Source organism: Hyaena hyaena, unplaced genomic scaffold (assembly GCF_003009895.1).
Source record: "Hyaena hyaena isolate Hyena2069 unplaced genomic scaffold, ASM300989v1 scaffold_1189, whole genome shotgun sequence".
Taxonomy (NCBI): domain Eukaryota; kingdom Metazoa; phylum Chordata; class Mammalia; order Carnivora; family Hyaenidae; genus Hyaena; species Hyaena hyaena.
This window is the reverse complement of record NW_024081823.1, coordinates 256092-328180: the sequence shown is the minus strand read 5'-3', so window position 1 is coordinate 328180 and position 72089 is coordinate 256092.

Genomic DNA, 72089 nt, shown 5'->3' with positions numbered 1-72089 from the left:
GGAGATCCTGAAGACACCACAATCCCCAGGGTTTGTAGAAATTCATCTTGTGTGCTGAGTGGTTGATGTAATCATTGTTAATAATTTGTAAACACTATTATTTGTAGAGTTAAATTAATTTATTTTCAGACACCATCCTTTGTTTTTCTTGGAGGAATTCAGTGCACACCAAAAGTTATATTATACATTTTGTTGAAAGATTGTCATTTATAATCCACAGTTTATTGTTAAAGAAAGTGGGGGAATATATTTTTAAGGTGACTTGAATGTATAACTTAATGTGAAATCCAGGACTCTTCCCACATGTCTTTTTTCATTGTGTTGACAAAATTATATATATGTTATATATATATATATTATATTATATATATATTATATTACTAATACAGTGCATGGTGCCGTCACTTTGAAAACCTTTCAATGTTGTCTTCAGATTATTAGTGAATATGGAACATTCAGACCTTCCTTTATAAAGAAAGACCAAAAAACTTGAATATAAAATATAAAAATAAATAAAAGAGAAATTAAGACATTCCTTGGAAAACAAGAGAGTTCAATACTGCTATGCCACCCTCAAGAATGCTAAAGAAAGCACAGCTATATGTGCAATTAATCTTCAACTAACAGGAAATAATATCCAATGGAAAAAAGACAGTCTCTTCAAAAATGGTGCTGGGAAAAATGGAGAGGGACATACAGAAGAATGAAACTGAACCACTTTTTTATACCATGTTGGGAGCCATTCTGAGCCCACTAGTTGAGAAAACTCCTGGTGAGGTTAAAGCAAGTTTGCACGGTCTCTTGCCAATCAGATGATGACCGATATCCACCCCCACTCAATTATTTCTGCTTGAGCACTGACCCCTAAGGTACCTTGATCAATATCAGGAGTGACTTGTCCCCTTATTCTGGCCCTGGTATGATGGCTGCACCTTGTGAAGGTGCTTATTGTGGGAACTTCTTCCTTTAATTATGGGAACAGACATCGTGTCTCCAAAAGGTTCTGTTTCCTTCCATACTTTCCCTTGAGCTATGACCCTTACTCATAAAAGATTGACCTCGACATGTACAATCCTGTTTCTACCATTGTGTTAGTCCAAGATGTTCATACAGCTCAACATGTAAATCAACTAACCAAAAATGTCTCTCATGCCCTAGCTACTCAAGAAATCATAAAACTAGACACAAAGGTAAATGCACTTGAAGAGGCTATTCTATGTATTGGAAATGAGCTAAACTCTTTAAAGGTATGGTTGGCTCTCCAGTGCCATAAAGAATATAACTGGACAATCACGTCTTGCCCAGAGACAAAGAGCCTAACTTAGAGAGAAGGAACAGATAATGTGTAGCAACTCTTCCCTAAGGCCTACATTCCACAAACACCTTCCCTTACCCTAGCATTTGTGATGAGGATAGATAAGAGTATCTACAAGCCTATGACTTAATCTTAGTGTTATTAAAATGTGAACACCCTGTTATTTTCTTAGTTACTCAACCTCACTATAATTGGGGCAGTTCTGCAAGAATACTTCTGTAAATCCTGTTTCTGTACATTTCCAAAAACATCTTATCACAAAGAACTATCCATTGTAAAAATTCCTTTTTCTGATGCCATGTTAACATCTGACCTATAAATAAAGACACCAAAACCGACAGGACAGAGATGCCTGCCTGGTGATCAGAAAGAATCTCGGGGCTCTCTCACTCTCTCTCGTGCTGACACCATCCATCCTTCAGGGACCCCTGGACCTGCTGGAGCCAGCCTCTGGCAATACCATATACTAAAATAAACTCAAAACGGATGACAGACCTAAATGTGAGACAAGAAATCATCAAAGTCCTAGAGGAGAGCACTAGCAGCAACTTTTTTGACCTTGGCCAGCAAATTCTTACTATACACATCTCCAGAGGCAAGGAAAACAAAAGCAAACATGAATTATTGGGATTCATCAAGATAAAATGCTTCTGCACAGCCAAGGAAACAATCCAGAAAGCTAAAAGGAAGCCTATGGAATGGGAGAAGATATTTACAAATGACATATCTGATAAAGGGTTAATGTCAAAAATCTGTAAAGAACTGATCAAACTCATTTGATCAACACCCCAAAACCAAATAATACAGTTAAAAGGAGAAGAAGACATGAATAGACATTTTCCCAAAAAGACATCCAGATAGCTAACAGACACTTAGAAAACATGCTAAACATTATTCATCACCAGGGAACTACAAGTCAAAACCATAATGAGATACCACCTTATACCTGTCAGAATGGCTAAAATTAACAGGAAACAACAGATGTTGGTGAGGATGTGGAGAAAGAGGAACCTTCTTACACTGTTGATAGGAATGCAAACTGGTGCAGCCACTCTGGAAAATAATATGGAGTTTCCTCAAAAAGTAAAACAGAACTACCCTATGACCAGTAGTTGCACTACTAGGATTTTACACAAAGGACACAAAAATACTGTATTAAAGGGGCACATGCACACTAATGTTTATAGCAGCATTATCAACAATAGTTGGTCTATGGAAAGAGCCCAAATGTCTATCAACCGATGAATGCATAAAGATGATGTGGTAAATAGGCAATGGAATACTACTGAGCCATCAAAAAAGAATGAAATCTTGCCATTTGCAATGTCATGGATGGAGCTAGAGTGTATTATGCTAAATGAAATAAGTCAAAGACAAATATCATATGATTTCACTCATATGTAGAACTTAAGGGGGAAAAAACAGAAGAACATACGGGGAAGTTAAAAAAGAGCGGAAAGCACACCCTAAGAGACTCTTTAACTATAAAGAACAAACTGAGGGGCGCCTGGGTGGCTTAGTCGGTTAAGCGTCCGACTTTTGCTTAGGTCATGATCTCGCGGTTCGTGGGTTCGAGCCCCGCGTTGGGCTCTGTGCTGACTGCCAGCCCAGTGCCTGGAGCCTGTTTCAGAGCCTGTGACTTCCTCTCTTTCTGACCCTCCACTGCTCACGCTGTCTCTCTCTCTCTCTCCTAGAAATAAAAAAAAAATTAAAAAAAAAAAAAAAAAAGAACAGAGTTGCTGGAAGGGGAGAAGGCCCTTGTTGGGATGGGCACTGGGTGTCATATGTAAGTGATGAATCACTAAATTCTACTCCTGAAACCTACATTACACTATTTGGTAACTAACTAGAATTTAAATAAAATTTGAATAAAAAAAAGAATGCCAATTGAAGTCCTTCAGATACAAATGAAAGGATACTGGACAGTAACTTATATCATATGATGATGATAAAAATCTCTAGTAAAGGTATATACCTGGGAAAATTATGAAGCCAGGATTATTATAATCTTGTTTTGTAACTCCATTTATTATTATTTACAGAATTATTAAATGCAATTTTTTTCAATTAAAATATGCCCTAATGCATGATTTCTAGACACTTAATAGCCTTTTTTTCTCAAATTATTCACCAAACTTTAGCTATTCCCAATAGTTATCAAAAGAATCATGTAGTGAGTGATTGCAGCCTCTATACTACCTGTATAGAATAGTATATCTATACTCTCTGTAAAGGAGAGCTGAACAAGCCAACAATGGTGTCAGATTACCACCACATCAACAACCCCTTAACTGAAGACAGTGCCTTGACCACTGAGTGAAAGCAAATGTCATTTACATCCCTTCGTGATCCTTCCCTACTCCCTTCCATCACATCTAATGACAACTGCATACATTACTATATATATTTTCAAATGTCACTGGGATTAATCATGATTTCCAGAAAATGCATGGTGAAAATTCCTAGTATCCTGCCCAAAGTCCGCTCTTCTATTTTTCCTCAGGAAAGAACTCTCATTTTATTCAGGTAACACTTTGAACAGTTTGAAAAGGCTTTTCCTAGTGTACATTACAGATTGACATGGCCATGTAAAAAGTTTGCTAATACGTTAAAAACAGGATGCATTGTGTGTGAATGTTGAATAAGATTCCTCTTTAGAAGGGTGGCAAAAGGGCATCTGTATATTTCTTTGTTTCCTGTGCTACTTGCTTTCCAACTTAGAATCTAGAAGAAGCATTAGGCAAAACTTAAAGTGGAAACCTGGACTACGGATGCCGGAGCAAGATTAGAATATGACGTGTGTTCCTGATAAACAAGGGGCTGTAATACTAGATCCAGCATGCCTATCTCTGGAATTCTTTTATCAAAGAGAGAAGTCTCTTAGTCTATGTTAAGGTCCTATTTTTTTTTTCTGATTTTTATTCATAGAAGGTAAGTGCAATTCCTATCAGGTATACACATTGATTTCTTATTAGACAATCTACTTTAATTTCAGAATATTAATTCTTTTGTTCCTATGTTAGAAACTACTTTCTCCCTCTCTAAAATGGCTTATGCTATTTTCTCCGCATCTAAAATGAATTTTCTCTTATTATTCACCTGGAAACATATTTTTGAAATCATGTTGAGCCTTTCTGGAATATTATATAAAATATAAAGCCTACCCAGATGTCTCTGATTCACTCAAAGCTATATTTACAATTACCTCCTCTGCTTTGCTTTCATCAATTTTACCACTTGTTGCTATAAACTGATTTGCTTTTTACATGTTAGAATTGTGTGAGGGTTTAGGATATGTGAATCATGTTATCTGTTTTGTACATCTAAACACATAGTACATATCAATTTATATCATCCACACACGCACAAGATATTCAGGCTCAATATTAAATTCTGATTATTTAATGTCAAAAGGTCATCTACAGAAATACTCTTAGAGTGTCACAGATGCTTTATATATATATATATATATATCATCATCACTACCCCTAAAAGAAACAAGATTTTGGTGAGAATCTTGAAATAATAATACCTAATCATAGCTTATTCACTTCCAATCATTCCTAAATTTGAACCAAACATATTTAAAGTGTTAATTAGCTACCTAGACAGTTCATCTGGTTAACCACCTCAATTTAAAAATGACATTTAATCAAGGGAAAATGTGAAAGAAAAAACAGCATTTAAGTATATTTTTCCAGTGTTTTTCTATCTTACATAATACAGTATTCAGGGAACTTCATACATGAATTAATTCACCCATAGTTTTCCAAGATCTACTTGATAAACACATCTACTGAAACTTATCCACTGATTTTACCAATCCAAACCAAAGCTAACATTGTACTCCTCTAAATTAACTCAGATCCTAATTTTTAAGTTTTTGTGTATTACTGTTTTCAAACTCCCACTCCATAACATGATGAAATATCCTTTCCTTTGTTACCTAGAGCAACTTTGTCCATCATGTGTCTCTAGCTAGCTTCCATACCTCTCCCTTAGTGTCAATTTCCACTCTTACCATGCTGGTGAATGGTCTTAATTACTGCACTATGAGAATTTCGTATTACTGGCTTTCTGCCATATTACCTGATCTAGAATTTACAATGTCTCTCTATTGCATAAAGATAAAAGTCCTCTGGATTAAAAGGTTTCCATAATTTCTTACATGCAATTTGTCGCCAGCTTCTAAGAAGCACCCTTTGATATAATTAGTAAAATCTTTGAAACTTGCATGTGACTATTTTATCCTAAAATATGTATGTTGCTGTATACTGTAACTTATTTCCTCATATATCATCTCTTGGGTCTGTTTGTCTCTCCAGGGATGATATCAGATCTTTGTGTTTTCTTGAGTTCTTTTATTCCTGAACCTTTTTTTTTCCTTTTAAATCTTACCAGTCATTTTTCATTATCAGCACTTCCTCCCTGCTTGTAATCAGTTACTTCATTGTGCACATAATGACATGTGAGTGGTTTTATGCCTCTTTAGTGGAATTTAATCTGTGTACTTTGTGGGTTTCTCATTTAGAGGCTTTGTCTCTCAATGCCTGTTTGGTTGTTGTGCTGTGCCATTTGAGTGCCTGTTAGATTTCTGAATACTTGTTTAGAAGAGAATGGTGGAGTAAATTCAAGATGAAAACTTATATTACTTAACAATAAGAATGACAACAATATTCAATTTATGGACATACATTTAGTGGTGGCCCTTAGTGTTATCTAATGAAACCTTCACAGTAATGTTTGAAAATAGGCATCATAATTCTATATTTACAAAAGAGGAAATTAAAATTGAGAGGTTATTGTTTGCCATAAGTCCCTTACTCTGCAAATGGCAGTGCAGAAATATATACTTAAATATATCTGACCTGAAAGCTTATTTTATTCCAACACAAAGCTTCAAGTTGTTATCAGCAGTGAGGAAAGGTTTGGGTTTGAAAATAAGAGGAATCATTTGAAAGTCATGTTGAAGAAATTGTTTTCTCGTATCACTATGGTAGCACAGTAACTTGAAATTCTAGAAAAGAGGAACATGAGATAGTCTATATTTAATATAACAAGTAGATCAAAAAGAAGTAGTAGTGTCCTTTGCATTGAAATTTTCAAGGGACTGAAGTGTTTTCAATGTCTCCCTCTCACTTTTGGAAGCAATAGCAGGATATAATAAGCAGTTGTGGGGACGTGGCAGAGTTTATTTGAAGAATAGAAACTTGTCATTTGCTTTAAAAGTAATAACCCCACAAAATCCTTTAATTCTTGATGGACTGTGTAGAAATATGATGAAAATAGGACCAGTGCATAATTAATTTGTCTTGTGGCTAATAAACACAGGTTGATTGCACTTACAAAGTCAATCACAAATTAACAAGATAACCCTTATGTAATTAACCCAGTACAAATACAGGGATTAATCAGTCCTTCTCATCACTGACAGCCTTGTTTGAAAAAAAGAATCCCTCATATGTAAAATCAAACAACAACAAAGGAGAACATGGAAAGAAAGGTATTAATTCTATTGGTCTTCTAAGTCATTTAAAAATGACACATATGAGATAGTGTGTGTTTTTTAAAATTTCTGTTATGTCTAGTATTTGTATTCTGCTGGGAAATTTGGATCCTTACCAAAATATTAATGGAATTTTATGTAATGAAATATGAGAAGATTAGTCATTGGCTTTGTAACATAAATCTCAATTATGCTTAAGGGCACTATGAGTCAATTATCTGTATGGCCAAAGTCAGAATTAGAGTTAGCAACTACAAGATATCTATATGTCAGGGTATGAGACCTGTAGCTGATTTGTGGAAACATCTGCTTATACACTTTTAAATTTGTTTCCTATTTTATGTGTTTATTTTACTTTATTTAAACAGAGTCAAAAAAGAAACTGTGAAGTGCTCTACTTAAATTACTCCTTTACAATCTCACTCTCCTCCCTAATTGCCAGCCTTTGGAGAAAAAACAAATTGTACCTAGATCACGAAAATCATCACTGACATTTTTAGGGCTTGAATTTAGAAGTTATATATGGCCAGTCATAAGTACTCAGCATCACTGATGATTCCCTCATGAAGAAAGACATTCTACATGTACAAAAATAGATGCCAATTCCCTTTGATGAGTTCAATATAATTCAAGTTTTAAAGGTAAATACAATGGAAAAGGACTAACAAACATGTAGAAATATGTTCAAATGCATGATGCTTACTACAATTAATTTAGTTTTTATATATTTATAAAACTATTAATGTTAGGAAAAAAACATTTATTTTCCATATTCTCCTTACAACTATTTAAACCTAAATGACTTATTTGGTGCTGCAACTAAATTAATTTTAACTTCCCACAGTCAAACCACATTCACTGTGGGATGCCCTGGCTACTGTAGAAAACAAGGGTATATAGTAAGTAACAACAAAAAGACCCTGAAAAAAGAATATAGTATCACCTTCCATTAAGATTAAGACAATTTCCTTAAAAAGTTAATCTGGCCAGTGTCATATATTTTATTTATTATCCTAAACAAGCACCTTCTAACTCTTTTACTTTTTCTCTCCGTGACATTGTGCTGCCTACCAAAGTTATTTGTTATTCTGCCATGATTGAGATTTCAATTTTTAGTCTCTAGTAACACTATAGTTAAGGAAGTATTTTAATTTGCAAAGTCTTAACTGGAAGCAATTATTTCATTTTCTGGCAGCATTATCTGCATATCTAAAGGCATAGTCAAGTCCTGAGGGTACTACCTCATTACAAAGTGTGCTAGCTAGAGTAAAAAATATTCAGAACAAGAGAGGAAGACAAAGCTGTAAAGTCCAAAATATTTTAAATTATGTGTTAGTTTTCTTAAGTGCATTTTTTGATCAACAGAGCATGTCCAATAATCTAATTTTTAGCTCACTCCATATATTTTAGAGTATACTAAATTAAGACATTGATATCCAATTGAAGACATTACAAATCACCATTATCATCACACCTTGTTCATGTCATTAACTTCATTATACTAAGCGATAAGAAATTTTGCTTTTTGTAACAACAGGCAGTTGAGCTACATTTATATGTTCAACTCAGCTGCTACCTATAGAAAAAAAACTATGTAGACTTTGAATCAATATGACAAGCAACTCTGTTTAGAAAAAACTCAGTAGTCATCTAATTAAAAACAAGCACTTATAGTCGATGGCTTCCTACTCAAATTAGAATACATTTTCTCCTCCCTAAATTACATGTTTTACCTGCAAAATATATGCACAGTCAGCTATTATAAAGCTGTCTAATTTATTTTAAATCTCCTTGTTAAATAGGAAGAATGACAAGCAGAAATAATCAGAGAACCTCATGTAGCATGAAAACTCTTACTTGTTCTGCATAGTCACTGCAGATGCAGAGGAATATGTCTCAAATAGACCTAATACAAAAATAAACACTTTATTTAAATCAAACAGGATTCATGAGTAGTATCACATTGCTCTAGTACCTCTAACAATCAAGGAGTATCCAAATAATTATATTAGCAAATATCTTTCAAATAAAATACGTATACGTATCAGCAAAGCATGTAACAAAATATTGTTTTTGAGCATTAGACCAGTGTGAAAAAGAGTAAACTAGCTTTGGAGTCATTGACCTAAATACTATGTTGACAGGAATGACTTAAATTTTTAGGATGATGATTAATATCATCATAAGAGGTTAAGAAATGCTATTTTTTTATATAATTAAAATTTTCCTTATTACTACTCTTACCACATTTTTGCATGCATACATTGTTTTGAAGTTGATCTAAAAGCTATACTTAGTCACATTGTCATTTCTCTGTAGCAAATATACAAATCTGAGTATTGTGTTAATCTTAAAATACACCAAAACATTATCATAACTATCAGGTGAAAGAGAAAGAACACATTTTGTAACATATACAGATAATAAGCCTGCCCTCTAATTTATAATATATTTAATGATATAATTCTTCAATATCTTAAATACTGTGGTTTCTGAGGTTTATTCTCCAGAACATTTAGAAGAATAACATTTATCTACAGTCCAAACTTATAAGAAAATAAAATAAATATTAGAAAAGTTAATCTTCAGAAGAATAATAATTTCTAATATACTTATTGAATTACATGTGATCAGAAAAAATTGGTTTGCCTTTAACTGAAAAATAACCATAACACCAAAATAGAGTTTTGCATTAAATTCATGGAAGTCCAAACTACGGTCTGGGGAGAAAGGTCTTACATAGAGTATTCCATGTGAAAGAAGAAACTACATTTTGATATCAAATCCTGATACATTTCCAAATTCTCCTATGTAATATCCTCCTTTATGTACATATATATGAAAAAATCAGCAACAATCTTCATTGAATTAAAATTTATCATACCTACAGAAAAGATTTAAGATCAGATGCCATGATTCTTTTTAAATTCTAGCAGATTTTGATTTCTTGGGATATATTTATATCATCCAAAAGCCATCAAAATTCTAGATACCTTCAAATAGAAATAATTTCAAGTTATAATTTTTTTGTGATTATTGTTGTTTTATTACTGTTTATTTAATAAGAAAATGTCTCAAAATTTATTAGTGAACATGTGAGATCCTAAGAAAATGAACTCAATGTACAAAATCAGGAAAATATAATTTATCAGTTTAGATTAATGCAGTAATTTCAGTACGACTAGGACATGCTATGGCTGCTTTTGAAGGTATGTATACTGTGCCAGAGCTGGGAATTTGAGGTAATAGACTTAGAGAGAGAGGTTAAGAAAGATTATGACAGATATTGCTATCCCAACGAATTTGGTCTTTGTTCCCAAAGCCTCAAGTGCTGGGAGCTGCACTGGCCTCGCTGGATGACAGTCACAGTGAGGAAATGGCAGCGTTTGCACAGCTCCTGCCATGAGAAACCAAAACTGGTATCTCCTTCAGCTACTACTGGCCCATGTTGGAAATAAGGCTGTGGGTTTTGACCAGGCTTCACAATATTCCAGATCAGACCCATATTCCTCACACAGATTGTTCATAAGGAAAAGCATATCCCTGCCTTTTGCAAAGAGATTTCAGAGGAAGACATTGTGGATGATTGTTAAAAGGCTCTTCCTAAGGGCCTTGCAGATCCAAGACTTACATAATAAAGGGGGTTTTAGTCTGGCCCTGAGACAAAGAGCCTAATTTAGAGTTAAGGGCAGATATCCACCCCCACCCAATTGTTTCTGCCTGGAGCACTAGCCGTCCCCCACCTCAAGGCATTTGTTATCAAGTATTTGGAGTTACTTATTCTGGCCTTGAATATGCTGATTGCTCCCTGTGACGAAACCTATTGAGGAACTTTTTCTTTTGTGATTATGGGAGCAGAGGTGTTTCCTGAAAGACCTTTTTGACCCCTGCTCACAGAGAAGTAACTGTACCCTTTAATGCTAAAAACATTGTCTGGTATGCTGAAGATGCCTTCCTTCCCCATAGGATAAGGCTAATACCTACCTCAATCACTACTGATAAAGGTTATGCATGAGTCTTCTACAAATCTATTTTCTGGGAAATTCTTACATATCAAAGAAGTTTGTTATCAGAAATCATTGTCTAAGGCAAACGCCACTTCTGTGCCTTTCCCCAAACACTTAAAAAATAAAGTTGAGCCTCAGTGAGGGCAGAGATGCCTGCATGGTGACCAGAAAGATTCCTGTGGCCTCTCTCATCCCTCCCTTGCCGACACTGTCCATCCTTCAGGGACCCCTGGACCCCGGCAGGAGCTGGTCTCTGACACTCAAGGAAATAGTGAATGGTTCTAAGCACCAAATCAATATATTAATATAACTGTCTTTTTCTATTTTGCAAAAAAAAAATACACTTAAAAATTTAAAAAAATATTCACTTTTAACACAACTTAAAGGCAAAACCAAAAGAATAAAGTCTACCTTGATTATTTACTGAGCTTGGTTTTGTTAGAAAAACAAATAAAATAGGGGTGCTGGGTGGCTCAGTTGGTTGAGCATTGGACTCTTGATTTCAGATTAGGTCATAATCCCAAGGTCATGAGTTGGAGCCGTAGTTAGGCTCTGCACTGGGTGTGGAGACTGTTTAAGATTCTCTCTTTCTCTCTCAGCCCCTCTCCCTGGTCTGTGTTTGCTCTCTCTCTTTCTAAAATAACTTTTAAAAATTTTTAAAGAAAAGGAAATAAATTAAAATGATGTAAATGAATCTTTTGATATATGCCTGAGAATAACATGTATTTGATATCAAAGGAGCTAAATGTTACTCAGATTCCAATTTATTTCATGCTACCCATTTACTTATAGTAGTTTACAGTTTCCTTCAAAATAGAAAAAAAATTTATTAAAGATTTCAATGATAATTGCATATTCTTAATAATTAAATTATAAAATTAATAATAATAACACTGTTTACTTTATTAAACTAAGCCAGACACAGTGCTATGATATCTTTCATGTCAATTTTCATCCATTTAGTTATTACAACTATCCTAAGAAGCGGCTCTCCAGGGACTAGTCTCCATATATACTACCTATTACACTGGCTGAAATGAAAATAGTTAACTTTTTCTCAAGATTAATACATTTGTGCACAATTGAACATTCTATAGAACATAACTGCTGCGTTTATGTATTAGTTGATCCTTTTTCACTACCAATCAGTTCCTGGTCCATTCTACTTTTATGGTGTATGTTGCTAGAAAATCCAGCAGTGTAAGGGAGTCTAAGGGAGAGCATTTATTTCACTGCTAGTTGGGTGAAAAAGAGAGCAGAAAGATAGGATAAATTCTCCCCTTTTCCAGGGACAATAAATCATGTATTCTGGCCCTCCTGGATCAAGATGTTGCTAGTGACTGGAGCTCTATGATGTCTTACTTTAATTCTCACTTAATTTAGAGTTTGTGGTGGTACAGTAATTTAATATTTAGTTATATTTTAAATTGTTATTAAATATCTTGTAATATAGTATAATCATTCACACCATATACTTTTCCATAGTGGCCATTTCTTTAAGTATGAATGCTGGGTGAATGGGGAGTAAGGGAATGCAATGCTCTATAGAAACTTTATCTTGGAACCCTGCATGTGCAAGCAGAAAACTGAATTTGACACTATTTCAACAGTTACATCTATGGTTACCAATGTCATCCATTTTCCTAACTTTAGCATCATTTTATGCTATCTTCATATGTGGTCTTATCTTTGTTGCTATTTTCTACTTAGCTGTAGCTCATGCTTCTCTCAATGCCAGACCTGACTATCCCAATACCTACATTTGAATCTCCTCTTAGGCACCTGAAACACCTTTTTTAGGGGGAAAATTAATTACCTACTCTTGATATTTTCTTATATATGCATAGAAATTCAGGAGTGGAAAATCTCCTGACTTTGTTCCACATTTTATTCCATAAAAAAGAAAGCAAAACAATTTATATGATTGGAAAACCAGGGAAGAATAAACTAGTGATGTATAAGCCAGATGCAGCTTTCTCGCTCTGGAAATAAAGAATCATTAGAGAGCTTGGCTTCCACCCTGCCCCATGCCTAGTCTTTCATTGTGCTTTTCTGCCTTTGCCACACACACAATGATATAGAGGGTAAAATTTAACTTCATATGTAGCAATAGAATATTTTTATTTTATTTTAATTTTTTTAATTTCTTTGAGATTCAAGTAACATTGAGAAGCAAAACACATCTTGTATAAAAAGAGTAAATGCATTTTTAATTCACAACCTTAATGATTGCAAACCTTAGCAATCAACATGATTTAACCGACATTACAAGATGACTCATTCGGCCTTCAAAAAGTTAATGCTTTAGGCTGTCATATAGACCTCAATTGATTAAATGAGGATAAACTAAGATAAATTAAAAGTTCACCCTTAGCCTTGATATTAAATCCTTCTCAATCTGACCGATCTATTCATCTCCCATTTTGCAAAATTCATTCTCAAAAGTAGAGAAGTATATATTCAAAGTTAGTTCTGACAATAAAGGGTCAGAGTTCTATTCTAAAGATTTTTAAAAAACAAGGATATAAAAGTATTTCAAGGGCATACCAGTCCCCACAGGAGATCTAATTAGTTGCTTGTGGTCATCCTGGGCATTCTACTGAATACATCTGTCCTCCTAGATGTCCAATATCCCTCCATCTGCTTTGTCAGCTATATTCTTAAGGGCACACCATGAAATACTGAAATCCACAAATTAATGTGGGTCTTAAATAGAACATTCAGAGAACAGAATGAAATGGGAAGTATTGATAACAAAGAGCTCTAATCAATGAGTATTAAAAGGAATACAAGTTGTCAAAAGCATGGAATTGTTTTCGTCTAGAAAATTACAAACAAACAAACCAAAAAAAAAAAATGTGTTCACGATGAAATTTCTAATAAAGCACCAGAGGGTGGGAAGAGTGGCTGGGTTGTAATGTTTTGTTCTTTAAAATCAACAAACTTATGTAATGGGATGGTTTATATGTCATTGGATTTGATGACTAGAGCTCTAGTCTTATTATTTTAATTCCACTAGGAGTCAAGCTCTGATCCAATGTTATATTCGGTTAGCAATACAAAAGAGAAAAATATTGTGCCAAATTCTGGTACAGTGTATGAATTCCTTTTCCTCATACAGTTCATCCTGCCAACAAAACACTCAGTCCAAATCAATAAGTAAATAACTCCAGGAAAATATAGTTGGGAATGAAATGAAACAGAGTTAAAGTGTAGAGGACAAAAATAAATCCTTTCAAAATGCTGAGAGCTTTCTGCCTTACTTCAATCATTGAATGCACCTGCATATAACTCACTTAAAATTGTGGCATTTGTGAATTACAGATCTTTCACACATGTGAAATACTGGTAAAAAATGCGCATACTTTATCTTATTTCATTCTCCTTTTACAAGTTCTTTAAAAAAATGAATTGGGAGTGTCTGGATTTTCTGTTCCTTTTTTTCTTTTTAATCAATCAGCAATCGACATTACACAATATCTATACTTTAAGAAATAAAGCTGAGAATGCATGATTTGCTAGGTGTTTTGTGGAACTTCTTGAAAGGATAATGAAACTTCTTGAAAGGATCATATGAAACTCACTTGCAAGTCTTATCTATCTTATAGCCAAGTAGAAAGTTGATGTATTCATCTGATTGATGAAGAGCCCACATATTTTAGGGAGAGCAGATTAGGGAGAGAAGAAATAATATATTAACAAATAAAGATATCAATTTTCCTTAATCAAAAACTGGCTTTAGTAGTAGATCTTATAAGGCAATTGAGAAAGGTTAGAATAAATGGTAGAAACCTACAAAGAAAATAAATGGATTGAAGTGTGTACTATAAAACTGTAAAGATATACTCTAGTACAGAATTAAGTTATTGGAAATTTTGAACTACATATCATATAAGTATGATGATAAAATTATATTCTAGTTCACTAGCCAGATTACCTAAATGAAGATGCCAAATTAGGCCAAATTGTAATAGATTGATGGAAGTTTTCATCCTAACATGTTTTTCATTAACACATGACTGCTTCCAATAAACTAAAACAAAATTGGTTAATAATTAACTATGGGAAAATAATTCTTAAAACAACTAAAAAATAAAACTACACAAAAAGTTTAGAGAATTCTGATACCATTTCATATTATAAATGTGCTATACTTTTATTATTACAAGCATCTAGAAAAGTCTTTAAAGTTTATTTATTTTGAGACAGAGAGAGCGAGAGAGAGAGAGAGAGGGAGAGAGAGAAAGCATGAGTGAAAGTTCAGTCAGTCAAGTGATCAATTCTTGGTTTTGGCTCGGATCAGGATCTCACAATTCAGGACTGGTGAGATCCAGTCCAGTCCCAAGTGGGGCTCTGTGTTGTCAGTGCTGAGCCTGGTTGGGATTCTGTCTCTCTGCTCCTCCCGTTCTCTATCTTTCATTCTCTCTCAAAATAAAAAAGTAAACATTAAAAAAATCACATATTCCAAAAAAAGAAATAGGTATTTAGTTAGAGTGATATTTGACCTACTAGTCATTTCTGATCAGTATCATTTGTTTCAGGTTTTATGCTGTGGAAATCACAGGGGGAAAAAAAGTTACAGGAGGAGAATGAGATAGCATTGTATAAGAGGGTTTTCTTTCTCAAAGGTTACTAGAATAAGGTGGGAATTGCTGTGATGAAGCCATGTAGAGAACTTGAACTCAGGGAGTAAAGAGACTCTAGAAATGATGAGAACAATATTCAGTTCTCCTAAATTAAAAAAAAAAAACAACCAACTCACAGCAACTTGGTTTTTATTATATCTGCTCAAGGGCCCTCTATGTGGAAAAATTCCTCCATTCATCATTTACCTCCAGTCTTATTCATATATCGCAAAAGACTGTACACCAATATGTTCCATACATAGTGATGTTGTGCAAAGTGCAAACTTGGCGAATAATCTGGTTTTATATTAGTACCAAAATGTATGACCTCCTACCTTTGAATTTCAAGTGTTCTTCAAAAATGAGGACGGGAATTACTAACATTCAATGCTAAAATTAATACAAATACAAAAGTTCCAAGATTTTTGTGTTAGGCGTTCAACAGAAAACAATCCAATGTTTTCATATAGATAGACTTCTTTGTGAAAATTAACAATTTGAATAAGCATTTAAAAATTGGAGCAGTCAATTCTAATACAATTGCTTTGAGTCTGTTATATTTTTAATACCAAGTTTAAGTTAATATTTTTCTAAGTGTCAAGTTTGGTTCAGTATGATGTTATTTCATGTATACCAGGTGCTGGAACTCTCAAGACATATTCAAACCTATAGTCAGATACCAAATTGAAAACACATTCTTTGTAATTTTTAAGTCCTATCTGTGTTAAATTTCTACCTTTGAATTTGTATCTTCAATCTTCCATTTCTATTTTGAAAAAAAATAATGAAAGAACACATAGCAACCACGAAATTTAATTTCTAACATTTGCCTGCATAATCACATCACATTATCAACTTGTATTTGTATGTTAATCCAATAAAACAATTCTGATGAATAATGCTTTTATCTAGTTTTTATCCACATTTTCAATGAACTGAAGCAAGCATTGAACACTCACTGATCAAGCTAAATATATACTTTGGAAAGGAGTACATTCACATGATATGTGTTACCATGTCCCAGGTGAAAAAATGTGTGTGTGCATGTGTGCCTTTAAAAATCTGCATTTAGGGGCACCTGGGTGGCTCAATCGGTTGAGCATCCGACTTCAGCTCAGGTCATGATCTCACAGTTCGTGGGTTCAAGCCCCGCGTCAGGCTCTGTGCTGACTGCCAGCTCAGAGCCTGGAGCCGGTTTCGGATTCTGTATCTCCCTCTCTCTCTGACCCTCCCTGCTCATGCTCTCTCTCTCTCAGAAATAAATAAAACATTAAAAAATTTTTAAAAAATCTGCATTTAACCATCTAAACATAAATTTGGAGGAATACCTTGTTATGCATGTTTTTAATAGACTAGTTGTTCAAGTTCTGAACTTTTACTTATTTTTCATCCAGTTCTTTCCATCCTATTTGAAGAGAATTTAAGATATCCATTTGTGTGTATATATGCATGTGAGTGTGTGTATGTATGAGTGTGTCCTGTGTGGGGGCCCAACAGTATAGTAACTAAACTTTAGAATTTGCTCCAGGGCATTAGTTTGAATAAATATTTATTAAGGGTAAACTACCCAACTGATACTTGCTTGCATAAGTTGTTCCTTAGGGGTTATGTGCTTAAAGTCTCCTTCAGGGATATTGCTTTGCATAAGCTGTTTGCATTTAGATTCCCTTTAGGAGATGTTAATTGCTTGAGCTGTCATTAAAATGTGGAGATTTAGATCCTGTTAAAGTAATACCCTGGAGTGTGACTGAGAGGAACTGATGAGATGAATTTGAATATGTTTGAATCCTGGAGGTTTGTTCCAGGATGGATGAACCAGGAAGGGAACTGTCTAACTTCATTACTGGAAGGTAAGCTCCATGCAAGCAGGCATTTTGTTTCATTATTGATTTATGTGTATTACCTAGGGTTATAGAAGGCACTTAATTATCTGCTAGATGATTGGATGAATAGATGGATTTTTGGTAAGAACTATATGTTCCTTGGAAGCTATCCATTTGTGAAGTAAAAGTTCTAAATAGCAGAGATTTTCTACTTTAAATATTTTGTATATCATGAAGGACATGTTGGATGTCCTTCTGGTGCCTCCATCATTCTGTGTTCTGATGAGCATATTCATCTTTTATTCCCCCTAGTATCCCTTACTGTGATGACTAATATTATGTATCAACATGGCTAGGTCATAATGTTAGACCACCTTTTGCAAAGAAGAATCACCGAGGACAAAGCCCACAAAATACAAAAGGAGTTGGTTGTTCAGGTTTATTTTAGTCCGGCCGGACGGCCCCTCCCGAACACCCAAAGAGTCCTTGGAAGAGCACGCCATCAAGTCATAGCTCAGGGTTTATATAGGGAGTGGGGCAAAGCTGGTGTACAGAAGTGGATAATTTTGCGGTTAGAGGTGGGGGGTTGCTTAACAGTCGCTTGAAGAACATGTTTGACCGTTCTAATCACAATGTTCACTAAAGATTTACATCTCAGGGGCTTGCTGCAGCCAGGAGGAGCTAGGTTGCTCAACCCCTGACCTTTTACCCGAATAGAGTTTGAGATCAAACAATGGTTGGTATGTCCTCATTTGCAAGCCCCTCACCTTTTGGCTCAAGGGAGTTTAACAATAGTACCCAGATTTTTATCAAACAGCAGTCTAGATCTTCTTCAGGAAACTTTATGATTATGCTGGATAATGTGAGTAGAACTCATCCAGTCAGGTCAACTCTCTAAGATAAAAGACTGGGGTCCAATAAAGTGGAAGAAATTCTATCTCCAGAATGCCTTTGGGCTCAACACTGCTGCATCAACTCTTGACAGCCTCCTCTGCTAATTTCAGACTTGGCTATCTTCATGACCATGTAAGCCAATTCTTTACCCCACCACCCAAACCACACTGGTTCTTTTTTTATTGGAGAACTCCGACTAATACAGTTACCTTAAGTGACTTATTGGCAATCAAATTCCACTACACAGGAAGGATGAACATATTGAAATATTTTGTCTTCATTTTTTAAAAATAATAATCTAATCTATGATGTAGACTAAATTTGACAACGCCTAGGGAGATATTAGGACAAATTTCTATTTTCCCATGACAGTCATGTCCAACCCTTCTGTCCTAAATTAGTGAGTTAGAGCATAATAACCATGATGAAATCTGGGACCAAGCCAATGCGAGGTGGTTTTATCTTTAGCATATACTTCAATAATATAGCCAGGTGTCTCCTTAAGAGTGTTAGTGTTAGTCACTCAGCAACTTAGCAGTACATTGAGACCAAAGTATATTAAACTTTTAAAATGTAAAAATTGAGAAATATTTTATATAACTGTGATAAATAATGTCCCCCCAATGATATCCACTTCTAATCCTAGCAACCTGTGAAGATGTTACCTTAAATGAAATTAGAATTAAATTTGCAGATGGATTAAGGTTGCTTATCTGATATGGCACAGATCTGTAAAAAAAAAAAAAAAGTGTTCTCCTGAATTATTCCTGTAAATTGACTGTACTCACAAGAGTCCTTAAAAGTTTACGAAGGAAGAAGAAGTAAAGGTAAAACTGGTAAGAGGAGAGAAGAACTCAAGCTGCCACCACAGGTTTGAAAATGAAGAGACCATAAGTCTAGGAATGAGACCAACAGAAACTGTGTTGTTTTGACTCGTTAAAATTGTGATAATTTGTTACAGAAGTAATTGAAAATGAAAACAATAACTATAGTTTAAAAAGTAATGATTTCAACAAAACAAATAGCTGCTATAATTTTTTTTAATGTTTTATTTTTTATTTATTTCTAGGAGAGAGAGAGAGACAGCGTGAGCAGGGGAGGGTCAGAGAGAGAGGGAGTCACAGACTGAAACAGGCTCCAGGCTCTGAGCTGGCAGTCAGCACAGAGCCCGACGCGGGGCTCGAACCCATGAACCGCGAGATCATGACCTAAGCGAAAGTCAGATGCTTAACCGACTAAGCCACCCAGGCGCCCCAAATAATTTTTGATTGTACATTATATGCAAAACAGATTTTAGTATTTTTTGAGGAAGACTTCTCTTTGCAGATCCACTTTTATTCCCATTCTACTCACTAAGCTTTATAATAAAGATAGCCCCTCACACCTTTCCTTTGGGGGACTAGATTAAGTAAATTGCTGTATGCCTATCAAGAGATAGGATCTATTTGTTAACTCCTTTTTAAACAATGTCCTTTTGGGGTGCCTGGGTGGTTCAGTCCGTTAGGCGTCCGACTTCAGCTAAGGTCATAATCTCGCGGTTCGTGGGTTCGAGCCCCGCATTGGGTTCTGTGCTGGCAGCTCAGAGCCTGGAGCCTGTTTCGGATTCTGTGTCTCCCTCTCTCTCTGTCCCTCCTCTGCTCATGTTCTGCCTCTCTGTCTCAAAAATAAATAAACTATAAAGAAAAAATTAAACAATGTCCCTTTGTTTGTAATAGTGTCTTACAAGTTACTAATACCTGAAATGTTACCATTCTGGATGGTCACCCAGAATGAGAACATTTCCCAATTTCCCTTGCATGCTACGTGGCCTTGTGATAAAACTTTTGCCAATGACATTTAAGTAAAATTACTGTATGCAATATCTAGAAAATGTTGTTAAAAAGAAAAGATTAAGCTTCTTCTCCAATTTCTTCTTCCTGCTTGCTCAAATGTGGTCAAGCTATCTGAAGCTTGAGCACCCACCTTGGACCACAAGGTCAATGTCATGTGTTAAGGAGGGCAAAACAAAGTGATGGAGAGAATTTTTTTCTCTGATGACCATAAGGGCATCCTGCCAGCTTTGCACTTGGTTTTTATGAAATTGGATTCAGATCACATATAAGTGGCATTTAATGGAGGCTCCTTAATCTTGCAGCCAAACAGGCCTTCTGTACTGGACACCTCTAAGGACACCATTAGAGAGATGGAAAGAATACACTGAGGCATGGAAACTTTGCCTGCAGTTTTACAGTGGAGAGTATCTATCTATATGGACTCCAGTGTGAAGCCATTCCCTGGAGTTGCACATTGCAGAGATCTTATTGCCAAATCAAATTTTAAAACAATTAAATTATTATAATCAGTTTTTACCTTGTTATAGGGTGACATATTGGACGTTAAACAAGATTTGTTAGACTCTAAGAACACATCAATCCTATAAAATTTTAGTGACTGAATTCCATGATAAAAATGACTTTGAAACTCTCTACATTATCCTCTGTATTTCCCTGTCATTACTGACCTGTAACTCTTATTAAGACACTATTTGCTTTTCTTCAGGTGCTCTGGGACCTACGATAGCCATTAGTGAATGCTTCAGCCTTGATATCCATTCCCAGTATTGATCTGCTGTTGGCAGCTGCACTCGAGTAACAGAACACAGCATCAGGCTTTTATGTTATATTCACCAGAAGGAAAAGCACCAACACTTTGCACACCTACTGCTTTGATTCTCTTCCAGTACATTGAATGGCATGAGTGTCAATGATATTTTGATGACTGTTCTATTCCAGTGGTATGATGGTTACTGAAGTAAAATAATTTCAAAAAGAAAGATAATCTAAATCTTCATCACACTCCTATGAATATACAACCATCCAAATGGTTCACAGAGAACATAGTGAGATTATTCACATGCACATTCATTTTCTCATCCCCAATTGTAATTTCTGCTCACTAGTGATTTTAATTCCATGCAATCACTGGTTATTGTGAAATGCTATTTCAGTAATGTGACCTTTGCTGTTTTCTTTTTATGCAAACACATTTTTAACAAAGATTAGATAGGAAAAAAATAATAATCAGAATTTATGAGAAAAAAAGCACTAATGTCTTTCTCCTTTAGAATATAAAATAGGTGTTTGGAACTTGGTAATTTGAAAATCTTTCCTCCCAAACATTCTTCATTTTTCAAATCAATAGTATCAGAAAAAATCCTGGCATCAATTCAGTTCACTTTCAGAAAGTTTTTTCTCATATTCTTTAGTATCTCTGCACTCTTGTGAATAACACATTATGGTCATTATCCCCTAAGAAAGCTAGAGAAGCTAAAACAATAGCTTATGTTAATAAAGTGCCTATTATTTCCCAAACTGTGAATTTAGCATTTTCCACTATTTATGTGAATTATCGCTCAAAAAATGTGGTACCTATTTTTATTGTCATCACTGGGCAGATGAAGACAATTACAGTTTAAAGTAAATCAATACAAGCCTGACATCATATTTCTGATAAAGTTATATTGCTGGGACTTGGAACCAGACTGTCCCTAGGTCCAGCTTATAAACCAATGCACCAAGAATCAGGAGTAGCCTGGAAACTCAGCAGAATGGTTAGTAGAAAAATTATCAGAATTTTTGTTTTTATCTAGTTAAATAGTTTAGTCATTTTGTTGACTATGCAAGTAATGTATATGTTTCATAAAACAGATTACCATAGAGAACTAATTAATATATACCAGTAGTTAGCAAAATATGGCCCCAGGGAAAAATTTGGCCTCTTGCCTGTTTTTATAAATAAAATTTTAGTGGAACACAGCCATATTCATTAATTTAAGTCTTGTCTATGGCCATGTTTGCATCACAGGGGCAGAATTTAGTAATTGTAACAGAGACCATATGGACCACAAAGTCTAAAATACTTACTATCTGTCCCTTTACATAAAATGTTTGCAAACATCTGATGTAGGTGATCATTTTTCATATCATGTAAGACTTTAAAGTTGTTTAGCTTCTATAATGAGTTGTAAAACTGAAGACACCTTTCTCAACTATCAATAACTTTTAAATGTTCAACAATAATATTAAAAGAGTGAATTATCTTTCTTATCTTCCTATAAAAATATTACAAAATATTTGTCATATAAAGATTCAAAAGAAGATGTAGTCAGTGTGTAAGAAATATACAGATATATCCACAAGTTTAATTAAAATTATTAAAATTAAAAATACTTACATCTATCACTTTTTTAGATAAATGCTTGTCATGTAATAGATGCTAATTAAAATTTGTATGCACAAATACATTTGTTTAATGGAATCATTTTCCCCTATATTCATATGTAGCATAAATAAAAAAAGAATTATCGAGAAAGGATCAGATACTACCAATATAATTACTTTGAAAATCTTAAGTTGGTAAAGAAATTAAGAAAAGTAATTTCTCACACTATATACATTTGAAGCTACATAAAGTTGTAAGAGGAAACAAAAAGGAATCTTGAAAAGAGGGCTTGTTTGCAGGAATAATTTAAATAAAGATAAATATAAGGCAATGCATAAAAGAAGAATGAAAGAATCAGATAAGAAAGCCATTGAAGGATAAGAAATTTCATTTGAAATCCAAGAACAAAGTCATAGCTCTATTTTCCATATAAAATGTACAGATTGAACAGTTGTCTAAGGAGTTCACAGAGTTATTTTAGATAATTATGCAGGATATCTTTGCAAAAACAAAAATAAATTGTTTTTCTCTAAGTCACAATAACCAGGGGCATAGTAAGGAATCCTCTACAATGTCATACCTTACAGAACAAACAAATTGTAAAAGTCCCCATCTGATAAAACTTAAATCAAGAATATACACATCTATATCCACACTTGCATTGAGTGGTAAATTAACTTACTAGGAAATTGTTTTACTAGGCCCTAGATTCAGATTAACAGTGTATGTAAACTTGATTTTAGAGAAAGATTAGAGAAATATGGCCAGATAATGACCTAAATTTTCCACTCTGAAGTATGAGAACATTTCTTAATGTTATGACTATTTTTAAGTCATTGCTTTAGACATGATTAGAAAAAAAGAAAAAAAAAAGAGTGCAGCTTCAGCTCTTACGTATGTGGCCACCCAACCTAAAACTTCACTAAAATGAGTTAAAACTTAACTAAAATGCTTATGAGATATAACAGATCCTAGCCAACTGTTAACAGATTAAATAACCTGAGGGGACATTTTAAAGGACATTTCTTAAAGGAAAGAGGAAAAGGAAGAAAGATAATTTTTTTTAAAGCACATATATTATGGCTTTGTTTTATTAATATATATATTTTTATTTTAGAGAGGGAGAGAGAGAGAGAGCATATGCGAGGGGATAGGGGCACAGGGAGAGAATCCCAAGGGCCTCATGCTCAGCATGGAGCCCTATATGCGACTCTACACAGGGCTCAATCCCCCAAACCTGAGATCATGACTTGAGCAGAAATCGAGAGTTGGATGTTCAACAGACCGAGCCATCCAGGCACCCCTATCACTTTGTTATAAACCCAGGTAACCAAAAGACAAACTTCTCCACTTGTTAAGCAATAATATCCTAAACTTCAAAGAAATTGCAATCATTTGTTTGAGGGGTCAGTAAAAATTGTAGCATAAATACACTTTGTTAAAATTTCTTCTCTGCATTTATTTGATACTGCATTTTCTGATACTGAAATATTTCCTACTGAACTTCTAAATCTCAGAGCATAAAGTATCATTCCGAACATTCAAAATCACATAGATCTTATTCTACAGGTAAAATTTTTCCAAGACTTATTTGAGAAAGATTTACATGTAAATACATGCAAAATAACTCAGGACATAAGAAAGTTTAAAGCATATATTTTATTAAAATATTCTGTGTATACAGCCTAGAATTTTATAATTTGAATTTTTATTTATTTTTAAATTTATTTTCCTAGAAACCAAACGAAGCCCCTCATCACAAAACAAAATAAAACAAAACAAACAAACAAAAAAGAACATAGATTGTTCATGAAAGTTATGAAGGAATTATTTGAAAGTATCAGACAAAATGAATGAATTTTCATTACATCTTAAAGATATGATAAACATTACTAAGTTCACTGATTTTGGATAAAGAAAATAGAGTATATTTGAATTTTTTATAATTATTTAGAATTTTGATTTATAGGATATCTTGATTCCTATTATAGTTTTTTATTTTTCGATTAAATCCTGACAACTATGGGAAAAATTAATAGAAAGACAAATCATCTATAATTTGCATTTATTTTAAGGCCATGCCATTCTGACTTAGACAAAGTTTACCCCATTTCTTAGCTCTCTTAAGTGACTTATCACATCAATCAGCATTAATATTTGAGTTTGGGAAGAGTTCATTTTATAATTTCTGATTTTATTTTCAACCTTAAGACAGGTTTACATGTGTTTCCATGAGTACCTTATGTTTAATTATTTTATTGTTTTGGCTTAAAATGTTTATTTGATCCTATAGATTCATATATTTATAAGGAAGGCTTTACTATATTTCCAATTATTACTATTAATAACTATTTAACACTTACCAAAAATACACAAAATGTGGACAGTATTCTAAGAGCTTTTTTCTCCTTAGAATCTGTCAACTATTAGGCTCTGGCCACATTACCAGGTATTGAAGTTATGCTGACTGTCTTACATAATGGAAAGAAGAAGATATTGTAGTTTCTGATGAGTCTGTACAGAAGTACCAGACCTTCCCACTTCATTAATGTCCCTAGGGACTTTGGAGACAGGTCTATGTGGTTAACAAGAAGCTGCTTGAGCCTGTTTTATAAGGAGGCTTCACAGAAGAGTGGATAAGTACATAGTCTGTCGGATTAGACTGATTAAAGTCAGATTGTAGATTATGCCAGTAATTAATTTGGGTGTACATACAGAACAATTTTAAATCTCACATTTCTCATTTATTAAATAATATTAGTGTATAGATGAAATAAAGTTTATAAAGCTCAACATATTCACGACACCATCAAGTAATTAAACCAAATGCTATGTATTTTTATTTAGGGCAGTTGGTCTGTTATCATGTTAACCCTCAGATCTAGGTAAGCCTAAATTTTATTTTTGAAAACATAAGTGTAAGCAATGTCTAATTAGTCTTTCCTTTTCTCTGTTGACTTAACTTCATGTAATTTGGGGTAGTGCCTTCAAATATTAACATTGTTTTAGATATAAGAGTTAATCACCAAATTCTACACCTGAAACTAGTATTACACTGTATATTAACTAACTGGAATTTAAATAAAAACTTGGGGAAAAAAGGTTAAAACAGTCACAAGGGGTATTCAGCACTGTGGGTTTTTTTGTTTGGCTTGTTGAGTGCAGGGATAGGAATTTATTCACCTCTAGATTTTTTTAAAATAATTGCACAGAGCTGGGCACATGTTGGATTCTCTATATGCATTTTAGTGCTGAACCAATAAGTGGAAAATTGTAAATAAATGATGCCTAGATTTCATTTTTACTGATACTAGAGACCAAAAAAAAAAACCAGTATATTTTCAAGCAGTGGCCCTAAAGTCAGACAGCCAGAGGTCAAATTTTTACTTACTAGTTCTGTAACTGGCTGAGTTGCTCACCGCTGTATTCATCAACGTTTTCTTCTGCAACAAATGACCCCCAAATCTCAGTGGCTCACAAACACAAATCTTGGTTTACGGGTTGGCTGCAGATATGGCCCTGCTCTGCTAGTCGGGTTCAACTGTGCTTGACTCCAGCTCCTATACTGTGTGCAGGTCCACTTAATACACATCTCTTTCTGGAACTCAGACTGAGTGTTGGAGCTCAAGAGGATCAAGAAAAAATACATAATGCTGCTTAAAACCTCTGTACAGAATTGGTACACTATCACTCCTTCCAATATACTGCTGGCTAAAAGAAATCATTTTTATCATTTAAAATAAATTTAAATTATGACAAATTATAAGACCTCAAAATCAGTGGGCATGGAAATACAATTCAAATCTCTATTTGGAAGCTCTGAAAAGTGCCAAGTCAAAGAGTTTGGATATATGTTCATATTATAAAGAAGAGGCAGAGTGGTCCAATCACTTGGTGTGTTTTTGCCTTCATTAAATTAATAAAGCTATCAAATTAATACGATTGTTTTGATAATTAAGTAAGATAATAGTCTTATGTATACAACACAGTGGCAAAATCAAATGCAGTATTTATAATTCTTATTAATCTCATCCCTTTTTATTCCCTGACCTGGACCATATGTTCTTTCTTATTTGGTTCACATAACTACTAAAAAGTTTCTAAATTTGGAGCATCTGGTACATAGTATCTAACATGGCCCCTATGATTCCTGCCTTCTGATAGCCCTTGTATAATATCCTCCTTTTATGGATGGATGTGTAGTACATATGTTAAGAGGAGATATGAAATCAAATATACTGACAACTCCTCACTGAGCAGAAAAAAGAAGGTGATATCTAATTTTCTAATAATGTAACAAAACAAAATATGTATTCACTTAATCTTTATTAACTCCATTTATAACACTTTTCCCACATAAATTCCATTACGAAGAAATAGCACTTAATATAATATGTTTCATAGCACTTAATAGGTTTCATAGCTATTTTGTTTTTTTGTTTATTTATTTAAAATGTTTACTTATTTATTTTTGAGAGGTGGGGAGGGAAAGAGAAAGGGAAAGAAGGAAAATCACAAGCAGGCGCCAAGCTGTCAGAGTAGAGCCCAAGGTGGGACTTGACACCATGAACCATGATATCATGACCTGACCCAAAAAGGAGTCAGATGCTTAACCAACTGAGCCACTCAGGCACCCCAGCGCATACTATTTCAAATAACACTTTATGTACAATATTCTATAGTCATATATTTTTTGCAAGTTTAGGAATGCCAAAAATTCTCACATTCATGAGGTTTTAACAGAAGAAAGACCAATAATAGTGAAATAAATACATGAACAAGTGTTTCTTTCTGTCCATACTGAGCAATTGCCCTTGCCCTTCATCCCATAATTATATTTTGTGTGCATCTTCTATGTTTTAAATCGTATTCAGTATTTATCAGGACCTTAAAATTAACCTCATCCTAACTCACAGATGGATGATGGTCTACCTTCTGCTTGAATACTGGAATATCCGGAGTTCTCATACTATCAGGAATGATAGGTTTCCATACTGGGCTAAGATTTAAGATTTCTCTAGGCTAAGTATCAGAGTACATTTACATATCAAAACTTTCCTGACAATTTTGTCCTCCACTGTAGGGGCATTTCTACGTTTGTCCTTCTCCCTCTGAAATGGATTCTTTCCCACAATAGCATATAATGATCCTGCTGTGTTCTGATGAGTTAAGTTTCTTTTGCATAATTCTTGGTTTTGATGTTTGAGGACATTTTGTTTTCACATTCTTCACCAAAGTTTTCAGAGAGCAAAAATAGCATCTTTTATAGTTTCACTTTCCCTAGAGAACTAGTTCCTTAAAACTCTTTTTCCCCCCACTTGTGATCTAATGGTTGCATTTGCTCCTATTAACAGAGAAATGACCATTCCTCCTTAGTGTCCTTCTGAAGAGGGAAAGGTGTAAAATTTCCCTTGGCTTCCCTTGACTTCCTCCATAAATTTCTGCATGTATATGGAAGAATGCACTCTGAGATGAAGAACAGCCTACATCCAGGATATTAGTTTCTTCTTTAAGTTTCTATATTTCAGGTTCAACTCACTCCTCCTGTGCTATATCACGTTACAGGAAGATTATTGCATGTCAGGAGTGTGGGAAAGCGTATGCACCTCTGTCCATACGTGCTAATGGGGTTCTATTTGTTGCTTTGCAGATGTTGCTTCTTCACTCATTCTAAAGCCATAGGTACCTTTGCTTGTGTTCCCATGTGTCTTGATTCATCACCTTGAATCTTTCTACTTTGTGAGGGGATGCAAGCAGTACAATGTCCTGGTCTGCTTGAAGAATTCCATTTACTTTAGTCTTTCATACAGAATATCCACTTCTCTCCTGGCACTTTTTCTTTCTTCCCCAACAAATATTCAGTCTTAGAACTTTAACTTTTATTAATGGAAATAAGGAAACCCCGAAGACTCCTTTACTTTCCACTCTGACACCTTTCCCCCAGCCAATTGATGCCAAATGCTTCCTTACTTAAGTTGTAGGAGTGAAAAGTAGTGGGTTAGGAAAAAATGGAAAGTTCAATACAAAAATTGACCTAAATGTATATTTTAAAAAGACACCCAGAACACTTGCTTTCAAAAGAATTTAATATTCTCTTTCTTTCAAGTCCTTCATTGAAACTTACTTTAAAACAGCTTTACTTCTGATGTACACTTTGACTTCAGAATCCTTCGAATGCCACTGCCTAAATATTTGACCTCAATAAGATATTTTATTCATTGGTCCTCTCTTGAACATAATATTTCAATTTTGCTTAGTGTGTATCTCAAGATTCATTTTTGTAGTCATTAATTTGAAAATAATCTCAGCACCTTTGATTCTTCTTCCATTGTATTCAACTGTCAATTCTAACCCTTATTGAATTGAGTCATCCTTTGGCAAACACTTAAAACCTTTTTATTAAATCATTGCCTCAAATGATTGTATTGCCTCATCTTTTCACTATCATATGATAAACTGGTATATTCTCACTAGTTTTTCCCATTGTTATTTGATAAAGAGGATCAGTGTTTTCTTCTTGTTAAAGGTCAGTTTGGCCATGAGTTTCTTTATATATCCTGTTGTTTCTCTGTGTATTTTCCTACATTGTCAACCTCTGCTAGAGCATACATCTCAGCATGCAAATATGGTATCCCAACTTATAAGTAAATAAATACATATAATGCATACATTATAGACCCTCCTTGACCCCACATTCCCTTCCACATAGAGTGTCATGCCATTTTCTATTCACAAGAGTTCCTGGAAGAATTTTCTACTCTTATATCTCCACTTTTTCTTCTTCCTATCAGTCTTCAATCTTTTGCAATGAGACTTTCATCATGAGTATTTCTCTCTACTCTACTTCAAGTTACAAATAGTTCTCACATTTCCAAATGTAAAGGTCAAAACTACCCAAATTTGGTAAACTCCTTCCAAGAATTCTTAACACCTCCCCTTTATTTTTCTTCTTAGAACTTAACACTATCTAATATGCCATAAGTTTTACATGTTTCATATTTTTTCTTGTTTGTTGTTCATCTTCCTTCTTCAGAATATAATCTCCATAATTTCAGAAATGTTTGCTCATTGTTACATTGTTATATATAGCCTACTGGTATCTCTCTGGTGCCTGAAGTATCCCTAGCATACAGTAGATTTTAAGTTCATTATACTCGGTGCAATGGTTGAATAAAGTACACTTTTCTACTCCTCTCTGTCTTCAAATAACAAGCTTCTTACATTTATTGATAATTAGTGAAATACTGTTCTCCCTTGAGGCTTCTAAAACAATACCTCATTCAATTTCCTAACTCACAGACTTTAACTTTTTAGTGTCCTTTGCTGAATTCTTGCCCTTCTATCCTTTTTAAAGGTTTAAGATTATATCCTGGACATCATATCTTTCTATATATTTTATGCCCTAGTAATTGTATATATGATTATAAAAATTAAGTACAGATGACTTTTTCCAATTTTTTTCAGCTTTATTAAGATATAATTGACAAATAACATTGTGAGATATTTAAAGGTTAATACTGATGATTTTAAATTAATATTAAATCCCAGGCCCTTCTTGGATTCTCCAAACTCACATATCTGTCTGCCTACTTGACAAGTTTTTGGATTCCATCTAGGTACCACAAATTTATCATGTCAATACTGCCAACTTTGATTTCCTGCTTTCCATTCTATTCTTTATCCAGCATTCCTCATCAGAGTAAATGTTATAACCAATCACCTAGTAGCAAAACCTAGGACTCTTGGAGTCATCTTGAGATTACTCATAAACTCTAATTTACCTGATCCATCATCTGAGGCAAAGAGTGTGATATGTCATAAGCTTAAATGTTAAATCCCCACTTCTTCTACACCAAAATTATTTCAAATGTATACATTCATCTCCATCTTAACTATCATTTCATTAACCCAAACTGCACTGATTTAATCCTGAGTCACTAATATCACTTTAGGACTGTTCCTTTTTCCTTTTCTTTCTTTTCACTCAGCAGCTGAGGGATATTAAAAAAAAAATGTGATCTTCACATTTAAGCACATTCTCACTGAACTTCAAAAAAACATCAAAATTATTTACAAAAGCTCGCAAGATCTTCCCTGATCTGGTCTGTGCACTCTTATTCAACTTCATCTTGTGCTCCCCTTACTATTCCTGATTCAGATGCACTGTTTTCCCAGCAGTTCCTAGAAAAGAAACTTTTTTGTGTGGGGGAGGCGGGATGGGGGAGGGCTTCAGTGAACTTGAACTTGTTTTTTCATATGTACATAACCTCCTGCCCTTCACTCTTTACCCAGGTGATTTTTCACTCTGAAAATCTCTGAATAATATATCCTCCCTGAGAATCTTTCTCTGACAAGCCTGTTCAAAAATAGGCTTTGCACTGTTCTTTCTAGGCAACGGCATATTTACTTCTTAGCACATCAAAAACTGTACATATTCAGTTGATTCCTTGTATTGTCTGCAGCTAAATATAATGCCTGCTCCAGTTTAGTCAGACGACGCCTTTCCCATAAAGAGTGGAACTCCAGCGCCTAACTTTATACCTGGCATAAGTCAGGGATCACTAATTAGTTGTTAAATGAAATAATGAAAATATTTCTTATAATAATTGCCGGCAGCCACACGGGCCTCGCTGGATGAAAGTCACAGCAAGGAAATAGCAGCATTTGCACAGCTCCTGTCATCAGAAACGAAAACTGATATTTGGTTTCTCATGAAACCAAATTTTGAATCTGCTACTACTGGCTCATGTTGAAAATGAGCCTGCGGGTATTGACCAGGCCTCACAATATTCCAGATCAGACTGATATTCCCCACACAGATTGCTCATAAGGAAAAGCATATTCCTGCCTTTTCCAAGGAGACTTCAGATGAAAGCATTGTAGATGATTGTCAAAAGGCTCTATGGGCCTTGCAGATCCAAGACTTACATAATAAAGAGGGCTAAGAACACAAGAGTTAGAATTGAGTCTGGCCCTGAGACAAAAAGCCTAATTTAGAGTTAAGGACAGATATCCACCCGCACCCAATCGTTTCTGCTTGGAGCACCAGCCCCCCAACACATTCGTGATTGACTTATTCTGGCCTTGAATATGCTGATTGCTCCCTGTGAAGAAACCTATTGAGGAACTTTTTCTTTTGTGATTATGGAAGCAGAGGTGTTTCCTGAAAGACCTGCTTTTCTTAATACTCCTTAAACAAGCTATTGACCCTTGCTCACAAAGAAGTAACTTAACCCTTTTTATGCTAAAAACATTGTCTTGTATGCTTTCCCATAGGAGAAGCATCTAAATCCCCTACCTCAATCACTATCGATAAAGGTTATGTAGGAGTCTTCTACAAATCTATGTTCTGGGAAATTCTTACATATCAAAGAAGTTTATCATCAGAAATCAGTGTCTAAGGCAAATGCCATTTCTGTGCCGTCTCCTAAACACTTAATTATAAAATAAAGTCGAGCCCCAGTCACAGCCGAGATGCCTGCCTGGTGACCAGAAAGAATTTCTCAGGCCTCTCTCACCCCTCCCTCGCCAACACAGTCTGTCCTACAGGGACCCCTGGACCCGGCTGGAGCCAGCCTCTGACAAATAATGTCTTACAATGATGATAATTTAAAAACCACTTAATAGTCTCTGCCCAGGTAATTTATATTCATGAAATATTTAATAATTCTAGGAGTAGACCTGTTTAGCCACATTTTTACAAATAGAACTAAGGCTCAGAGAGATTCAGTTAATGGCATTCAGTAAGAAAATGGTCCAGGCATGGTATGAATTCAAAGGCTTGTGGTATGGTATGTGATTACAAGCTTAACTTTCAAACCTCTACCTCTACAACAGTCAATAATATTGAAAGAACTTTTGCCCTTCATTCCACCTCACATCTTTATTCTTTCTTTTTCACAGTCACAGTTAGAACAAGCGCTTTTATGTCTTGATATTCATTGATATGTGAGAATTGTTATAAATATTTAAAAATGTTAAATTAGGACTTTGAAAAACATTCCATGGCAAAACCTTACATACTGCTTATATCAAAGTACTGCTATAACTTGATTATCTAGCATGTTGGATGATACTGAAATGGTAGTTAATCAAATGTTCTGGTTAAATTAAAGTTTATTCATGTTGCTTTAAATGGTTCTGTTGCCACTGTTCCAAAGGCTTTAGTATAAAAGAGTCTACTTGGAAAAATGCAAATCAATTTTTTGTACATTATTAAGGCTTTTGCAACATACATTTCTCCTACTTCTCAGCATATATGAATACACAACAAAAGGTCCTTAGAGGTTAGATATGCATAGCTCTCTCTAAAAATATGTTTTCTCTTTTCTGATAAGCTTCACAATCAGTGCCAGATTTTTTTAGTATAGATGTGTTTTATGGTACATTATAGAAAAGTTTCTATAAATTTAGAGACATCATGAAACGGAAGAATCTCAGGATTTTTGGTTCATCCCTATACCTAGCAAAGGTTCTACCTAGAAACAAACCTGACACATACTATTCAATTTCTACTAGAAAATCTTCAGTGCACAGATATTTTACAATTGAAATACTGCAAAATGGTAGCTTTTAGTCAGCACTGTTTTGCTAGATAGCATATCAGATATGTTACCATATATGTTGGATCAATAAATTTTCATAGCATTCCAATAAGATAAATATGGTTACTATATTTTACATGTTAGGAAGCTTATTTCCCATTATCTTCCCTTATGTTCTTAGCTATTCAAGAAATAGCAACAAGACTTTGAAAATATAAAAGAAGTCAAGGGAATGTTTGAAAGAGAAGTAAATTAAAATATCTCAACATGAGGAAATAATATAAAGAGGACAAGATATGGAGGAAAAATATAAACATAGAAGACAAATTCATACAGGGTAAGAAATTATAAGATAATTAACAAAATAAACCTAAAAGGATTCAACACCAGTTTAAAGGTTTCATTTATCATGTGCATTAGGGGGAAAAGTCCACATCACTATATCATTTTGAAATTAAAAGAAAGCAAGGATAAACAATGTTTCCCCAAATCCAGAAAGAATATATTATCACCTATATCATAATAAGAAAAACAATAATGATCTTCTGATTAAGGAATTAAACTCAGGCCAGTTGCATTTTTCTAATGAGCTTCGCTATTTGCTGGAGACCCTGACTGGAAGAATATTATTCTCAACAAGTTCCTTTGGATTTGTTCTCATAAAATAAGAAATAAACCTGAGAAAGGAAGGACAAAGGGACTAGAAAATGTCAATCAAAGAGAGTAAGAATCTGTTCACTAGTCTCAAGAATAATCAGTAAAGGATGGTAATAACAAGCATTGTCTGAATTAAAACTTTTATTTTTTTAATTAAAAAAAATCAATGTTTTTAATTTATCTCTGAGAGACAGAGAGAAACAGCATGAGCAGGGGAAGGTCAGAGAGAGAGGGAGACACAGAATCTAAAACAGTCTCCAGGCTCTGAGCCAACTGTCAGCACAGAGCCGGATGCAGGACTTAAACCCACCAACTGTAAGGTCTTGACCTGAGCTGAAGCCTAACGCTTAACTGACTGAGCCACCCAGGCTCACCAAAACTTTTAGAATACAAGAACAATTCTAGAGATCTGGTTAAGTCTTTGGGTAAAAGCTCGGATAATAAAAACAAAATGGAGTAAGAAAATGAATTAACTATAGTGCATTAATTGACTTTCAAGTGAAAATATGTACCTGATAGTAATAGTGAAGGAAACTAGAATATCTACCTCCAAATATGCCCCTTTGGCATAAAAAAAATATTTTTATCTAAAGGCAGTTAAAGAAACAGCAAGTACAAGAGGAATATTCTGACTCTCCCCTTTTTACCTTAAAGCCAAGATAAAATCTCCCTTTGGAAGATGTCCTTCTAGAAGAAAAGTAACATTCTTATCATCCAAGACCTGAAAGTTGAAACAGCCTTCCTTTAGTCTCTCACACAGTTAGTTACTTTTCCACAATTGTCTCATTGTTCAGTCTAGTATAAAACATTTAGTTTGTACTTCTTCAGGCTTTCATGTCCTTATGAGGGCTCTTATGATATGTAAAATTTGAATTAAATAAATTTGTATGCCTTTCTCTTGTTGATCTGCCTTATGTCAATTTAATTTTCAGGCTCAGCCAAACCTCTAAGAGGACAGAGGTGATATCTTGACTCCTTTGCAAAACTATGCAGCATCTTTTTTATTTTCAATCTTTGATATCACACAATATATCTGAGGCTATAAACTGATAAGTGGTCTGTTGAAATGTTACAGGAAATATGAATTTTACTCATTAGTGGCATTTAAAATTTTAATTATTAGAGCATTATATATGAAATATTATTTCCAAACTCTCTCAAAAAGCTCAGAAAGTATGAATTCATGTTTCTATATGTCAAAAATAGACTGCAGTAAAATAATTGCTGTTTTTATTTTTATTTTTTAATTATTATTATTATTATTATTGAGAGAGAGAGAAAGAGACAGAGAGAGACAGAGAGACAGAGAGACTCTTAAGCAGGCTCCACACTCAGTGCAATTTGATGTGGGTCTAAATTCCACGACTCTGGGATCATGACCTGAGCAGAATATAAGAGTAAGAAGCTTAACCAACTGAGCCATCCAGATGCCCCAAAACACTTGCTGTATTCAGATGAAATTTCCTTTCTTACTTTTCCATAAAAACCACACTATTTTCCCCCATAACAAAAAAATTGCAAAACTTTCATTAATATTAGGCTTGGTTTTCTATTTTCAATAAACCAGTTAAAAATTAATTCCACACACAAGTGAACTGAAATCATAGGGCTGCTGTATAAATTATGACAAAACTGGTGGCTTAAAACAACAGGAAATTTTTGCCTCACAGTTATGGAGGTCAGAAGTCTAAAATCAAGAAGTTGACAGGGCCAAGCTCACTCCAAAGTCTCAAGGGGAGACTCCTCTCTTACCATTTCCAACTTCTGGTGGCTCCAGGAGTTCCTTTTCTTAGGGCTACACCACCCCAGTCTCTGGCTTTGTCTTCACATGGCCTTCCTACCTATGTGTCTGAGTCCCAAATCTCACTACACCTTTCTAAGTACACCTGCCATTGGATTTAGGTTCCAGACTAAATCCAGGTTATCTACAGACCATTTTTCAAAACAAATCACATTCAGGAGTTCCAGGGTGAGATATACATGAGTATATCTTTTAGGAGCTACCAATGAACCCATGAAATATAAAAAACGACTAATGTTAGAGCAATATGTTTCAAGAATAATGGGAGAAATTACATTCTTGGTGGGAAAAAGAGAACTTTTACATGATTCACCCTAAGGTCAAGACCTTAGCAGAGATAAAGTCAGACACTGAATTGACTGAGCCAACCAGGTACCCCTACATGTCTTATTTTTAAAAGCATTTATGGGGCACCTGGGTGGCTCAGTCGGTTAAGCGTCCGACTTCGGCTCAGGTCATGATCTCACAGTTCGTGGGTTCGTGGCCTGCGTTGGGCTCTGTGCTGACTGCCAGCTCAGGGACTGGAGATTTGTTTTTGAATCTGTGTCTCCCTCTCTCTCTGACCCTCCCCTCTCATGCTGCCTCTCTCTCTCTCAGAAATAAACTAAAAAAATGTTTTTAATTAAAAAAAATGCATTTATGCACAGAGGGACTACAGCTTATGTCACTATGGGAAAAACTATAACTCATGTACAGAAATAGATACAAAGTACAAAACTGAATGCCCTGATAGGGCATGAAAATTACAATTATAAAAATAAGGTATGGGCTACTGTAAGACAATTCAATAGTATATTAAATGAAAACTTCTTAATAGATTGTGAGTATATAAAAGAATGTCTATTGAGAATAGCAAAAACTAGTAGTCCTAAATACAATCACAAATTTGTTAACATATATTCAACCACAAATTCTCTAACCTTTATCTTTGGAAAATATGGATTAAAAGTCCCTACTGAAATTCTGCGGAAAAGATAAAAATAAATTGAGACATTTCCTATTACAGCTGATGACTACACAGATGTAAAAAATACTAAAATAGTTATAACATTTACCTTATTAACAATTTTTATGATGGACATTATGTTCAAAATACTCAATATCCTTATATGACATATATACTTGGTAAAGTCCTTAAATCCATATGTAGATTGATCAAATAAATGTCAATATAAACCCAGAATAAGAAAAAAATAGCCCAGAGACCAAATCTAGCTAATCTGTTTTTGTAAATAAAGTTTTATTTCAACACAGTCACACTCTTTTATCAATTGTCTATGGTTATTTTCCCATTACAGTAGAATTCAGTAATTTTCTCAGAGAACATATAGCCCATAAAGCTTAAAACATTTAGTAACTGGCCCTTCACAAAAAATGTTTGCCATCTTCTGCTATGAATCAGCACTTTACAAACAACTTTCTGAGATAATGGAAATATTTTACATTTGTGCTCTCCTGTAGGGTTGCTACTAAGCACATGTGGCTATTGAACATTTTGAAATGTGACTAGTGTTGCCTAAGGAACTAAAATGTTCATTTAACTTACATTAATTTAAATTTAAATAGCTACTTGTGGTTTGTGGCTATGCTACCAGAGAGCGTAGCTCTGGATTTCCAGCTGTGGAATATAATATAATTTTAGTTACAAAATTTAAATATAGTGTGGCTGCATGTTTTCAAGAATTCAGGTTTAAATAGATTAATCACACCATGTACAAGTAGTTCTTTCATGCTAGAATGTTAAAGTTTGAATGAAGCCCTTGAATTTAATAAATAATTTAGTGTTAAAGAGCTTTAAAATGTTACAAAAATGTTAATGCTTTTGGAGGTATGTTATATGCACAACATATTTGATTCTTACAAAGAGGATAGTGATTTAAAATGATGTTGAAGATGTTTTTTGGACTACTGAAAGAAATAAAGTTGTCCTTGTCATCTAGTGAAAATGCATGTTTTGGTTTACAGAAAAGGTGGAGTCCAAAATTAGCTTTTGGTTTGTTTGTTTTTTGACAAAATCTATCTAAACAGTTTGAACATTTCCTGGTAATTACTTCCAAACATATATACAAAAGTATATAATTCAATTTGCTCCTTCATGGAAAATGGTTTCTTTGGGAATTTCATTTGGTAAGAAATAATCTGACCCAACTTCCTATGTAGATATAAATTTTCAGAAATGAAAGTATTACTCTGAACTACATTCTTATAAACTGTGGAATTAAAGATCAAATTTTAGAAAATGTTCTCTGATTTGCTACTTTATGAAAATGAACTATCATTGTTCAATTCACCTCTTTCAATGAATATTGATAGTGTGAATGAAGAGCTTCAAGTGGAAGTTATTGAGCTACAATAAAACATGATACTGAAAATTAAATATGATAATGCTGGTATATTAGACACTACAAATACCTAGGGAAATGTTACCATAAATATAAAAAACATTGTGAGAAGATTATATCCATCTTTGGAAGCACTTACAATGGTGAACAGCTGTATTCTACTAAAACTGAATATAATTAAATATTTTTCCATGTTAAATGTTTCAAAGCTAACTTCTCGTTGCATAATACAACCCGAAGCATAACAATTACATTGATATTTCTTAGTATAGAAAAAAAGGATGCCATGTAGCCAGAACCAAATAAGAAGAGTAGTAGATTTGAAAAATAGTATAAACTATCTTTAATTTTCAATGTGTCTACTTTTAATATGAAATGTAAAATGTAACACTCAATATCACATTTACTATAGTTTTTTATTTTGTATTATATAAGCAAAATAATGTATCTTTTATATAATAGTATATATCAATAATAACCTAATAATAAAAATTAAAAAGCTGAGTTTTATTTCTCATAATATTTTCTTATTTCTATCCTGGTTCAGTTATTTATATTTACTACATTGCCTTTATAGGCATTTGAGTTTCTAACTCTCACAATAGATAAAACAAAGGGATTTCCTACATTAACAAAAAGAAAGTGAATTATTAAACATGAATATAAAAAGTAAAAATAATAGTAGTAGGAGATTACAGGATATAGAGCTATGCTGAGAAGTTCAGGCATGCAAATACAGCTGACCCTTGAACAACAGTGGCATTGAACCACATGGGTCCACTTACATGTGGAATTTTTTACAGTACATTACTATAAACATATTTTCTGTTCCTTATTATTTTCTTATTATTATTTTCTCTAGCTCATTTTATTGTAAGAATACAATATATGATACATACAATATCCAAACATGTGTTAATTGACTGTTTATGTTGTCAGTAAGACCTCTGGCAACAGTACGCTACTGGTAAAGTTTTGATGAGGTTATAAGTTATACAAGGACTTTCAAATGTGAGGGGGATTAATACCCCAGCTCTCAGGTCGTTCAAGGGGAGACTATAATTTCATCTTACAATTACAATGGGCAGGAGGTAATGTCTTGGATTGTTAGAATAATAAATACAAGTGCAGTAGTATTATTTACATTTTAACAGTAATAAATGGAGGAACCAAAAATAGTATCAAAACTTAAGGAGTGAGTTTAACTGGAACATTAAGCATGACAAATTCTTATAATCAAAGTAGGAAATTAATTGAGAGATCAAGGAAAAGAAGAATGAATATATTATTTTAAATATGAAGAAAAACTAACACAGAAACTTTATAACAAAAGTGAAATCATTTTATGGGAAGTTGGCTTGGGCTTATGAGGAACAGGTCATGAATTACTGCTGTTCATTCAGCAGAATATAATTGCTTCATATAGCACAGCCTTGCTTTGATAAAAACTATTTAGAAGGTACTTAAAATTTTGAAAAACTGGGGCATCTGGGTGGTTCAGTTGGTAAAGTGTCCACCTTTGGCTCAGATCATGATCTCACAGTTGGTGGGTTTGAGCCCCCAATCAGGCTCTGTGCTGACAGCTCAGAGCCTGGAGCTTGGTTTGGAATCTGTGTCTGCCACTCTCTCTGCCCTTCCCCTTCTCTCTCTCTCTCTACCTCTCAAAAATAAACATTTAAAAATACATACATACATACATACATACATACATTTTTGAAAAATTAACCATGTCAAAAAACAAAACACATATTTTGTAATCTTGTAGATTTGATAATGCTTACTCTTCCTGAGAAGATTAAAAAAATGGGGAACAAGAAGTGAATGTAGACTTCTTCACCCCTATACTAGCCTCTTGCTTTTATTTTTAGTGATTATACATATATTTTGAAATACACACAATAAATTTTGAAAAACATTCACTGAAATATCGTCTCAATCATTCAATACTCTGACCCCATGAAACTAACATTTTAGTTAGGGACACAATTGAAAAGTAAATATTTTAAAATTTCATAAGCATGTTAAGCAAATACAAAATAGTGTAGATTTACCTAGCACTGTGTCTCATCTGGCCAGTGCCAGATCAGGGGAAATTTACTAGGGAAAGCCATATTTGACAATAAATGAATTGCTGATTGATGTGCCATACGTGTATGACAGAGCACTATATCCAAAAGGTATCATGTAATTCTAGAAATATGAAACTACCAGTAACCCTCTTGACAGTAACTTCAATAGAATTTATCTGTTTGTCAATGGCTTTTAAATGTTACTCTTCATATATGTGTAGGATCATGGTAAGTAAAAGCTTCCACTACGGTAATTTCTAGAAAGTAAACATAAAATTCACATTACTTGCAAATCTATCCTTTTAAAACAAAATTACAGAGAAGTCAAGAAAAGCATAAATAATTTTTTTATTTTTGAACTGACAGTAAGTTGTAAACCTGATACTACATGAATCCCTGCTGTTAGTATATTTTTACTACAAACAAGAATATTTTTCAATACAACCCACATGTCAGCGAATTAGCATTGATACATTACTACCATGTAATCCTCAGGCTACATTAAAGTTTTGCTAAGTGGTATACTAATATTTTTTAGAGGAAAATAACCTAGTTCAGAAATGTACATAATAAATAATTCCCCTGTCTCTATAATCTCCCTCAAGCTGGAGCAGTCTTCAGTCTTTCTTCGTCTTAATAAATTTGAAAGTTATGAAGATTAGAGGCCAGTTATTTTATAGCTTGTCCTTCAATCTGGGATTATCAATGTTTCCTTGTGATTTGATTCAGGCCTTCCATCTTTGATAAGATGATCACAGGAGTAACACTGTGTTCTTTTTATTGCACCTGATCCAGTGTCAGATGATTTTAATTTGTCCAGTTAATGATGGTGTTCAACTTTTTTTTTTTTAACATTTATTTTTGAGAGAAGGAGACAGCACAAGTGGAGGAAGGGCAGAGAGACAGGAAAACAGAAGATCCGAAGGGGTTCTGTGTTGACAGTTGCAAGCCCAATATGGGGCTTGAACTCATGAACTATGAAATCATGACCTGAGCTGAAGTCAGACACTCAACTGGATGAGCCATGGGTGCCCTCTGATGGTGTTCATCTTAATCACTTGATTATGCTGGTATTTGTCTGACCTCTCTATCATGTGGTTGATATTTTCTCCTTTTAAATTAATATGTATTCAGGGAGAAGTTAGTCATATCTTACACATTTTCCATTCCTAGCCATACTTTCAACTTATTCATTAATCTATTAATATCTGTATAGAACTCATGGTTTTCTATTTTATTCAATGTACTGAATCTTTTATTATCATTATTTATTTTGATGTTAAAATCATTCCTGGTTTGGCCAGTGGGAGAAGGTCTTGCAAGTTGCCTCCTATGTTCTATTGACATTTCCTGATAGTTCTTTGGCCACTTTATTTTCATGGACAGTAAGATGTTCTAGATTCATTTTTTACTTTTTGTGAGCCAAAATTAGAACTAGACCTTTCCACAAGAAGGCTTGATTTCTTTCAGAGGTAAATAATAGGGGCATATCTTAGATTATATTGCAGGTTTGGCTCAAAACCACCACAATAAATTAAGTCAAGTGAATTTTTTGGTTTCCCAATTTTTGCACATAAAAGATATGTTTACACTATACTGATATTATAGTCTAGTAAGTGTGCAATAGCATTATGTCTTAAAAATAATACACATAACTTAATTAAAAATATTGCTAACAAATTCTATCATTTGAGCTTTCAGTGAGTCATAATATTTTTGCTGGAGGTCCTGCTTCCGTACTGATGACTGCTGAGAGACCAGGCTGGTGGTTGCTGAAGATTGGGGTGGCTGTGGCACTTTTTTAAGATAAAACAAAAGTGAAACTTGCAGCACTGATTAATTCTTCCTTTCATAAGTGATTTCTCTATTGCGTGTGATACTGTTTGATAGTACTTTACCCTGAGTAGAACTTTTTTCAAAATTAGAGTCAATCTAGGGCACCTGGGTAGCTCAGTCATTTAAGCACCTGCTCTTGGTTCCGGCGCAGGTCCTGATCTCACAGTTTGTGAGTTCGAGCCCTGAATCAGGGTCTGCACTGAATCCCAAGCAGGCTCTATGCTGTCATGTATGGAGCCTGCTTGAAATGATCTCTTCCTCTCTCTATGGCTGTCTCTCTCTCTCTCTCTCTCAAAATAAATAAATAAACTTAAAAAAAAATTGGAGTTAATCCTCTCAAATTTTGCCCCTGCTTTATCAACTAAGTTAATGGACTGTTCTAAATTCTTTGTTATCATTTCAACAATTTTCATAGCATCTTCACGAAGAATAGATTCCATCTCAAGAAACCCCTTATTTTGATCATCCATAAGAAGCAACTCCTCATTTGTTAAAGTTTTATTATGACATTCCTGCAATTCAAATATAATAATAATGAAATATTGTGAGAGTTATCAAAATGTGACACAGAGACACAAAGTGAGAACTTGCTATTGGAAAAATGGCACCCACAGACTTGCTCAATGTGACATTGCCACAAAATGTCAATTTGTAAAAAATCCAGTATCTGTGAAGTACAATAAAAAAAAAAAAGTGTAGTGGGGCACCTGGTGGCTCAGTCAGCTCAGGTCATGATCTCATGGTTTGTGAGTTCAAGCTGGCAGCTTAGAGCCTGGAGCCTACTTCACATTCTGTGTCTCCCTCACTATACCTCTCCCCCATTTATGGTCTGTCTCTATTTCTCAAAAATGAATGAATGTTAAAAATTTTTTTTAAAAAGTGTAGCAAGATGAGGTATGCCTATTTTGAGAAGTCAAGAACTGTGTTCTAGTTATGTTCATGGGAAATGAGACGTCAATGATAACAGGCTTTCTCAGCGAATAGATCTAAGGAATATGCATTGGAATATACATATAGTCATATACACACAAAATTAAGTCTCATCTATTTATCTGTCTATTGGGGTTCAATCTAATCTAATCTGTTCAACTATGCATTAGAAATCATGTCTTCACTTTGATGTATCCAACTTAACATCATGGGATTCATTCTAATTTTCCCACTTTTTTGTGTTTTTTAAATTTTCTCCACTTTTAAGAAAACCTTTTTCATTATTGTTAATGTATTTATTTGTTTACTTCTTTATTTTTTAAAAAAATTATTTTTGAGTAATCTGTATACTCAACGTGGGGCTCCAACTTAAAACCCCATGATCGAGAATTGCATATTCTTCTGAGTGAGCCAGCGAGGAATCAATGTATTTATTTGATTAATTGCCTGTATCTAACCAATCTTCCATCTCTACTCTCAAACTCCCCCTGCACGAATCACCTCTATTCTCTATTTGAATCCTGACTTCAATTCTGGAAAGCACCTTCAACCTTCCTTACCATATTTGATAATTTGATTTTAGGGTATTAAATCTCATCTTTGTGCATTTCTAATTTTCACACAGACTTAAATTTTTTTCAGAGCTGTTGGAATTTATATTTCAGTTACCACTAACATGCATAAAGATATTTTGTTGAATGTATACCGTGCATGATATGTACATTATAGACATCATTGTCCATTTGTCACACTATAGTGACACTATTTCAGGATTATATCCCATACAGTAGGAATACTTTACAACATATTTTTCATGCCAAGATAGCCTTTTCAGATTGAAGACAATACTGAGATACTGTGTTGTAATATCCAAAAGATACTTACATTTGTATATGCATTTTTAAAATACCATGAGATTTTGTGTTTAATCAGGACACACACATTACTTAAATGTTATGAATATTATGAATAGTTTGAACTTAAAATAGAGCCTTAAATTGTCCTCGTGTATATGAACAACTACGTGATATTATTTTAGTCTGTGTGTGTGTATGTGTATGTGTGTGTGTACAATTAAAATTCGAGCATATAACAGAATTACTAAGATTGATTTTTTTTTAAGGACTAGGTTTTGTGAGACTGTAACTGCTTGTAGAAGTCCATTGAACAGAAAATGAGCATAACGTGTTGGGAAAGAGCATAGATTTTTTTTTTTATCAAGGCATCTAATTTAAATTTCTACTTCTCTTCCTGTTTATACATTGGGGTAAAAGTTACTTGACCAATTTGTTTCACTCCCCCTTGTCCAAAACGATGATTAGAATATCTACCTCACTGAGTTATGGTAAAGATTAAATGTGTTACTAGATGTAAAATAACCTAGCATATATTGTACACTGTGTTAGCTATTATTAATAAAATATTAAAATATTCTTTTCTCAAGATGATATTAATACCCTGTGTTCTCAGGGAATCTAAAGTATAAAGCTTTATTAAATTTCATCTTTCACTGTATGTCTGTTTATGTCTAAGAAAATTTGGAAACCAAACTGGTCAATCCCAACGAATTTACTTCTATGTGCTAGAACATGGGAATATTATCTAATTTGATTTCTCTGTTTTATGTTGCCTGACTCTTTTTAATGAATCTCCCTCTAGCCAAATTGAATAAGGAAATTATTAAGTGGCAAATACTTTAGTGAGTTTAGTAAAAGAAACACATAACTGTGGATATCTGGGGAGAACAGCTTGTATTTGCCAGCAAACTAGCCAGAAGGCACATTTAACAATGTTTTCAATCCTTTCACATTTGACAAGTAAAGAATACCCACTGTTTCATGTTTTTCCAAAAGAAGGGTTGTCCACTTTTATTCACTCTTTCCCATAGCTATCTAAACACCTGGGCAATAACTATTCTCTCATCTTCCTGCCCTGCTTGAGCTACTCATCAATATCTATTTTTTGTTCTCTCCTGTTTTGGAGGACAGATGTCCTCGATTTGAGTAGACTAGTGCTGATTCCTCGTATCAAAGGCTCTTTCACTATCTATGGTCTTCAAAGACAATTCAAAGTAACCTTTCATCCCTCTTCCTTGTGGACCATCATTAATGAAACTTGCATTTTTAATGTTACAGTCCTGCTGACCACCACATCTGAAACTGCAAGAATGACAGTGCATGCAAAACTCTATCCTACTGTGCTTTTGCTCACTGCCTTGTGAAACCGAGATCTAGTGCAAAAAGTCATGGAGTTTTGATGCTTCACTTTGAATGGAAGCTTTGTTGTTTTGGCACCAGCAATGAAAAACCTAGGGAGAATTGTTAGTTTGCAAAGTTGGATAATACCAAAATGTTAAAAAAAAAAAAAAAAAAAAAAAGAAAGTAAAAGTAAAGTGGAAAATATGTCATGAAATGCTGCGAACCAGGAAACATGGAGCTGCCCATTGCTGTGAATACATGATGGAAAGCTTTCAGGACTTCATTTGGTTAATCTCAGAAATTTAGGTGTATTGGGTTCAACTTACATTATTCAGGGTATTCTTTATAAGATCATTTTAATAATCAATTAGTTGCTTGCAATGCATTGGTAAACCTGCTGTACATGGGCTATCTAGAAGAAATCTTTGGAATTAGTTAGGTTTATGCCCTCATAAAGACCTTTCAAAAGCCGCCAACCAAAAAAATTATCTCATTTAGTTAAGTGCATGTTATCACTGGTTATATCAACCAGCAAATAGGAATTCATCTGTGAATTCATCTATGTTTTGAAGATTGAGAGAACTAATTTTGGAAATAAGATGACTTTTCTACATCAGGTATTTAGTAAATGTATACAATAGTATAGAAAGCCAGTTAAAAAGAAGTCATAATTGCTTTCTATAAAAGAGGATGACAGACAAAATCATTCAAAGGATGGATGAAAAGAGACATACAATTTTCTACATATGGGGAGATTTTCAGGCCAAACCAATCCCTGAAATATACTTCCTAATAAACATAAAGAAATCCATACTTGGGTTAAGGTGGTCTTTGATGGTAATGAGAAGCAGTATATCACAGAAGTTAAGAGCAAAATTAAAGTAAAACAAAACATCATTCAATAGAAACAATGTCATGTTTTGTGTTCATTCAATCAAAAAAATCTATTATGAATCTACCATGTCCAGACACTATGCTGGGCACTTGTGAGGCAGCAGTGGATTTAAAAAAAAAAAAGTCTGCACCTAAAGAATGTACATTCCAGTATGATACTGCGTAAATTACCTAAAGACTGAAAGTCATCTAGTATAGAAGATAGAAGTAATAAGAGTACCCCATCTGGTGGTTGAAAATAAAATAGATTATTCCCTTGTCCATAGTCAATGATCAATGTTATCTATCACCAATTGTTGTTGCTAAAATCATCATCATCACTGGAATTCTAGATAAATAAAATTATTATATTTGTCCTCTATTATCATAAACAGCACAAATCCTGATTATACTTGTACAAGATGATTGAAGGAATTTACATCTTTCACAGAATGGTTCTAAAGGGCATATCTTATTAACTTTTTCTATCATAGCACACATGGGACTATTTCTAAACATGATTTCTGGATGACCTGTATACATTTATTAATGTTCTTTTGGAGAAGACTATACTAATAAAATTAAGAAGATAAATAATTATGTAGATAAATATTTGCCATTGCAACTTTTTAAATTGGTATATAATTTGATGATGAAATTTGTTCCTTATTTTTCCTAAAGTTAGTGTGTTCTTTTAGAATGGAAATCCATCTGCCATTCTCCATCACCCCAATTGGGTAGTTAATTCTTTCAAGATATTTTAATTTTTATACATTCTGCACTATCTTAGTAGAAGAATGCCAGAGTCATTTAGGTATAGTTTTATCCTTGAAATAGAAATAGTACAGTTTGTGAATATATTTTATTGATTCAATCACATGACAGAATTATTAATTAAAAAGCGCATGTCATCCACTGTTAAGAGCCAGAACCAGATAAATCACCCAACACAGATTCCTGAATTTCAAGTCCAGGTGGTGTCTAGCTTGTTTTTCTATATCTGCTTAAAGTCCTCTTCCTCAATGGCTTGCTTTATGGCTAGTCTTATATGGCTTAATATCATAACTCCTTCTCTTTGTTAAGTGTGATTTATTGAATTATCTTAGATTCTAAGATGTGGGTCTGGTTTTGTACATTTTTACATAACTCTGTAAGAGACTGGCTTTTTACCATACACAAGCCTTGGATATTTGAGCATATGCAAGGAGGTGGAGAATAAACAACAAAATATAAAAGTCTAGGGAATTACAGGAGATAATTGATTCACATCTTGCATAAAAGTTAGGTTTTTGGTCAGCACCTGAAATGAGAGTTATATTTAAAATGAAGCCAAAGAGAGACAGGCTTTACATCACAATGAGTTAAATACAGCAGATGTTTCTTCCAGCACTGGAACATATGTAAGAGTAGATGAGTGAATTTTCTAGTTGTAATATTTATTGTGTTAAAAACTAACACCATCAGTATCTCTGTTCCACACATTTTTAAGCACATATTAATCCAGATAATTTCCCAGTAATCCTAAGAAATAGTTACTTCTCCAATTTTATAAATGAGGCAATTTAGGCATGAGTGGTTACATGGAAGAGCGATAGTATGCATACAGCACATTATCTATGTATATGGAGGCTTTAAATAAAAGCAAAGGAATTGCTGCTTATAAAATGTTATCATTCTCATCTAATCTCCAACAACTGGGAGAGAGTTAACTCTTGTAACTGTTAGTTAAGTTCAAGCTCTCTGGAATAAGCTTTCCTGGGTACTAATTTTTATTTCTCCACTTGCTCTGTTGGATCTTAAGGTATTTGACCTCTCAAATCTGTTTTTCTCATCTCAAAGTACTGTTTTGAGAAATCAATTCATATAAAGCAGTTAAAATTGTGCTTGGCAGTTAACAAGCATTCTTATTAAAATACCTGATAAGATATCATCTTAGTCGAATGATATCTGCTCTTGTTAATTTTTATTTTTATATATTATTAATTCTTCCCTTTCCTATCTTCAAATGGTATGCTAGTCTACTCTTTCTATATCTCAACTTAGAATATTTTCACTATTCCCTATTCAAAAGAACAAAGATTCATCTCAGTTATAGGCACATCTCTTGTCTTTCTGTCTTTCCAATTTACTAATTATTTAGATGCTATCAGTTACCTTACAGTTGAAAGTAAAAACCTCACTTGTGTCCATGGAACAGGCAACTAATTAGCCCTTTTGGCCCTTCTTTGAGCTCCTGTCCTCTCTCACACCTTTCAGCCCTGAACTTGAAGGTGTGTGGATTTATGCTTGTTGTCAAATTGTCTCTCATTTTTAATTGGACATTCTGGTATTTTCTCCCATAGAAACATCCATTAAACAGATGGCCACAGCCTTTGAACCTACTAGGAAATGGTTGAATTCTCCTATTTCCTTGCATTCCTAAGTTTGTATATTTGCTTATATACGAACTTAAAAGTTAAATTTTAATTTTATTTATTTATTTATTTATTTATTTATTTATTTATTTTAAAATTGTTTATTTTAGAGAGAAAGAGAGAGTGAGCAGGGGAGGGGCAGAGAGAGAGGGACACACAGGATCTGAAGCAGGCTAGAGGCTCTGAGCTGTCAGCACAAAGCCTGATGCAGGGCTCAAACTCATGAACCTTGAGATCATGACCTGAGCCAAAGTCGGACGCTTAATCAACTGAGCCACCCAGACTCCCCACAGTTATATTTTAATTTTAATTTTCAATTGTTTTGCTCTAATTTAAATTGGTTCTGAGGAGGATACAGAAAGATGTGTATCCTCACTTCTCATTCTTATAGTTCATCTTTGTCTTTCTACAATAGTTTGTGATACAATAAAGTTATCTATCAAGTAGGACAACATCAAAGAAGTTTTCAGAAGTAAATTATGGGCTTTAACTTTTTCAATTTAATTTATTGAAAGGTTTTAAAAAATGTTTTCTATTTTACATAAAAAATGTGAATGGGAAATTTATAGAATCCTATCTGAGGGAAGTCTTTTTGGTTGTCAGGAATATATAGAAATGTTTTAATGTAAGCAACGGATAATATTACCATAGAGGTGTACGTTAGGTTTTTTACTTCTTTAAAAAAGGCTTATACTCTCCTCTAAGTGTATGGATGTGTATTTATGAATATGTATGTTTACATATGACGCATATATGCATGTATATCTCTCAGTATATTTTATGATTCTACAATAGAAAGCAAATATTCTAACAGGAAAAAATATAGAATTTCTTATGTCAAATGTATGTCTTGTTCTGTATTTTGTAGAAAAAAATCTTTATCTCTAATGATTTGAACCACAAATGTCAGCTTATAATAAAGCAACTATAAACAACCAAAGAAATCTGTATCTGTTTGCACCCACATAAAGGTGATTTCGAACAGAGGATATATGCCACACAGGAGATGAAGCGGGAAATAAACCAGGTGGAAGAGAGGCAGATTACGTAAGTATGATCTAATTCTATAGATATTTTGCAATTAGAATTACTAATGATTTTTAACATTAAGATTATAAGCCTCATTTAAAATATAATAATTTTAATATAACATCCCCTTGAAAATACTATGCTTAAAGTTTATGCATGGAAAAATTAACAGGTAGGGCACCTTTGTGTGAAAAGTATGTTTTTCTTACTTCTATTGTATGAAATGGAAGAGAAGTGTTTCAATCAGCCGACCAACTGAAATGTGAGGCCGAGGTCATCAGTGGAAATAAAACAGCTTCTCTCCAAAATCGAAATACATCCCTTAATCAACTACTTCTCAAAATGAACATGGCTTATTTAGCACTAGAGAATAGAAGTATTAAACACAAATGCTCCCATCTGTGTATGTTTCTAAGTATATCACAAAATAGATGTTTTTTTTGTGTCTGTTCTTCAGTTTCCATTCTTTTGAGCAGTTTGCCTCATATCCTTAAGCAGTGCAAAGTTAGTTGTTAAATTCTATAGAGCAGGAGGTGTTTGAGAGATCTTCGAATTCTAAACTTCACTCTTAGTATAGCTGAAAACATTCTCTGCCTGATCTCTCTTCCTTGCATATCTCGTTATGTTCCCATGCTAATTTGCGATTGGATATAAACAAGTATAAAAGAGATAGATAGTTACTAAACCAATGGTTGTTTGCTGCAACACAGGCCACTTGCTTTTAGCCATCATCTCTCTTTTCCTATTCATACAACAGCATATTTCTGAACTTTAAAAATCAAATAGCTCTTATTTATCCTTGATAAACAGTAAACAGTTGAGTGCAGTCATCAGCCTCTATTTCCTTTTATGACAGTTAAGTTTGTGGAGTTTAAGGGAACAGCATCTCAAAGGTGTGCTTATATCCAAATAGTTTAAAAGAAAGCAGAGTATTAAGTATTCATTCTAGTGTCTTTGTACTAGTCCATACCCATATCTGACATGCTATTGGCATTTTGTAAAGGCTCAGGGCAAATGTCTAGAATAAAATATAAACCAAATGAACCATTATATGAAGATACTTTATAATTCATCACTTGTTTTCCTTCCTTTGTGATTTCAAAATATATATTATTTAAAGTGGAGTTGTTGGAGTACGTAGTAACTCAGAGTATAAACAACCTAAACCAAACTGGGTTTTTAGGTGTCCTCCTGATCATGTATCCAATTATGACAGCAGCCCAGAAGTTTCCATGGTCTATGTGGTGAATAGACAGTGGTGAAAAATAAGTTCTAATGTATAACAAAATTATCACAGGAGTTAATTTTCATTTCAGCTATTAACAATAATTTTTATTCATACAACTGCTAACAAATTCTAGGCAATGTGCCAAGCTTAGGGATTCAGATATAAAAGATATAGGTCCTTTCCCCAAAAATGGAATTGGTTAACTTGTGGATTTTGAATTTCTAGTCATCTTAAAAGAATAGTCTCCCAAGTATTTCATATGGCCAAGTCCTCTGAGAAAAGTGGGGCATTTATTTAATCAAGACAATAACAGAGGTCTTCACAGAATCTCTCTGAATTGCTAAAGGCACTCTAGAGCTGACTTTACTTTTTAGAATGGATGATAAGGCGATTTTTCTTTAAAATAGGCAATTAAAATTTAATTCGAAAAGTATTTTTAGTGAAAAAATTCACAGTATACAGTTTAAACTTTCACCAGATTATGACAGATATTTTTCAGACATATTTATAATTAAAACATGATCCATGAAAATAAACTGAAGAAACATTAAGGCAATATGTAAACATGTTTAATTGTTAACTATAATTTGAGATAATCTAATTTTTTCTTATCTTTAAAGTATAATAATTTTGATTAATCCATGTATAGATGGATGAAGAGACGATTTTGTAAGTTAAATCTGTTGTAAATTTTGTTTCTGTTATGCAGTCATGGTCTTGAAAATCTAATCCATTTGTTCTAAAATTCTGTTCTGTTACCTGTCAATAAAAGATCATCATTAAGCATTTTGCAAAATGTTTAAAACCATAAACTATTCTATTTACAAAATAATGTATCAAAAACACTTAATATAAGCTCTTATTTATAGATATGCATTGTATTCGTGTATATATAAGACACTCACACAAAACCTTACTTTTTTTGTATTACAAGAAGAGTTTGAAGTAATTTAAAACAAATACTGAATAAGGACTAAAAATTACTATTTGGGAGATTCACTTTTGGGTAAGGTAGTAAAGCTTTTTTATTATTAACTCTCCAACAGATAAAATCTAGAAAATATTTTTTTAAAAAGTATTTTGCAGTATTTGCAAAAATAAGTTTGGAGTGTTCCCTCCTCTTCATATTTTGGAAGAGTTTGAGATGGATTGCCATTAATTCTTCCTTAAATGCACTGTAGAAATCAGCAGTGAAACCCTATAGTCCTGTGCTTTTTTGTTGTTGGAAAGTTTAGATTACTGATTCAGTCTCCTTACTCATTATTGATCTGTTCAGATTTCCTATTTGCTAGTTATTCTTTTCTAGGTAGATTACATGTTCCTAGGAATTTATTTATTTCTTCTATGTTATCTGATTTGTTGGTGTTCCTAACAGCCTTTTGTGTTCCTTTGTATGTCTATGATGTGAATTGTCATTTCTCTTCAATTTCTAATTTTCCTTACTTGAGTTTTCTCTCTTTCTTCCTTGTTTAATATAGCTAAAGTTTTGTCTAATGTATTTATCTTTCAAAAGCTAAATCTCAGTTTCACTGATTTTTCTTCTATTATATTTCTAGGCTCTATTTTATTTGTTTCTTCTCTAATCTTTATTGTATTTTTCCTGCTGTTAACTTTGGACTTCGATTGTTCTTAATTTTCTAATTCCTTTACATAATAATCTTAAGCTGTTTATCTGCTTTCTTTTTATTAATGTATGCATAAATTTTGCTATAAATTTTCCTCTTTGAATTGATTTTACTGCACCCATAATGTTTGGAATGTTGTTTTATTTTCAATAGTCTCAAGATCCTTTCTTATTTTCACCTTTATTTCTTCTTTGACCCATTGATTGTTGAGAAATGTGTTGTTTAATTTGACTGTATTTCTGAATGTTTCCACTTTCCTCTTGTAATTAATTTCATACAAATGTATCTAGAAAAGACACTTGATATTATTTCAATCTTATATTTGTTAAGACTTGTTTTGTAGTTCAACATTTTATCTCTCCTGGAAAATGTTCCATGTGTGCTTGAGAAGAGTGTGTTTTCTGTTGATTTTGGATCATACGTTCTGTATATGTCTATTAGGTCCATTTGGTCTATAGGGTTATTCAGATCTGTTGTTTCCTTATTAACTTTATGTCTTGGTGTTATATTCAATATTGAGAGTGAGTCCTTTTAGTTTCCTCTATCTTCATGTTCCTGTTTTCCTCAAGATTTAAGATGTTTCCTACTATTATATTAAATAAGCGTTCTGTCCCTTTTATTCTTTCTTTTCTCACCTGGAACTTTTATGATATGAATGTTTGTTTCCTTGATATTGTCGCATGATGCATTTTGCCTTTTTTCCATGATTGACATACTTGATACTGGAGGTTTAAGCAGCTGTGGATTCTGTCTAGTCCCTGGATGGATGGAACTACTTCCAGTACCTTATTCAATAGGATGGCAATGGGACAAGAATCTACTTTAGGGTCCACAGTTGGGTCTTCAAACAACAGGCTTATTGCCAGATGTGAAGATGGGGTGGTTCCTGCCAGGTTCCTGGGACAACTCTCTAGTCACTGTATGAGAGTTCTAGGTGGGAAGACTTGCCATGGACTGTGGCTTAGGGGGGCCTGAAACCAAAAACCCAGTGTCCAGGTTCTACTCTCAGTATCAAGGTCAGTAGACCTGGTTCTTAAAGTATAGATGGCCATGTCTCTCTTTAGATTCCTTAGTTGACTAGTCTAGTCAACTTATAGTCCCTAAACCTTGCTACAGTGGCTGGAACTAAGTATAGGGTCTTATTTGGATTTCCTGGTGTGCAGATGTGAGCATTTCTTGCTGGGTCTCTATGACAGCAGGTTGGCTTGTGTCCAATGGCTGATAGGGGCTGGTACTGAATATAGGGCCCTTTCAGGATCTTTGGGGACCTAGTGTTCCCTGCTAGGTTTCTTGGCCAGCAGTGCTGCTTATGGGCTTTGTCTGGGAGTGGCTTGAATGGGGTAAAGGCCCTGTACAGGATCTCTGGGGATACATGAGATTCTTCCCCTGATTTTCACCCCTCAGGAGTCCTGACATATTGTATCCATGCAGGGGCTGGAACAAAGTATAGGTCCTTTTTAGAATCTCCAGGGATGTATATAGGAGTGTTTCCTGTTACGTAACTGTGCCAGCAAGACTTTTGGCAGACTGTGAACTGGGATGGCCTGGAGCTTAGTTACAGGGCTCTTTCAGGATTTATAGTTTGATTGAGGTTCATGGGCTTCCAGAGTCTTCTGAATCATGGCAGAGAGTCTTAGTCTGCTCCTGGGTTTCACTTTCCTACCTGAGTCCTGAAGTTTTACTGATGTCACTCAAAAGACTCACTTTAGATATAAGACACGTATAGGCTAAAAGCCTTCAGGCAGGGCTGAAGGCTGTCAGGGAGAAATAGATTTCATCCAAATGGTAACCAAAAGAGAACAGGAGTGGCTATACCTATTTCAGACAAAATAGACTTTAAGTCAACAATTGTCACAACAGACAAGAAAGTCATTATATAATGAAAAAATAACCAATCAACAGGAAGATATAACAGTTATAAATATATATGAACTCAGCATCAGAGCACCTAAATATATATTTAAGAAAACAACAACATTGGCTGATCTGAAGGGAGAAATAGGCAACAATAAAATAATAGCAGGAGACTTCAAAACTCTGTTTTCTATAATGGATAAATCATCCAGATAGAAGATCAGTAAGGGAACAGCAGTCTTGAATAACACTATAGAACAAGTGGACCTAACAGATACATACATAACTCTATATAATGGCAGGAGAATACTAGTTGTTCTCAAGTGCACATAAAATAGTCTCCAGTATAAATCACATGCTGGGTTGCAAAACAAGTCTTAATACATTTAAAAAAAATTAATGTTTATTTTTGAGAAAGAAAGAAAGAACACAATTGGGGAGGGGCAAAGAGAGTGGGAGACACAGAATCTGAAGCAGGCTCTAGGCCTTGAACTGTCAGCACAAAGCCTGATGCAGGCTCGAACCCATGAACCATGAGATCATGATCTGAGTTGAAGTCGGACGCTTAACAAACTGAGCCACTCAGGCACCCCCTAATACATTTAACAAGATTGAAATCACTCCAAATAGCTTTTCCAACATGGAAAGTGAACAACATATTCCTAAACAACTATTGGGCCAAATAAAAAAATCAGAAAAAAGCTTGAGACATATGAGAATGAAAATATAGTATACTAAAACTTATGGGTTGTGGCAAAAGCAGTACAAGAAAGAAAAAAATTAAAAATTGATGAAATAATTGTCAGTTTTTTGAAAATCATAGACAAGTTTTAGCTAGACTAAGAAAAAAAGGGAGAAAACTAAAATTTAAAAAATCATGAATGAAAGAGGAGACATTGCCACTGATCAATAGAAATAAAAAGAATATAAAGGAATTTTATGAGCACATACCAACAAATTGGACAACTTAGAAGTGGATAAATTCTTAGAAATATACAACCTCCCAATTCAGAATCAAAAAGAAATTGAAAGCCTGAACAGACCAATAACTAGTAAGGAGACTGAACCAGTGATCAAAAAAAAAAAAAAAAAAAAAAAAATTCTAACAAAGAAAAGCTTACAACTACATTGCTTCATGGTCAAATTCCATGAAACAATTCAATTCTTCCACTGTCAAAAGAATTAATACAAATTCTTAAACTCTTCCCAAAAATATAAGAAGATGAAGTACTTCAAAACTCAACATTATCCTAATACCAAGGCCTAACAAAGTGACTACAGCAAAAGAAAATATAAGACTACAGGCTAATATCGGTGATGAGCATAGATACAAAAATTCTCAACAAATACTTGGAAACAGAGTTCAAAATCACATTAAAAGAGTTATATACCAATACTAAGTAGGTTTATCTCTAGGTATAAGTGTGGTTTAATATGTGATACACATGAAGGATAAAAATCATATAGTTATCTCATCAAATGCAAAAAAAAATTTTGACAAAGTTCCATTTACCCTTTCATGACAAAAATGCTCAATAAATTAGCTATATTCAAAACTCACCTCATATAATAAACTGAAAAGCTCACTGCTAACATCACACTCAATAGTGAAAACAAAATTTTTCTCTAAGATCCAGAACAAGACAGGACGCCCAGTTTTACCTGTCCTAGTCAATATACTACTCTAAGTCTCAGCCATGTTAATTAAGCAAAAAAAAAAAAAAAAAAAAAGATAAAAAGGCATTCAAATTAAAAAACACATAAAACTATTATATTTTTGCAGATGACATGATCTTATATGTAGAAAATACTAAAGACTACACATGCACACACAGTTAGAACGAATATGTGAATTCAGTGACATTGTAAGATATAAAATCAACATAGAAAATAAGTTATATTTCTATACTCTAACAATGACCTATCCATAAAGAAATAAAGAAAAAATTCCACTCACAATAGCATCAAAAAACTAAGATGCTTAGGAATTAACTAAACAAAAGAGGTAGAATCCTGTACATTCAAATGCACAAATATTTAACAAAGATTTTTAGAAAGATTGAAATAAATGGAAAGATATCCTGTGTTCATAGATTGGAAGAATTAATATTGTTAAAATGTCCATACTCTCTAAAGTGATTGACAGGTTCAACGTAATATCCATCAAAAATTTTTTTAAATGTTTATTATTTATTTCTGAGAGAGAGAGAGACAGCATGAGCAGGCGAGGGTCAGAGAGAGAGGGAGACACAGAATTCGAAACAGTCTCCAGGCTCTGGGTTAGCTGTCAGCACAGAGCCTGATGTGGGGCTCGAACCCATGAACCGTGAGAACATGACCTGAGCCTAAGTCATAGCCAAAGCAGTTTTGAGCAAGAACAAAGTTGGAGCTATTAGAATCCCTGACTTCAAAACATGCTGTGACAACGGGCACCGGGGGGCCTCAGTCAGTTAAGCATCTGACTCTTCTGCTCAGGTCATGATCTCATGCTTCTAAAGCCTCCAGCTGTGCATTGGGCTCCGGGCTGTGCAGACAGTGTGAAGCTGACTTGGGATTCTCTCCCTATTTCTCTGTCCCTCCTCTGTTCTCTCTTTCAAAAATAAAAGAATAATAAATAAATTAAATAAATCATACTGCAAAGATACAGTAATCAAAATAGCATGGTATTGGCATAAAATCAGATCTATAGATCAATGGAACAGAAGAGAGAACCCATAAACTACTCACACATTCATCAACTGATCTTCAACAAGGGTGCCTAGAATATTACACAGTGGGGAAAGACAAGTTCTTTAATAAATGGTACTAGGAAAAATAGATATTTACATGAAAAATAACGAAATTGGATACTTATCTCCCAATATACACAAAACCAACTCAATTTGGATCAAAGACTTAAATGTCAAATATGAAACAATAAAATTCTTAGGAGAAAACAGATATTCTAGATATTGGACTGGGCAATGATTTCTTGAATATGACACCCATAGTACAGTTTACAAAAGCAAAAATAGACAAATCAGATCACCTCAAACTGAAAAGCCTGTACATGGCAAAAGAATAGTCAACAGAGTGAAAGACAACAACATATGACCTAGAAGGAAACATTTGCAGACCATAAATCTGATAAAGGTTAATATCCAAAATATATAAGCATCTCAAACAATTCAATAGTAAGAAATAAATAACCCAATTTAATATGAGCAAAGGATCTGAATAGACATTTCTCTAAAGAAGACATACAAATGGACAAAAGACAATGAAAAAGTACTCAACATCAATCATTGTAAAGGGAATGCAAATCAATACCGCAATTAGATATCAACTCACCCTTGTTAGGATGGCTAATTTCAAAAAACAAAGAACAAATATTGGCAGAAGCATGGAGAAACAGCCTGTATACTACCGACAAGAATGTGAATTAGTAGAGCCAGTATGAAAAACAGTATTGAAATTTCTCAAAAAATTATAAATAAAATTACTATGTGATCCAGCAAGCCCACTTATGGGTATATATTCAAAGGAGAAAGTCTATATCTCAAACATATATCTGTACCCACATGCTCACTATAACAATATCACTATAGCCAACATATGGAAGCAATCCAGATATCCACTGATGAATAAATGGGTAAAGAGCATGTAGTATATATAAATAATGGAACAGTATATAGACTTTAAAAAGGAGGAAATCCTGCTAATTGAGACAACACGAATGAGCCTTGAGGAAATTACAGTAAGTGAAATAAACCATACACAGAAGGACAAATACTGCATGATCTCACTTAAATGTGTACTCGAAAATAGCCAAACATATAAAAGCAATGAACAGACTGGTGGTTGCCAGGGACTAGGGGCAATGGGGTAATGGAAAGTTGTGGTCAAACAGTAAAGCGTTTTCAGTTCTGCCCAAGTTCTGGAGATCTACTGTACAGCATAAGACCTATAATTAACAATCCTGTATTGCATACTTAAAAACTTGCTAAAAGGGTAAATCTTACATTAAGTGTTCTTACCACAAATGAATACAAAACAAAACAATATTAAACACAAAAACAAAGGGGCAGGATAAAACTTTTTGAGAGAATGGATACATTTATAGCATTTACTATAAGGATGGTTTCATGATATATACTTAAAGCCAATTCATCAAGTTGTATATATTATAACCTATGGTTTTGTTATGTCAATCATACCTCAATAAAGAGGATTAAAAAACTTTTCCTTATTAACAATACTATCTAAAGATTATAGGTAATCCATAAACTAGCATAAATTATTTTGTAAAAAATATATATAACATAAATGAAAACCAACACTTATCTAGAATGTGTATTTTAAATTTCTTCTGCAACTCAATAGTAAAAATTACCAAATTGGCAAAATACTTGTACTGATTTCAACTTGGAAGATACAGAAAATACAGCAACCCACTCAAAAAGTGTTTAACATTACTCTAATCACCTAGAGAATGAAAGGTAATCCTCTGTGAGGTACCACTACTCTTCCTCTAGAATGGCTATAAGTTCAAAGATTGACTGCAGCAAGTTTGGTGAGGTTATAAAATAGCAATGATCTAAAACATTGCTGATAAGAAGATAAAATGGCATGCTGGAAAAGTTGGTCAGTTTCTTTAAAGTTAAACAAATAGCTACCATATGACAAAGCAGTTTCATTCATAGAGATGCTTCATTGTCCACTAGAATGACATTCTAGCACGAGAAAGAACATAACAACTGTGTTTGTAAGAGCCTCACACTGGAAACAACCAAAAGCAATCAACAGAAGATTCAGTAGAGCATTGATAGTATAGGCACACTCAGCAATTAAATAAACAACTCATCTACTAATATATGTCACAAGTTGGATAAATCTCACAGTAAAACAAAATCAGACATAAAAGAGTACCTGCGGTATGTTTCTATTTATATAAAAACCAGAAATAGTCACAACTAATTTTATTAAAAAAGAAAGTGGTTCCCTTTATGTGGAAAATGGGAAAACCTATGAAGAAACTTTCTGGGGTGACATAAATATATCTTAAAAGCGGTGTGGGTTACATGTCTATATGCATTTGTCAAAATTCATTGAGTGTGAGGTTTATAGTTTTCATTGTACTTGGTGCAAAAGTTATCTAACAAAATTTTGGAAACAAATATTGAACAGTAGCTCATGGATTCCTTTCACACATGCCCATGATTTAGACATTCTGAAACTATCTTCTGTGCATCCTAGTCCTGAGCAAATGAGTAAATATATTTAGAACAAAGAACTTGTGGTTACTTGCTGTCAGGGAAAGAAGAAAGAAGTTATAAATGTGCAATGGGGAAATCTAGAATGCATTCTCTGCTGTTGGATTGGATATGGAAGTATCAGTAAAAAGTTGTGTGTGTGTGAGAGAGAGAGAGAGAGACCAGTTTTGTTTTCTAAGTGGGAGGAACAGTAATGTCACATCAGTAACAATGAGCAAACTTAATACTTAGATTTTAGTTTCTTTCTTTTTTTTGTTAATGTTTATTATTGAGACAGAGAGAAACAGAGCATGAGCAGGGAGGGGCAGAGAGAAAGGGAGACATGGAATCCGAAGCAGGCTCCAGGCTCTGAGCTGTCAGCACAGAGCCCGACGCGGGGCTCGAACCCACAGACTCACAGACCGTGAGATCATGACCTGAGCCGAAGTCAGACGCTTAACCGACTGAGCCACCCAGGCGCTCCTAGATTTTGTTTCTAAATAGCATCCTCCATTGAAAGAAACCAGAAGTCCTTGGAAGAATTAGTGATTCCAAGGTTGAGTCAGAAAATGCAGAAAATGAGCCTAAAACATCTTGATCCAGAAAGCAAGACAGTTCTGAAAGAATGTTGATCAAATGGCAATAGAATACAGGTGTTTGTTTAAAGTGGCTCTCAGTTGCCAATTTGTGGAGAATTTGAACATGAAAATTAATAAAAATATTTGTTGATATCATTGAATTAAGTAAGAATATATACACTTATATAAATGAAAAAGGAATAAATAAGTGGGAAAAAGAATGTTGTTCCTTTTGGTAAAATGCTGAATAAAAAAACAGGAGGTTTGAAAGAGTTACAAGAATATCTATAAATGCTATACAGCTATATTGAGAAACAGGATATTTACCATTCTCAAAATACTTTCCCTCTAAATATTTATTAACTAAAAGGGATAAAAGTAACCATACAGGCAAAAATCCTGATAGGCACAATCTTAATTATTGAAACACAACATGCAATAAACTATAAACTACTGTTGTATTCCTCTGTATATGATGCACTGAGAAGCATACTTCACTTTTGAGATAGTCCTATCACAAGTCCTATCAATTTTGTGATATTCCTATATCTATCAAGATAAAAGTGAAATTGAGAGAGACATTGCACAAAATAACTGGACTATACTCCAAAAAAACCAACCAACCAAACAAACAAACAAAAAAACACAATGCAAAGCTAATGAACTGTTCCAGATTAAAGAACCAAAGAACTAAATATAAAAAGTAATCTTCAATTTTTTTTATTTGAGTGTAGTTGACACACAATGTTACATTAATTACAGGTGTACAACATAGTGTTTTGATCAGTTTAAGCATTATGCTATGCTCACCACAAGTGTAGCTACCATCTCACCATACAATCATGTTACAATATCATTGACTATATTTTTATGCTGTGCTTATAAAAAGTGATCTTGAATTCAATCCATGACTGGAAGGAAAAAGTTACTTACAAAGGCCATTTTTGGAATATATGATGACTTTTGGATGTGGACTGTGAATTAAATAACAGTATTGTTTTAGTATTGTTTTCTGATTTTGATAATTGCTAAGGATGTGAGAAAATGTCGTTGTCCTTAAATAAGGCACACTAAGCATTTAGGGTTAAAGAGCATACACAATGTCTCTATCGTACTCTTAATTGATTTATTTAGAATGATATGTGCACACATATAAATATATATAGATAGACCAGTAAACCAAAAGGGAGAAAATGTAAATAATGGATGAATCTGGTTCAAGAGTATATAAGAATTGTTATAGGCCTTTGTGAAATTTTCTGTAAGTTTGAATTTAGATCAAATTAAAAATTTCAAAATACAAGGAAGGAACTGTTTAGGACAAAATTTACCAAAGAGGCAGGATGATAAGACGCGAGAAAAACACACAAGTAGTTTAGAGGTAATGGAGATATCTAGTGCTTGGACCTTGTGGTGGTTCAGAAGTGTTCCTTTTACCACCTTTAACAAATTTCACATGTGTATCTCACACTTTTCAATGAATCACATACATATTATACACCAGAAAATAGCGCATAAGGAAAGATTAGATGAAACAATTGTTAGATCTGTAATTTGAAGCATCATTTTAAATTTGAAGCTTCCTTTTAATGACCTGTTGACCACGGCAAAGAGCACCTCTGTTACCAAGTAGTATAAAATAAACACAGAAAGAAAACGAGTAATTAACTTCCAATTACAGATTATAGACAGGAGTGACTTTTTTGCCCAGATGCAGCAATATTCTGAAGGCTGAAAAGTCACTTCCCAACACCACAGATAAGAAGTTTCTTTTCTGGGACAGCACATTAGTTTCTAAATAACATAGTTTTACATATTCAAATTTTCAATATTCTTCCATTAGCTTACATTTTGTTTCCAGTGCCTTAGTTTTGTTTTTAATCAGTAAAAATCATTCGTATTTGATTTTACATTCATAGTTCATTACCATTCTGCTTTGTGGAGCAGCTCATAATGGTAGTGAAAGAAGGAGACTTTTACTCTCTAATTTGCCTAAATAAACTGGTAAAGATCCATGAAGTTACTAGCTGTTTTATGTTACTGAAAATACTAGACCAATAGCAAGTTGTTGTGACCTGGAAACAAAACTGGAATTAATCTACTAATACCAAGATTTTATATTGATGCTTCTATGTAATCATGATAAATCTACGTGTTAAGACTCTATTAAGCCCATTTTGCCCTCTGAAGAAACAGAAATTAAGGCATTTTTAATAATTTGCCCCAGGTCACAGTTTTAGTGACAGATCTGGGACTCAATCTGTCTCAAACCAAACAATGTTCCTGGGTTCTACCAATAACCTCACTGCCCCCAAATTCTACATGACAATAAATAATTTAAGCCACCTGGGTGGCTCAGTCAGATCAGAGAATGACTCTTGATTTTTGCTCAGGTCATGGCCTAAGAATGGTGGGACTGAACTCCATGTTGGGCTCTGCCCTGGGCATGGGACCTGCTTGGGATTCCCTCTCCCTCTCTTTGTGCCCCTCCCCAACTTATATGTGCACAAGTGTGAGCATTCCTTCTAAAACATAAAAAAATAAATAAATAAAAAGTAAATTAAAAAAGAATTTTGACAGGTGTTCAGTAACAGAGAGCCAGTCTGTCCTAAGTACCTGGAAGACTGTTGCCAATGTCCACATATCAGCCTGAGTCTCACTTCCGACCTAGACAACTTCTATTACACAAATAACATGGATAATGAATTGAATGGTAACATATTAACTATGTCTCAAAATTGTGAAATTTTCTCTTTTTTTAAAATGTTTATTTATTTTTGAAAGAGAGAGAGAGAGATAGAGACAGAGTGTGAGCAGGAGAGAATGTGAAGCAGACTCCAGGCTCAGAGATGTCAGCACAGGGCCCGGCACAAGGCTTGAACTCACAAATGGTGAGATCATGACCAGAGCCGATGTTGGCCGCTTAACCGACTGAGTCACCCAGGTGCTCTGGAATTTTCTTTTCCTTTTAGGTTTTTCATAATTTTTTTCTTTCCTAAATTTAATAGTTGTAAAGAATTAAATGTATTAACTAAGTTAATAAGTGAAGGAACCACAGTACTCAGAGGTATAGTGTTTTTTACTAGTCAGAATATGATCACAACAGAGGGAACTGATGGTTGAAACCTGTAAGCAGAGTAACAATTGTTTTGCTTTGCAAGATCCCTTTCAGTCATGCTAGACCAGTTTTCCTTACATGATTAAAAAAAAACTACTTACTTGAAGTAGCGGTGTATAAATTTCAGATCTAGACAGATCCCATAATGATTCTGATTGACATCAAAGTATCAGATAGCTTTGTCACTTCAAGTCATCATGTCAGAAACAGTCTACCACTAGCATGACTGTGCTAAGTGACAAATGACAAAACCTCCTGCTTAGGTTGTGACATGGAAAATATGTAGTTAATAATTTAAGAAACGTTTATTAGGACCTCCTGTCTATCAGGTACTGCTTTAAGTGCAGAAGAATTTTGTTTAATTTGCTACTCAAAATTGTCAATAGACAAGTTTGTTGTTGTTTAAGACTAAAATATATATATTTTTAAAAATCTATAAAAAACAGATGAATAATATTTTGCCAATAAACTTAATAATAAGATGTCTAAAATACTCTAAGCATAAATAACAGGGAAACAGAGGGGTGCCTGAGTGGCTCAGTCTGTTAAGTGCCTGATTGTTGGTTTCTGATCAGGTCATGATCTCATGGTTTGTGGGTTCGAGCCGTGTCGAGGGCTCCGCTGACAGTGCAGAGCCTGCCTGGGATTCCCCACCTCTCCCTCTCTCTCCACCCCTTCCTCTGGCTCATTCTCTCTCTTATAAATAAATAAACATTTTTTTAAATGACAAGGAAAAAGAAAGAAAATAGAAACATTGAAATGGTAAGACTGACCAAGAAAAGTGTAAACATCAGAGATATCAGCGATTGTACCATAAAGAAAATGGAAAGGCACCTGAGTTGCTCAGTCATTTAAGTGTCCCAGTTCGACTCAGGTCATGATCTCAGGTCATGATCTCACAGTCATGACTCAGGTCATGATCTCAACTCCATGAGTTGAAGCCCACATGGGGCTCTATGCTGACAGTTCAGAGCCTGGAGCCTGCTTAAGATTATGTGTCTCCCTCTCTCACTCTGCCCCTACCTGCCATCAATAAATAAACATTGAAAAACAAAAGTGGAATAAAGTACCAAGAGTAGACAATAAAAAAGTATACTAGTTGCATTCTACTCCTGCTTATTCATTCAATATTCCTTATTTTATCTAAATGTGTGATAACTGCCATCACTTCTATATGCCTTTATTCATTATCATATTTTAAAATACAGGTGTGCAGACAATTTTGTGATTAATAATAATATCATATATTGGGGTGCCTACATAGCTCAGTTAAGCATCCCACTTCGGCTCAGGTCATGACCTTGCGGTTTGTGAAATGGAACCCCAAGTCGGGTTCTCTGCTGACAGCTCAGAGCCTGGAGTCTGCTTCAGACTCTTTCTCTCTCTCTCTCTCCGTGCCCCTTCCTCACTGGCATTCTGTCTCTCTCTCTCTCTCTCAAAAATATATAAATTTAAGGGGCGCCTGGGTGGCTTAGTCGGTTAAGCGTCCGACTTTTGCTTAGGTCATGATCTCGCGGTTCGTGGGTTCGAGCCCCACGTCGGGCTGTGTGCTGACTGCCAGCTCAGAGCCTGGAGCCTATTTCGGAGTCTGTATCTCCCTCTCTCTCTGACCCTCCCCTGCTCACGCTGTCTCTCTCTCTCTCTCCTAGAAATAAATAAAAATATTAAAATATATATATATAAATTTAAAATAAATAAATAATATCACATATTTATCTAGTTCTTACTAGGCATTGTCATAACCACTACATAAGCATTAGTATTTTTCTACTTAATAATAATCCTGAGACTATGTTTTTAAAGTTCAGGGTAAATGTGTGTGTGTATGTATGCATGTGTGTGTATGTGTGATATGTATTATATACAGAGCCAAAAATATGTTCATATATAGTCAATAGACAAATATGGAAACAACCTTTATCAGTCAACACAGGAATGGATAAAGTAAATGCAATACATTTATATATATCAAATATATGTAAATATATATAAATATATATGATATATATGTATGTTTATATATATCATATATATATCACAAGAATTTTTAAGGGCGAATAATATTCCTTTGTGTATCAAAACAAAATGGATAACATGGGAGGCATTATGCTGGGTAAAATAAACCAGATACTGAGAGACAAATACTTCATGATCTCACTTACACGTGGAATCTAAAAGAGTCCATCTCTTAGAAGCAGTGAGTAAAGTGGTTACCAGGGGCTGGAGTAGGAGCAATGGTAAATGTTGATCAAAGGGTACAAAGTTTCAGATATGCAAGATAAAGAAGTTTGAGACATCTAATATATAGCTTGGTGACTATAGTTAAAATACTGTATTGTATACTTGAAATTTGCTAAGAAAGTAGATCTTAGTTGTTTTCACTTAAAAAAGGCAATTATGTGAGGTAACGGATATTTTAAATAGCTTGACTATGATAAACATTTCACAATATATAAATGTATATATAAAACCTCACATCATACATCTTAAATGTATTCAATTTTTATCAATTATGCCTCAATAAAACTGGGAAAAAAGGCAATCTCATTAAAGAAAGTAAATTTGCAATTACAACCTTTCAACAAATAAAACATCAGACCTAAGTGGTTTTTCATGAGAAAATTCTATCAAATATTTAAGAAAGAAAAAATAACAAAGCAATATCACTTCTTCCTGAAAAAGAAGAGGAGGGAACACTTCCCCAACTCATTGTATGAGTCCAGCATTATTTGAATATCCAAATGAGTAAAGACATTACAAAAGAGATAAACTACAAACCAACAATTCTCATGAGTGACAATACCCAATCATTAGCCAAATTTTAGCAAAATATATTCAGTAATACACCGACATGAAACTGTAGCATGACCAGTGGGGTTTATCCTGGGATCATATGACTGGTTCAACAATCAAAAAGCAATCAATACAATCTATCATACCAATAGCCTAAAAGTGAAAGCATATGATTATCTCAATAAATGCAGAAAAGCCATTTGACATATTCAACATTCATTGAATGTATCTACATGGTTGATAGACATTCAGTAAATGTGTGTTGGATGAATAAATTAAATTGTTTTTTTTTTTTTATGTTTTATTTATTTCTAGGAGAGAGAAACAGCGTGAGCAGGGGAGGGTCAGAGAGAGAAGGAGGCACAGAATCTGAAACAGGCTCCAGGCTCTGAGCTGGCAGTCAGCACACAGCCCGACACGGGGCTCGAACCCACGAACCACGAGATCATGACCTAAGCAAAAGTCGGATGCTTAACTGACTAAGCCACCCAGGCGCCCCTAAATTAAATAGTTAATTAAAACCATAACGATGAGAGGAAAAAACAAAAACAAAAATAAGCCAAAACCTTTTCCATTTTCACATGAGAGCTGTACAAAGAGACATAAAAATAAAGCCATGATACTGATTTCAGAAATATGATGAAGCATAAAACACAGCCACAGAAGCTAAAGGTGGAAAATTTTTTCTAGAAAGTTGACTAAGAGTAATGACTTGCTGGTATCTTTAATTATGAGACCTGATGAAAATATAGTTGAGAATTAGGAAGCCCATGGTGATCTTCCTAACACAATTTCAATAGAACCTAAAACACAAAATACTGAATCAATAGTAAGAGGCAAGTTATAGGACACCAGTTAAAGAGTTTTGACATTAAAAAAAAAAAGAAAACAAATAATATGTTAAGTAACCTTGGAATAGATTAAGCATGTTATTGTTTTCATGTTAGTCATTTCAAAATAAAAAAGGATCAACAGCTAGTTTGAAGATTGGCAGTAAAGGAAGACTCTTGAAGAATATGGGAGAGTATGAGTGATAGTAAAGGAAGAATACGACATATGGATAAGGAAGAGTATTACCTTATCTTATGAGAGAGGAAAGAAATATGATTTTATATGTAGAAAGAGGGTAAAAGGATCTACAGGAACAAACCTACTGGGAGGCAATAGGAAAATAGACGTTGAAATAGGTTTAAAAATATTTTACAATTTCCAAATATGTTAGGAAAAAATCATGATAATTAAAATGAATTTTAAGGGCAGTGAGGTTTCATTTGAATGGACCATGAGTTTGTTTGAGTAGACTACCGCAGGAAATTCTATAGAATTTTTCCATGATGGCTCATAGATCAAAAAATAATATAGAAAAGGTTAAACATCTGATCTAATGTGTTTGTTTTAGTAAAGAAAGATTTAAAAAATAGATATTAGCATAGTACCTTGTGTTCTATAGAAAGCAACTTAGAAAAAATTATTTTAAAGCTAGTGCTTCAAAAAATAAAAATGATTAATTGTGTAAGCATTAGTTTTAATACTGAAACAAAGCAGTTGTATTTTGAATGATACATTTGCTGGGGAGAGAGAAATTTCACTAGCTAACGCATTATTCTTCTTGTTTGAATAGCTATTCATTGATGAATTAAATAAAATTGACATTATAGTGAATTGATTTTTGCAGTGCAGATGTCTGTAGTAAAATTTCTGTAAATAGTGAATTCAATGGAATCAATGCTCTATTTTTATAAAACAACAGTATATTTACTAATCTTAAGGTACACTAAGATCTTTTGCAATAAAGGTACACAAGGGAAAATTATATAAACTATGCTTCAGAAAATTGCATTCATAACTGAAGAAATGATGTATAAAAAGACTGTTTTTGTGTGCTATATGTACTCATAAAGGATTTTGTTTTTATTCAGTTTAAAATGAGAAAGAAAGCTCTTGTCTTACCTACTCTGTTGAAACTTATCCTTTGCCTGATTATAATGGTGATGGATTATTTAATGCCATCCTCACAACTCTGGCACCTTCTAGCCTTAGCTTAGCAACATTCGTAATGAGGGATAATTAAGATAATATTGGACTGTGCTTCCAACACGACAACCCACAGCTTTAAGTTATCTTACTTAATCAATGCACCAGCAAGGGAACAGAGGCTGTATAATGTCACCTCACGGATTTAGAAATGTTCATGCACTTGTGATAAATCATCTTTCTCTTTCTAAAACATTACCTTGTTAGCTAGAGGCTAAAATGATCCCAATGTTAATGTCTTACACTCAATTCTGTAGCCTTTCTTAGGGAATTCATTTCATTGACTTCAGTTATGATTGAGCAAAGGACTATTGATTCAGACCCCAAAGGCTTAAGGTAATAACTTTCACAGACCTTATAACTAATTTCATTGTCCCAATTCATTACAATACACCACTCAACCTTGGTAATAAAGACTTATTCATACAATACAATGGACATCATTTTCATGCTGGCCAGGATTCAAAGCTATAGATGTAGTCCAATGTGGTTTTACATATATCTTTACATGGTGTAAATTCTGCATCGAATCAATATTACACACTTATGGAGACTTTGGCAATCTATCTCAGCTACTGACAGTCCAGATCTTACATCTTACTAGACACAGATTTCAGTCTGTTTTTATTTAGAAAAGCTATATATGAATTAGATTAAACAACCTCAACCAGAAACGTTTAGATATAAAACTTAAAATGGTATAACATTCGAACAAATCTAAAGAAATATATTCTTCAAGGCTTTTTAGATAATACAAAATAAAACACAAACAGCAGCAAGAAATAACTTTACTCCAAATATTCCCTCATTCTGGGTCTCAGTCACATGGACTAACTGAATGTTTGAAATTGTCCATTTCAGCAATAAGAATGCTGCTGGGAAAAGAAATCCCAATTTTATTGTTAATATCAGCATCAAATAACTTTTTAAAACTTTTAGTTATGATACTAAAGTAAGAATCAAACCCCAAACTTCAGTGGATTAACACAACAACACAGGCATATTTCTTGCTTTTGCTACCTGCCCATTGAGGCCTGCCCAGTAGCCACCTCCAATTTTGCCTAAGTAAATAATACCTATTACTTAAAATAATTTGAAAGAGTTGTACATGAGACTTTTTTTTCAATCTTCCCGACGAACTTTGCATCATCTTAAAAACTTCCCCTTGTTTTATTCTTCCAGGCTATAACCATTTCGTTAGAATACTTGCAGGTTGTGAATAAAATGAAATGGACCTATTTACCACTCATCTGCCATTAATTTCCTGCCACTGGAGAGTGGCCATTTATAAAGCTACAATTTTCTAAATAATCAGCACTATTCTTCCTGGAGTTGCCAAAAGCAGCCTTTGAATTTAAAGACCATCTAGCAAAATCTTGCTTAGCTGTGAAAATAAGCCTAAGGATGCTCCACCAAGCATATAGCCAACTAGCTAAATCATTTACTATAATCCACAACAAAGAAGCTTTTAAATAGAAAAGCAACTGAGTTGGAAACTTTTCCTTATGAGCAATAGTAGCAGCAAGGCAAGGGCAAATAAATGAAAGAAGTATGCACACTAGTTCATAGAACCAAAGCAGTGAGGACATTGTGATGTGTTACAATGTGCCAGTAGTGCTCAACTTTAAAGGATGTATATTGGAACATTGCCTGAAAATACTATTATTATCCAAAAGCTACTTGTGTCCTACTTCACTAGCAGTAAAAATTATTGATATCATTGAAAATGACAACACAAATAGTAACATATGCACTGAAATCCTAAGCATGAAGCTTTCTCACTTGAGCAAACTTGCCATAAAATTGATACAAAACTGATTTTTCATAGTTGACAGATTATTTTAAAGAAAGAAAAATACATTTCCATTTTCAATAAATTCTGCATATAAAACCTTATTGTAATACATACATACATACATACATACATACATACATACATAAAGTTTTTAGTTACATTTGCTATCCTGACAATATTATTTGTGAGTAAAAAACAAAGTATGACAAGCCTTATTATGCAGAATGAGACAAAAGATTATTAAAAGTGATAACACATTCACTTTTGGAGAGGCATTGTAAAACAGTGACTAAGATTTGGAATCAGAAAGGTTATGTTTGAAATCACAGGTTTCTATTAACTAGGGGCTATTTCATGTAAGTTATTCCCACTTTCCAAGCTGCCAGGTCTTCACCTGATAATGGGGTATTAATATCTTGTTCATTATGTGTGAATATTTAGGAAAATGCTGTAAATATAAAGCTGGTACATTCCTTGATGAAAAGTCAGTGATATTTATAACAGAATAGTATGAGAGAATGGCCACTCAACTGGGAGTCAACAAATGTTGGTTTATTGCAGTTAGACATTAACTCAATGTTTTAGTTTTTCACTTATCTCCAAATCTTTAATTTTCCTTATATATGAACTATGAGAGAAGAGAAAAGGTGTATCAGAACTTTCTTTCTCTTTCTTTCTTTCTTTCTTTCTTTCTTTCTTTCTTTCTTTCTTTCTTTCTTTCTTTCTTTCTTTCTTTCTTTCTTCTATCTGTCTGTCTTTTCCCTTCCTTCCTTCCTTCCTTCCTTCCTTCCTTCCTTCCTTCCTTCCTTCCTTCCTTCCTTCCTTCCTTCCTTCCTTCCTTCCTTCTGACTCTTTTACTGAGTTCTTCTTAATAGGCTAAGTACAGGGAACAAAGAATGTAAAGATGAATAAGGTGGTCTCCCTCTCCAGACACAGACTGTCTGTGGAGAGTCACAGAGGCAAATGGCACAAGTACCATGCAGCAGGGTAACTTTTCTCACACAGTGCTGCTGCTACACAGAGAAGTGATTACCTAAAACCACCAGGAAACATCAGAGCTTGCTTTATCTATCTGTACTGATCTTGAGGATAATTTTTAATGTGGTTTAAGAAGAGGAAAGTTGAATTACTTTTGATAAGAAAGAACAAATACAAAGTCAGGGATGAATGAATGACTATTGAATTGGCAGGGCAATAATGAGCTCACTGCCACAATTGCTGATGTGAGCAAGTCCAATCTAGTCAGAGGCCTTATCTAAGGAGGCAATGTGGGAAGCTTTTCACAATCTCTGGAGATGAGCTTCAAGTTGAAGTCTGGATAACTGAATAAAATGGTTGAATATATAATGAATTCACAACTAAGACTTGGGGGACCAAAGAGAAAGAGATTACAGTGGGTGACAGTGTTCTCCAACCTGTCAATCTTTTGGGAGGATTCTGGGGTTTTCAACAAACACTGAGCCATTAAGACAACTGTCATTTGTTAAAGGTTTAGAAGAGAAACTACTTAGAAATACAGGCAAAAGGCATAGAGGCTAACTTTATCCACCTTATCATGCATGGGGCAGATAAGTAGCATTATACTTCCACTGCATACCTGGAAGTGGGGAACTAAGAAAGAGGTTCATTCTGTAAGGGCCGACATGGTTCCTGGGAAGTGGGGCAAGAGTGTGAACACCAAGGAAAATTATAAAGTCACAGCTCCGTTTTTTGAAATTCTTAACTCTAGAATTACTTTGGACCACTAAGTTTTATCTCTTCCTCAAATAGACAATCATGAACTAAAATAATATACTTTATCTCAAAAATAATATATTTAAGATAAAAGATAGGTGAAGTATTTGTATTACTGAGCTTCTCATTCTGTTAAGAATTTATAATGTTTGACTTTATAAATCTGTTTTGAATAAGCTCTTGTTTAAGGTACAGCTTGTCACTTTTTCCTTATTTGCTTTATCACCTACAAATGAAAATCAAGGCAGAGATTCTCCTCAGAGTCTGAGATCCCAATTACCATCGATTCTCTCATCCAAAGTGAACATGATTGTGATGCTTGGCAATCTTAGTAATTATGCAAGAAGGAAGGTGAATTATTCTGAGATGATCCTTAAAAAGGATGAAAATTTGTAATACATTTGTCTTATGACATTCTGAGAATTTTAAAACATCAGAATTATTTTTTGAACCACAGAGAAAGAAAGGTTGTGATTTTGAAACACAAGAAATAGTCTCTTCTTTAAAGTATGCGATAGCATAGCATCATATTGACTAAATAATTCATTGGCAAACCATAAAATCCCACATTTTAAATACATGTCATGTGACAGCACAGGCAGTAATTTCTCTGACATTGGCCACAGCAACATTTTTCTAGATATGTCTCCTAAGGCAAGGGAAATAAAAGCAAAAGTAAACTACTGGGACTACATCAAAATAAAAACAGCTTCTGTACAGCAAAGGAGACAATCAACAAAACTAAAGATAACCTATTCGATGGAGGAAAATATTTGCAAATGACATATCTGATAAAGTGTTAGTATCCAAAATATATAAAGAACTTATACGACTCAACACCCCTCATCACCCTCCCCCCAAAAAAACAATTAAAAATGGACAGAAGACATGAACAGACAAGCCTACAAAAAAGACTTACAGATGGTTAAGAGACATATGAAATGATGCTCAACATCAGTAATCATCAGGGAAACACAAATCAAATCACAATGTGATACCACCTCACACCTGTCAGAATGGCTAAAATAAAAACACA